Source organism: Polyodon spathula, chromosome 53, assembly GCF_017654505.1.
Source record: "Polyodon spathula isolate WHYD16114869_AA chromosome 53, ASM1765450v1, whole genome shotgun sequence".
Classification (NCBI taxonomy): domain Eukaryota; kingdom Metazoa; phylum Chordata; class Actinopteri; order Acipenseriformes; family Polyodontidae; genus Polyodon; species Polyodon spathula.
In genome coordinates, this window is record NC_054586.1 from 570,272 (window position 1) to 635,573 (window position 65,302).

General features: G+C 39.5%; 1 protein-coding gene and 1 long non-coding RNA gene across 2 annotated transcripts; one reads left to right on the forward strand and one right to left on the reverse strand.

The window, feature by feature from the left end:
- Positions 1-31,964: 31,964 nt before the first annotated feature.
- LOC121307105 (inhibin beta B chain) lies at positions 31,965-36,666 on the reverse strand. Its single transcript, XM_041239227.1, has 2 exons — positions 35,964-36,666; positions 31,965-33,493 (listed from the first exon to the last, which is right to left on the reverse strand). The coding sequence occupies exons 1-2, from the start codon at positions 36,334-36,336 to the stop codon at positions 32,745-32,747; spliced, it is 1,122 nt and encodes a 373-aa protein (XP_041095161.1). The 5' UTR covers positions 36,337-36,666; the 3' UTR covers positions 31,965-32,744.
- Positions 36,667-41,063: 4,397 nt separating this feature from the next.
- Positions 41,064-58,453, forward strand: LOC121307100. Its single transcript, XR_005948273.1, has 4 exons — positions 41,064-41,374; positions 50,719-50,721; positions 56,833-56,836; positions 58,443-58,453. It is a non-coding gene; the product is annotated as an uncharacterized LOC121307100 (long non-coding RNA).
- The last annotated feature ends 6,849 nt before the right edge of the window (positions 58,454-65,302 follow it).

Below are 65,302 nucleotides of genomic sequence, written 5' to 3' on the forward strand. Positions count from 1 at the left end.
ATCCCTACATCAGGGAACAGAGCTGTGGAGCAAGGGTGGTCTTGGGGAACTGCAGACCCTGTGCTTTAGACAGTCGTGTGACGCGGTGTGGTGGTGGTGGTGGTGGTGGTGGTGGTGTTGGGGGAGCTTACTTCGCATGCCTCGCTCAGTCACTGAAACTACAAGCGAACCCTGTGAAACACTGTGAAAGTGTTAGGGAACCTCCTGCAGGGTTTACAAGACAAATCTTTGCTGTATGCCGTGTTAGTGGCATCACTATGATTCTGCGAATGCTTTTAGATCTTATGTGCCAAAGGTGATCAAAACAGGGATCTTATCTAAAGCAAGACGGAGCACTGTGGTCTTGAGTGCAGACAGCTGTTCTGCATTCACCGCTTGTTTAGTGAGTGTTTATCGTAACCTATGAGACGACAAAACAAGCTCACAATAACAGAACAAAACACAAAGTGAACTTTGCAGCAGTCAATGCAAAACAGCAGCTATTGCTGTCAAGAAAAATAACAAGTTTAAATTTACACTCTGGGGGAATAGAGACATCTCACCATGAAAAAGGGTTGTGAGGAGTTATATTACCCCAGCAAAGGAAGGACTCCTCTTCACCTTAAAATGGATATCACCTGAACGCTGGGTCAATTAAAAGTAAACGCAGCGTCGTGTCGCTTTAACAGGGCATCCACAATAATGAGGAACAGTGATGAATTAGGAAGGGAGGAGGACAGAGTGGGTACCTCTGCCCAAATACAGACAGCAGCCCTTTCTGATAGCACAGGCCCTGGTGCTGGCTGAAACAATAGGCCTCATCTCAAAGCAAGGCAGTTATCTCCCCTCTTCAAATGTAACACCTAGCCCTTAGGGGGCTTGGAAGGGAGGATGTTAATTACATCACTGCTCACACTTCCCCATTGTTGCCTTGTATAGCACAGGGCACACAATGTGCTAACAGTACAGGAATTTGTAGCTCAAAGTCAGAACAATGTGAATGGAGGGGAGGGACGCACACTGTACAGGTGTTTGGTATTACCCAATTAACATCCCATTCAGCCTCTTGCAATTCCTGACTGCTGTCAAGAAGCAATCCCAGCAGGGATGGCTTTTGACGACCTCAGGGGAAAATTTGGCCCAGGCTTGCTTGTCAATTAAATACCACTGTACCGCTGTGTGGTTATTATAGAGTTCTTATTATCAACCAGTAAAGGATAATAATCGTTAGGTTACTGTAACCCAATCAAAACTTTAACATTTGCCCAAATAATTTTATGCACTCTATTTATGCTCATATTTTTCTTATTACATGAAAACACATGTACAGCCAGATTCTCTATATCTTTGTTTCAATACATATCAGTGATGGAAATAAGAGCCTTTCCTGATTTTACTAAGAGTTTAATAAGACACCTGAGCTTGTTACCTATACACTGTGGCTAATCAAGCTAATAGTAAAACCTGGAATGGGTGAAACTGCTACGCAATAGGAGTCTTACTTCCCTCACTCTATGCTGGAATTTTGGGTGTGGGTTAGCCAAGGACAAGATTTAAAATCTTAGGAAAAAATAAATCACTTTAAGACTTCCATTCTCTGTGTTGCTAAGCTGTTTCACTGAGACACTTTAATGCAGCAAGACAAGAGTAAGCTGACAGAATGGATGGTTAAATGAGAGTCGATGAGGGGTAATTAGCTGGTATTAGTTGAGATTATGCAGGTTTTGGACTTGTTTTAGACTGTTTTGAATGCTGGAGCGGGACAGAGGGACTGTCACATTTATACACCAGCCTCCAAGATGTAACGGGACACTCAGATACCAACGCTGTCCCATCTATTTACTCCTTTATTTGAATCGAACATAGATATTTTTAATTTTTATTGACTAGCATCACTACATTAGTACTCTCAATAAAGTTTTCGCGGTTATCTTGATACAAATCTAGAAATGTGATCCCAGGACAAGTCAATTGCTTCTTTGCACCCAGAAGATGGGCAGTGGATTTTGACGAACGATCAGCCCCTGGATGACAAAGGCCAGCCCTACAGGTGTCCACTTGGTGCCTGGCCAGTTGAGGGTGCTGCAGCGTGATGAGGAGGAACAGTCCCCACTGATTTTGTCTCTGCAACCCACAGGAGGGACAGACCCAATAAACGCTCCCTCTGGAATCACCAGAGAAGACCAGCAAGTTTAACAACCAGGGTGCTTCCCTGAACTCCCCTGACTGCATGGCTCACCCAGCACACCACGCAGTCATGCCTTTACTAGGCCAGCCACTTGGGGACCCCTCGTTAATCCCTTTTAAAACTTTTAACAAAGCCTCGCCTTATCCAAATGTTTTGGGGTTGTTGTTAATACTTTCACATTACAAAGTGATGAATCGATTAGAAAAGAAAACACCATTTGTAGCAGTAAATCACTAATGGATCTTCTGCTGCGTGTTAGAGACTTGCAACTGCACTGGACTTCCAACCACAGAGACTGTCAGAGACTTCCAACCGCAATTCCGTGTTCACATCCAGACCACACTGGGATACTATAGCCCTACGCACACATTGAAAACAACTGCTCCGTACTTACAAGCAATTCAAAGTCAACCGACTGCTTTCACAGCAGCTATTTTTACTGTGTGTGCGACCCCATCATATAATGAGACCTGGTCAAGTAAACTTCCGCTACTGCGCTCTGCACTGGCTCATCTCCCCTCTCAAACACCCTGCTGCCTGCTAGCAATGCACGTCTGCCAAGACCCCCACTTTAAAAAACCGGCGTGAGAAGAAAGACTGACTTCTTTTATTATGCAGAGTGGTTATACAGCCTGACCCAAGCACCGTGTTACTGGATCCTCAGCTGATGCACCATCTTTGCACCACTGCATTACTAATAAGTCACTGTAGGTGTTATAATCTTAGCTTGTTGCATCCTAGTGTAGTATTATTTGCACTTATTGTAAACCGGACTGTATTTAAATACTAATCTTGTACTATAATCCTGTACTGCCCTGTAACACCTGTAAGTCCCCTTGGATAAAGGTGCCAGATGAATAAATCGCCACTTGGGGACTAAATGGTGGTGAGAAGGTACTAGCCTGTCAGCAGAGACGGTGCAGGTGGACTGAATGAGACACACAGGGGTGCTGTGTTTTTAACCAAAGCTTTCCATTTGCTTCAATCTTGTTACAAACCGTTGCTCCTCACTGTCTGCAAGGTCCTGGTGGAATTCTCGATTCCTGCAGCTATCAAAGCTGAGGCAGCAATGCTCTTGTTGGTATAATACAGCTGCTTTAGGCTAATTTACTGCTCCAAATTAGGTTTTCATTTACTTCCATGCACATTACACAGTAACTCTAGGATTAGTCCTGTTTGAAATGTTAACATATTGGGAACGTTTGTAACCAGAAACATGTGCATGACGGTATGTGTCCAGCATTGAAATGCATTTGAAAAATAAATTAACTGGTGAAAAATTATAAATAAATTGGCTAACACTGTAAGCTTACTAGTAAGAAGTATCATTTATACTAACGTCGTTTAAACTAAACTATTAATATTCCTAATTCAATAGGTCAGTATGCTGGCTGTGCTGGAAATGACTAACATGGCAGCGCACTAAAGGCAATGCAAGTTTCTGGAAATTGGGGGTGCACTGACAGCGCCCTCTATGGGACTAAGATACCAGAATGGAAGAACAGCTCCTGAACTTCTTCAAAAAAAACACAACATTTGAGTGACTGCGGAAAGAACCCCTCACTGTAAATATCAGAACGATTTAAGGCGATAGTAAAAAAGACAAAGGAAATTGAAACTACGGACTCAGTCGATTGACAGAAAAACATAAATACATACATAAACTTTCCAGAACTTGCATAGGACACATTTCTTATGCTGATGATCATTTCCAAATGTGCCTGCCAGAATCAATAACACTTCAAAACAGGTTTATATCTACATAACGCATTCAAGATCTGGACCACATACTGTGACATATTTCAGAAAGTTAAGCTCTTCACACAATCTATTTTAATAATCCAAACAGTAGCAGAGATTAATACCACTGCTCTTTAATGAATTCTCCTGGGCTTTGGGCCCACTCGTTACCATTACTACAAACAACAGCAATGCACTCAAATTGAGAAAAATCAGGTTTTCAAAATGCAGTGGCGGTGGTATTAATCCAACACTGTGAAGGTCATTAAGAAAAGACCCTCACAAGTGAAACAAGTTTTGATGCGACAACGTAATGCACAACAGTGAGCACTAGATGGTGCTGGCTTTTATTTCTATAAAAGACACTTTGGTCTGGGTTATGTTGAAAACAAACATAGGCTTTGAGTAATTGAGATAATGACCACTGTGAATGATTATAAACATGATAAAGTAGTAAAGAAAAAAAAAGTTATCCTGTTGACTTCTTAAAACTTTTAAAAGCACCCGTGTGACCTCAATAGAGCTCTCAAACATGTCTTCTCTCCAAGTGCAGCTGGTACACCAGAGTGTAACCACTAATCTGTCCCCCCTGCAACACCCAGCTGATGCACACAATACTTCAGTAGGATATAACACACTGAACAAATGTTATCCATAACTATTAAAACACACTCCATTGTACTGGATTTAGAAATGCTACAAGAAAATTAAGCTCAATAACATATTGAATTGAAGTTTCTTTTAGAGAGATGCACCACTTTTTTTTTTTTTTTTTTTTTTTTTTTTTTTAAATGCTGCCTAAATTTGCCTCAGGTCTTTCTACTCATTTCAGAATGAAATGAGAGACCGCAATCACAAACAGACAGCTGATAGTTCTGCGAAACCCGAACTGACCCCATCCCCCCTTACTATATCTCAAAAGATATCCCTCTATCTCTGTAAAAACACAGCGATGCGTCTGGCCAGTTCTCTACAAGCCTCCACACTCCGCTAGCCGGGGGCTCATTAAAGAGAGGCTCTCTCGGCTCATCAATCACTCCCCTTGACAAAACAGGTGAAGAAAAGCGACAGAGTGACATTGTTCACGATCAGGACCTGGATCCCCACTCGCCCTGCCCACCGCAAAAGCAAAGCCACAGGTCAGCCACGTCTGGTTTCACACTCAATCATTGCAGTCCTGAACCGTAATGGGGAGATGGTGTCCGGCCAGAGCTGGCAATTGGAGTGGATTGACTGGTCTCTGTAAAAACCCTGTGCAGGTTTAAAGGAATGATTACTTTCTTCAATTACAATTACGCTGCAGAAATTACAATATAATTAAAAAGTAACACAAGCAACAACAATTATTTCTGAATAACCCAGCAATAATCACAGGTACAAATATAGAAATATACTGTAACTTTTTCCCACCCCAACAAATTGGGTCACAAAATAGGTCTGAAAATACTAGACAAATAAATATGTAATTGAACTGTAAATCAATGAATGATACGGTCTAATTTAGTTACACATAACTACAGTGACATTGTAATTGTAATTAATTACGAACTGCACAATTGCAACTGTGTTTGACCCCAGGTCTGACTTCTCCAGGGTCAAGATAAAACAGACAAAGCCATTTTAAAAAGTAAGAGCTCTTAAACTAGACTTGTTTGGCAGCCATGAAAATATTGTAAACCAAGTTTTTAATAAGGTAATAGAAAACACCGCCTAAGGGTTGACTGCTTGTTTCTGTTCAGTACATTTTGTTTGAATTAATTTGCAACTTTATAAACAGGCTTCAGCGCCTTGATATACCGTGGGTTAAAACTGAAAGCATCAATGTGTTCCTCAGAAAAGGGGAGTCGGAACAGCCCCTGCCTGCCATTCAGTCCTGGGCCTCGCTATTAAGCAGACAGCCTAGTGTTCAGTTTTGTAGGGGTGATGTTGACAAATGTTCACTGGGGGATATGTTGCGTTTACCAAACATTCGTATACAAGAAATAATTCAGTACTGGAATATTCCTGGATAATAACGGACAGCTCTGTGCTAAATCTTTTAGTGTTCTTTTTACATGAATAAATACTCATGTATGCTTGACAACGGGTAACCGTTTAGGTCTGTTTGACGCCTGGCTATGGGTTAAACTCTTTTACAACCCTTAGCCGGTATCAAATTCTGTAGCATGAAACAAAAACACAATCTAAGAGTCATAAAAGAGACCAGGTTGTGACTTCTTGAGAAGTAAGGAAATTGATTTAAAAGTCTTGGTTAACACTCCTAATAATGACCACAGACATGTGGAAAATTGGTCTAGTCAAGAGAAATGGCCAAATGGTCCGATGGTGCCTCAGAGCTGCATTCTTAAGTTGGTTTTGGACGAGTCGCTTCTTGGCACTCGTCTTCCCTCGTGCCAGGGAATGGCGGTTTCTTTTTCAAGGTTTTATTTTCTGACCTCTTCAAAAGAGCTCCGGGGATGCCAAGTTAAACATTTGAAATACACGTTTGACATGTGAATTATCCAGCGGTGTAATCTTATTTTGTATTTAATAATCTGAGTCAACCATATACTAAAATGTTTTATGTAAAATATTATTTTTTTTAGTTTCAGCTGAGGAGCAGTTTTCAGCTTGCTCTAGGTTTGGTCTGTGGGATTTCCGGGTTGCTGGAATTGGAGTAACAGATTGAGCTCTTTCCCAGAAGCCTGTGCAAGCAAGACTCGGTCAACTGGATGTGGTTTCAGAGATTATTGTGATTCAGACAAGCAGAGAATTACAGGTGCAGGTAAAGATACAGTCGAAATATTTTCAAATATCAAAATACAGGATTCCAAGACAAACCTCTTCAAATCAGTTCCCCTGAAGGCCTGCTAGCCGGTACACATACTGCTTTCCTCCAGCCTGACAGTCCTGGTTTGAGTTTTTAAATGTTTACATTAATGTTTTTTTTTTTTTAACTGGGCTCCTATGCTAAGGTATGTTCCAGCGAACTGCTCAGTAGCTCTCATACAATTGTTACCCAATGGACAACAGGTCAGTATTTTGAGATTCAAACTTCAACGAAATACAGAAATCACAATTTCTTCATTTTACCCCAAAAATGTTTTCTACAACGCTGCAGGTAAAATGCATAACAAATTCTCCAATACCTGTTAGTTTTGTATTGGTGGTAAAGGTACAATATTACAACAGCATTTGTGAGGCATATGCTTGAAAATACTTTTGCAAGTACTATCTATTCAAGGCATAGCTAGATATTTAAGAGAGAAAGTGTAGGGTACCATGGTCAACAAATGGGCCAACCAACAGTAGGTCAGATTTCTCATTTAAATCTTTTGCAAGTATTTGAAGCGGAGACGGTTATTTTTCAGGAGGGTAAAACGGCAACACGTGCTCCAAACGTCCAAATATATGCCTATCAGTTTCTGATCCATTATCCCACACGTTTGTTTGTGGTTTACACTTTCGTAATGTAATTATTAGTGGTACATTAGGTTAAAAATACGTTATTTTATCTGCCGCAACAGTATTGCTTTTTACTGTAGAAACTTCAAATAATATATGGGGGTATTTAACACAAATATTTTACATATGTATCAGATATTTTGGATCACTGTAAATACTTACACAGACGTTTATATTATTAGTACTCTTCTCAACGCCTCACTTTTCATTATAATTAATCGCTGATATGATCTTAAAAAAGTACGCTTTCGTTTAACTACTAATGAAAGTTAGTGATTTAGAAATGGTGTTATGGCCAAAAACAAACCAATACAAAAAAATGTAAAGCTTAAACACGTGTTTGATAATGTGATTCAACCATCTGGCGTAAAATAAATATATATTTAAATAAAATAAATGTAAGCAAATTAATGGACAAATTGCAAACAAAAAGTACAGCCAGGAGAATGGATATTTAGCAGACGGGAGCATAGCAAAGAAATGCCACAAAACCTCGTAAAGTACAGATAAACCCGGCGCTGATTTTAAAAAGGACAGTTTTGCAGTGGGAAGGTTAGTTCAGAATGCACGAGACTACTGTGTCTGCTGGCTGTTAATGATACCTCCCATAAGCGGAGTTTGTTTAGATGTAAATTATCCAAAAACCACAATAAATACAGCAAATCAGTGTGTGTGTGTGTGTGTGTGTGTGTGTGTGTATATATATATATATATATATATATATATATATATATATATATATATATATATATATATAGGAACACCCTCCACTGTTTGACAAATAATAGCTTAGAATATGTTGCATAAGATGTGCTATTGCTTGAAGAAATAATTTTACAATGTGTTACAGTTAGGCTAATATGATGCGGGTTATAGCCTACACAATTTATACAGTTTGCATTGATCCAATTTAATGTAACAGGAAAAATAACTACATTTGATATGACGTGTGTTAAACAAACAAACAAACACAAAACTTTAACAAATAAAAAGTATTTACACAAATATTATCACACAAGTGCCTACAAAATTATAGTGGCCTACTTTTTGACAAGAGACACTCATTTAATGCTGTCGTTAGTTTTCTCTTTGATGTTTTTGTAACCAGCTATAAATGTTAGTAGTCTTCGCTAATGTTTAGTGGGGGTCTTGTCAGTAGGCTATTGAATGACCAATTAGCACGTTGATAGATTTCAACATTTGGAGCAGATATGTTCATACCTCGCGCATTTCAGGTTACAAGAAGCATCTGTCAGTCTCGAGGCTCTGGTGACGTTCTGCTTCCGAGTTATTTGTTTTGTTACATATTTGCAAAAGAAAATAGTTTGGACAGTTCACGAACTACAACTGACCTGAAAGAGAAACAAACTTTTTTTTCCCCCCCGAAACTGCAGTTTAACAGCATGTAAACACTCTTTACAGCAGTTTCTCAATGCCAACGAATTGCAACAAATTGCTACAAGTGTACTGAAATCTGTTTCAGTTGTCAATAAGCTGTAATTTACAAAATGTGTGGTTTCCCTCAAATCATTGCAGTGCAGCAGCACATTCAAAACCTTATTTCACTTTGCAAATCTTATCAAAAGAAATCCTTAAATTTAAGTTAACACACACAAATCACATCAACAAAGTAATCATCAATAACGTTTTGCACACGTGTTTTCGCGTGATTTCCTTAAATCAATTACTAAATTGATTCCACGTGTGTCTGTTTATCCACCAATAAACACTCTAACGAATAAAATACAGACAACTAAGTTTATGCTTGTGTCAGAAAGCAAAACAATAAACAACATCACCCATTGCCAAATGTATTGTTTTTAACTTGAAGTTTACCTGCTACAACACAAACGTAAACAAATGCATTTAGAAATAAAGATATTTACCTCTGAAAACTGTAGAAAAACGTTTTCATCAGTTGGTGGTCGGAATTCGATCCAAAATAGTTGTATCTCCTGCCAGACTTTTTTTCAGCAAGACTCATGCATTCGGAGGAACGATACACTTATACAGAAATATATGCACATTCACCAGATCATTGTTTGGTATCTATATAGAAATGTAAACTCCTTTACATTTTGTTTTTAAAAACAAACACGGCATTTAAAAGAGAAAGTCCATTCCCTTTACTTTCAAGTCCCAGATCTCAGTGTTATGTCCTGTATTCCATTCTCAGTCTCCGAGCGCCGTGGACCACCATGAAACAGGAAGTCAACTTTTTGTTTTTCTTAAACTCACTTTGCTGTCTTGTTCCTGGAGTATCTCACTCGGTCGAAAGTTACAAGCAAGACGCAAGCGAATCGAAAGGTAGCCGGCTGTTTTATCGGAATGTTAGCGTTTGTTTTTATGAAGTTTGGTGCAGTTTCCAATGAAAAAGCAGGCTTGGTTCAGCTCTTCTTGTGCAAGCTGATGCTGTGTGTGGTTTGGGATGCTCTGAGACTCCCAAAGCATGCTGTTCTACGACTCCGCAGGCGCTCTGAAAACCCGGACTGGATTTTGACGTTTCTGTTTGGGGCGAGTGAGTGTGTGTGTGTTTCGATTTTCCAACTTTCTTCACCTCTGTGCAGGCCCTTGTGTAATAGTTGCTGAGCATTGGCGTAAAATACTAACATGGTAAATGTTATTATTGTTACAAAGTGTATGGTTGTGACAGTATGGGATGGCTTTGAACAACGTTGCTCCCGTAAAAAATTAATTAATTAAATAATAATAATAATAATAATAATAATAATAATAATAATAATAATAATAATAAACATTACTTTGTCTGCAAGAAAAAAAAAAAAAAAAAAAACAAAGCAAACAAATAGCAACACATCTGGTTCAAGTAAGTTTGTCTAATTCTGTACAGTAGGCACAGCAGGAAAATCTACTATTACAATCTGATGTTAAAGACTGGTAAATGTACGCCCTTCCCTTGAATCGTTTCACGAGTTTTTGTTTCTTTAAATTGTAAATTGTTGTGCTTTTGATACTTAGGCTATGCTATAAAAAAATGCCAGTCAGATTAACACAAAGTGCAAAAACAAACCTTCCTACAGGGAGAAAAATGCCCACATTAAAGTTATTGGAAGGAATATTTTCTTTTTTTTTTCCAGATTTTATTAGCCTGTCCTTTTGTCTTATAACCAACCGAATGCCATTTTATGAAAAACAAGTCTTTCCGCTGCATTGTATTTATTTATTTAGCTATTTGTTTGTTTATTACTTTATTTAAAGATGTTTCTTATGGCAAGATTTAGAAAAAAATATGGACTATAAAACTATGGGATAAACAGTACACTTTTAAGGATAACATTTTCAGGATTCATTTATAATTTAGAAAATGTATTACGTGTTAATAAGTCATTGTATACTCATGTTGGACACAACACATGTAATAATATAGACCTGCAGGGTGATTTGAAAGCACGTTTACCACATCGACGCACCGTATCACTGATGTGGTAAACCCACCGTCTAATCACCCTGTATTTACTGCAGCGCAGACAGACATGCAACACGAACGAACAAGATACCTCGACACAGGAAACCTGTCATTGTAAAGAAGAAGTGAAAAAAGGCACCTTAAATCCTGTACCGTAAATAAAACTCGCCGCTATTCCTTCCCTTGGAATCTTTTCAACGGTACGCGCACGGGAGCATTTCACACAGAGCAGACAGTTAGCGGGGTTTCAACCCACTTAACCTCTTACCAAACCCATTTTTCATTAAAACAAAAATCTATCCTAACAATGTAGTTAAAAAGAAAATTAAAACAACAGGTAGATGCTAGTTTTTAAAAAAAAATACTCCAAAACAAACAAACAAACAAACAAAACGAACAAATCGTCCGTCATCAAATGAGGACAATGGCCCTTGATGGGTTAGGGTCAGAAAGTCAGGTACTCGCCCTGACGTGTCGTGGGGTTATCAAATATTCTCATATCATACAATCTATTAATGAATTATTCATATCAGAGCATACACGCACTTTACATACATGACCAAACCTTGACGGCAAGGTAACAGCGCTACCTCCCAGGTATCTTGAAAGTCCGTGTTTATCGAGGTCGGTTCATTTTGAACACCGTGGGCTAGGAATTTAACACAAGCGCATTGGTCTTTCACCTGATAGAAATGTCTCGTCGTGTGCTCTCTCACGACTTTATGAGGAAAGCACCTGTCACTTTTGACCGTTAACTTTCAAATCCTTCTTAATCAACCACCGCGCGCGCAACTGAAAGCCCAGCCCTGCAGGAGGCGCCGCCATCCGCGTGGAGCGGAGACCCCGTCTGTTGTTACGACTCGCATCTTAGCGAGCGCGCGCCACTATTTTTTAAACTGGGATAGTTTTGAAAATAATAAATAATACTGTCAGTATACTTTGCAGTATTGCAACAGAAGTAAGCTGGTTGTGTGTCCTTTCGTGCTAAGCCTAATACCACCTTCGGTGAGTGTAAACAAACTGTCAAGCTTTCCTATAAAACGGAGCGCACACCGTGAAATTTAAAGAATGCAGTTGTTAAAGATGCCTAATTAAAGTTAAAAAAAAAAACAATCAAACAAAAAAATAAACGGTCTAACATTTTCACACTTAACTGCCCTTTGTTTTTATATCGCTGATTGCTGAACGACAATTGAAATTCTCACACCATGCAGGTAGGTATAAGGATATCAATGACAAACCTTGATGTGTTCTAACAGGTCGAGGTAATATTTTTGGAGATAGCTGTGCATGTCTTGGATCTTGCAAGTTGCTCAGGCATTGCAAGTCCAGGGGATACACTGCCCTCTATAGGCACAGCTTTGCCATTGCCTCATTTAAAGTGCCAGCACTATACTGCCGATCCCCATGGAACTGCAGTGAGTTTACATGGCGTAGTTCCTACACAAAGAGACATGGCGTAATAGTCTTTAATAGTTTGGTACAGCTCAGCTGTTATGGTGACCGGTCTTGTGGTGTGTGTGTGTGTAAAAGTTTTGCACCACCTAGAATTTTAGAATTCAAAGAAACTACAAAATTATATTGCATAGAAGTCTTCCGGAAGCCATAATAGTAGTACAGTATTTCACGTTAGACCTCGAAACTCAGTAAGTTAACGTAACATTATTCAGCAGGTTTCATTCGACTTTATGAAGTAAAATTAATTAATTCTATATGCCATTCAAAGCTTCACAAGTGGAAAATGCCAGATGTGCGGCTATAGGGAGCCAGTGGAGGGAGCGGACTAGCGTGAGAGAAACGAGGAAGGAGAAGCGGTTAAACAAGCAAACGATTGAGAAACACAGTTACAAGTTAAGCCTTGAACTCAATTTTAAAGCACCGTCGTCACTCAGACCAGGTTAATAAAAACTCATTTGAGGAAATGAACTGAAAATTGCTTCACAAATAAAAGGAAAAACGCTAGAAATCAAAGTTGTTCTCTTGTAACTGTGAATAAAAAGGTAGTTCGTGTGTAAATGCCTTTTGTTTTGGTTTAGTTTTTTTTTTTTTTTTTTTTTTTTTTAACTCCAGTTTAATCACATGAGTTTTACAGTAACAGCCCAAAAATAGACACAATCGATAAAAACAAACTCTGTGTCTCCAGGCGTTGCTTAAAATAATCCCTATCTGCCAAAGCCAACACTTGTGTGCACATTGTCTGGTTGTTAACCAAAGTGCAGGATTCCTCAAATATCAACACAGGGTTAAAAACATATCAACACAAAATCCCACTGCCTAACAGTGTACTAGCCTAACAAAGGACATTGTCCCTCACTGTGAGCTCCCCAGTCTATTAGGGACACCACGGTACACGGTGAATCACGCAAAAAGAGCTTGCTAAATTAGACCTTGCACTCCAGCGGCCCCTACTGGACAGACAGAGACTTCCCAGGCTGGTCCTCGCCTCCTGGGGTCAGTAGCTTGGGAACAGTCGCTGCTCAGGCTTGGAAGTGATTGGCTGGACAGCTCATTGATTTTCAGTCCGCCTGATAGGTAAGCGAATAACTTCACATCTAACTGGGAAGCCCTTCTCTCTCCATACACATGTGTCACAAGTCATAACACAATTACAACGTCAGACTTGTGTGCGGTCTGTTGTTACCTGTAGTGATCTACTGGCATTGTGACAGGGGAAAGGCACTGAACAGCACACACTGTTTTTTCTTTTCCCATTCTTTTTCCCACTCTGCAGAAGGGATGCCGAACTGTAGGAATTGATGAGGCAAGCAGAGATTCAAATCAAACTGGTTCAAGAGTATCTGAAACTTGTGCTCATCCCCCTGTGAACTGCACAAGCTCGGTATTATTAACCAGACAGCTGCAAAGAGCATGTGGGTTGGGTGTGATAGACTTGCCGTGGGCACGTTTAATTCATGGGCAGTGTACAGAGAGGGTTCCCAGTAAACACTATACCAGAGAACATTGTTAACTATTTGTGTTTCTGTTTTTTTTCCCCTTCTTTCTTTTTTTATTTCTTTCCTTTGTTTTTTTTGCTCACTCTTCTTTACTTCTTTCTTTCTGTCAATTTTTTTCTTTCTTTCTATCCACCTGTCTGCATGTGGACACAGGGTGTAGCATTGCCAGCTGATGTTTCGTACTGTAGAATAGGACTGCTGGTCAATATAGCAGAAGTGCAGCAGATCAGCTGCATATGTATATAAAATATACATCCGTTTGTTCTTGTACTTGATGTTTTCATTGAAACGTAAAGTTGAAAGTAATTTAATGTATTACATTATTGTGTAAATACAAAAATAAATGACAAATGTTTTTTTTTTTTTTTATATAGTCTTGCCACTGCTTTTGCAAAGGCTGTGCAATGCATGTGTGTGTTTCCCTTGTGATACAACCTGTGACCTTCAGAGTACAGCACTGCTGTGGGCAGCTGCGTTCGTGCATCTGTCACAGAATATTACTTCTGGGTGTCTATTTACCTCCTGTACAAGCTGTCAGTTTTGGTGTATTTGGACCATGTTTTCCTGCAGCGTGAATATATACAGCACCAAAGCAAGTAACAAACCGACAGATGTTCATCACATCTGTTGGTTTGCACATCTGCTCATGCTAAGAAGTCTTGGCTATTTGTTCAAGTAGCAAGCAAGCTTAATAGCATTAATCCAATTGAATAACTATTCACTGTGAGCATGACTTTTTAGAAACATTTTCTAAAGGTATATGAATAAACTTCTAACATTGTAATAAGAAGACCATAAAGTGCTTACAGATACTAAGCACATGAGAACAGGATAATAGTTATGTACAAAACGGAATGATCGTAGAATCCTTTGTTCCTTAAAACTGATTGATCCCAGAACCTGGCTTAACCCAATCCTCATACAAAAAGTGTCCTCTCCCATCTGTCTTCAACATAGAACAATAGAGTCTATTGAGCAGTTAATGATTGAAATACTACAAAATGTAGAATTACGCAAAACCATAGCAGTATTATGAAATGCAGTCCAAAGTTTAGGCTGACAGGACTCAATCAATTTTGTTATCATAAATTGTTTATTCTTTCGTTTTTTTTTAAAAAAGCTTTTTGCCCTACTGGGCAATACATTTCCAGTTAGTTATTTTACTAACAGGTTTTTAATATTGAAAACACAGGTGTAATGCAACCAGCTGCCTATGGCGACACATTGACAGGTTTTTGTAAGTTGGAGAACCCTACTCCATGTGCTTATTGCAAGGCTTGTCTTTGATCTCGACATCCAGACTCCACAGTTATCTGTTAAACTCACTATACTGGCTGAACTCCAGGTGTCAATCAGGCGTCCCCTCGGCACATCCATTGTGAAATGCAAAGAATTCATGAAGAAATCACTGCAATTGTTTTGAAACTGTTGTTAATATTGTGATTCACACAGCCCAGCCACCATTTGCCCTGATCACAGCCTTGACTGTGTGTCGACCCCACAAGGTGTTGGAAGGGTTCCATTCAGTCATTGATATTTCAGTGAGGTAGGCAGAGGATTGGGATGATGAATGTTGAACCTGACGGAGATCCTGGGACGATGGTGGCCGTGAAAGATGCCTGAAGTCTCTGACATGCTTCTCAAAGCATTCGAGCACAATTCTGGCAAGGTGGATGGACGCGACGTCATCTTGAAAGAAGCCATCAGCGTCAGGGTGCAAGGGCATCATTGTTGGTTAGTAAACGTTAGTTAACTGCGGCATTCGTTCAACCTTCCAGAGTAACCAAGGGAACAGCAGGAGAACATACCCCACATGAGGGCAATGCCAGAACCAATCAGGTAGACAGGGCCTAATTAAGCTGAATGAAGCCAACTCTCCTCCTGGCATTTTTTTGAAGCACCGTTCAAGAAAAAAAAAAGAAAAAAGAAACGTTATTTCAGACATGCGTTTGAATCAGATCAATATAAGGAGCTGTGTTTTTCTTTTTTTAATGTGGCTAGTTTTCACTGAAGTTATAGCTTCCATTCACTGCATTTCTCACACGTGCAGTTTTGAAAGAAACACATGTTTTCATTAAAAAAAGAAAAAAGATATCAGGCCCCATAAGAAAGCTCCCAATTTTCTTGCCTCCCTTTCAAGTAGTCTCTGCCTATTACGCTTCCTACAGTAGGTTCATCTTGAAAGATTTCCTAAAAGCGATTTGATTGACCTCAAGTAGAAACAGATATCCTGTTTTAGGATGCATGTATGCAGGAACATGTGTTTCTTTTCACGTCCTCATTTGTCAACATTCACTTACTTTATAAAGGATTTATAAAGGTACTGCAAATTCAGTTACGTGGGTCAGACACTAGAGGGTGTTGCAGTACTGATCAGCTGGGAATTAGGTTTCAGACAGCAACCACAGTAAACTTTTCAGAGTGTGACAGCACTATGTTTTATTTCATATAACACTTAGCTTTATTTTCTAGAATCTCGCGGCCTGTCACTGAGATTTTAAAATAGGGTTATCCTGCGATAACGGGGGCACTCTACATTGGATAAACAAACGTCACAAAGGCTCCCACTGAATCACAGCACAGAATTATTCAGTTGCAGGACCACCAGCTTGTCACATAACAGCTATGGCTAGGAGAAGAGAGCCACAGAGCTAAATCACTTCCCTGTGGGCATACATTGCCAGTATTGCAGTCAGCTAACAGTGCAATCAACATCCCTCCACCTCTCTCTTCTCCACCTTCACAGCTGTCCCTATGCTTATATACTGAGCAACAAAAGAAATGTATCACTTGCATTTGGATAAAGTTCACTAGATGTTTTAGAGCAGGTGCAGTGACTTTTTATTGTGCTGATTAACAAGTGACATCACGAAGATGCTGTAGAATGATCTGTCGATCTCGGGCAGGTGTTGTGACTCTTGGTAATGCACAGTAAATGTATTTTCATGGGAGATGCATGGAAACTGCAAAATCAGAGTGGAAACTCCCAGCAGAATACTTTTTTGCAGGAGATTATTTATTTGATCATTTACAGGGGTGAATACTTTTTGATTGATCTACAGGTCACTTTTCTGTTTTTTTTTTTTTTTTTTTTTTTTTTTTTTTAGTTCAGAATTTGCAAATGCTGCTTTCTGGGACCTGAACGACAGGAATGCGATTGGCGCAGCCTCCCAACCAATCACATGAAACATCCCCTGGTAAGTTAACTCTGTAACAGCTAGACTGCCGAGTAGCTGACCTGTACTGTGCTGTACATGCGAACCTATATTACAGGGGCTTAAAGTTTCTTCTTTGAATGCTTGTTTTTTTTTTTTTGTTTGTTTTGCTAGGGACCCCCTGTGGCTGCTGGTTTTCATTCCAACCGAGCTCTCAATTACTTAACTAGACCCTTAATTGAACTGATAGTTTGCTTAATTAGATCTTTTTACTTGTTTTCAGCTCTTGAACAGATGCATAGTTCAAGTTAGCTGTAACATTTTATAAGTAACTTGAACTGCAACTGTTTAAGAGCTGAAAACAAGTAAAAAAGATCTAATTAAGCACATTATCAGTTCAATAAAGGGCCTAGTTAAGTAATTGAGAGCTGGGTTGGAATGAAAACCAGCAGCCACAGGGGATCCCCAGGACCGAGATTGAGAAGCCCTGCTATAACAATACAAACCAATCACATAGCCATTTATGAAGTAATGGAGGACAGGATAAACACTGTTAAAAAACTATATTCAAAAGCTACAGCGTTTTGCCATCTTCAGAAGTCTGATTTGATTCTTCTACTCTTTTGCTTTTATACATCCAGGTAGAAAATAGGTAACTAGAAAAATCTAGATCTTACATGGGAGATATGGGCTGGTCCCAAGGAAAAGTCTCTGCACTACCCAGTGGAGAAAGACAGGTTGGTGCGCAGAGCTGCTTCGGGTACATGGGAGTCTGTGTGGTCCACTGGTTAAAGAAAGGGTCTTGTAACCAGGAGGCCCCCGGTTCAAATCCCAGCTCACTCACTGTGTGACCTTGAGCAAGACACTTAACCTCCTTGTGCTCCGTCTTTCGTGTGAGACGTTGAGTGACTCTGCAGCTGATGCACAGCTCACACCCTAGGCTCTGTAAGTCACCTTGGATAAAGGCGTCTGCTAAATAAACCAATAATAATAATAACAATAATACATGAGTTAAGCCCTGTAACTAGAGCTGTTATGTGATAAGTGTTCTTTCCTTTCTTTGCAGTTATGTTCTGCTTGCTCTCTGACTTCAGTCGCTGAGCATTTGTGACCTATTGTGACCATCAAACTGTATCGTACTGTCTCACGCTAAGAGGGTCTGGAACCGCAGTGACAGTGGTTTGGCAGAGAGATATCTCTGGTCATACAGCGGTCCACACATGAGGCATGAAATTCAGTGTGCCACGCTGCTTGTAAAATTAGTAAGAGTATAGGGTTAAAGCTTTCAAGATTTGCTATGCTTTTTCTGTAAAAAAAAAAAAAAAAAAAAAAAAACTGGTTTTAAGTTAAACTCTTGGGAATGTCCAGAAAATGTGAAATGTCAAACTGCATTTAGTTTATAAAAAACATTGTTTAAAATATATTTTAGTATCATTCTACATTTGCACTGGACCAGAAGTTTAGTAAATTACTTACTAATTGAATCTTTTGGCTGATTAGATCTTAGTTTGAAAGTAGTATACCTTGTTCTCAGTTGTTTTTCCAGAGTCCAAGCAGAAAACATTGATAGGAATATGTTTAGAAGTCCACTTCTGCTGAAGGAAAAGTCCAGGATGAAGGTAAGAAATCCTGGCAGCAACATTCTCACAAACACATTAACCAACAGACAATTCTTATGACATATCGTTCCATCTTCTCACATCTCGGCACATTGATCGCCCCTGACGGCTTCCTTTTCCTAGTGTCCTGCAACGACACACACAGCTAGACCCTACTGAGCCTCTTTTTCTCCACAGCAGCTTATACTGGATATACAGTTAATGTATAACACACTTCATGGAATATCACTTATCAGACAGTCAGTTTCTTGTTAATTCAGTTCAGTGGACTGCTTTACTGAGAAAAGTGACTCTCAGAGCTGCGCGAGGCATCACTAGCAGGGTCAATTAATCTAGCGATAAACACCGAGCTACCTGCAAGCTTTTTAGAAGCTAACCTTGGTGACCCTTCATGTTAAGCTAGTACAAATTTTATGCACATATGTGTCTGAAATGTTACCGAACATCTGTATTTGGTCCACTGTAGAAGTTGAACCACAGATACATTTGTATTACAGATATGTGCTTTTAATAATTACATTCATTAAATAGCAATATTCCTTAACTAACTCTGCTGCTTCATGGTAAAAAAAACCCCACAAAAAACAACAAGGAAGCACATTGGAAACCACACAGGTCTACAAGCAAGATGACAACCAGTTAGACCGAGCAATATCAGGTGCTAGAGCAACGGAACTGATAAAGCAGTTAGAACAATTGCAAATGCTCTAGACATGCAAGAGAGGCCTGCATAAGGGAACATCTGTAGCTAGATGTTCTAAGGTTGGACAACAGTAAAAACATCCAATGATTAATCATTGGACAAACAGTCTCTTAAATCATGTCTTTCACCCCAGTCAGTAGTTCTATCTCTCTCACATAACTGAAGTAGTTTTCCAATGCTCCGTTTAAATACATGGCACGGGTCCCTGTCCCAGCGCTAGCCATGCCTGAAGACAGAAGGCAAGAGGAGCGTTTTCTGCCGTGCTAACAGGCTCATCTCAGAAAACTTTTTAAAAAGACACTTTGGAGGATGTGAGGAAGCATATGGGCATCGTGTACCGGAGCCCACAGGCGAGTCATTGTGCGCTGAAGCTGGTGACCCACTCATGCTTCCCCGCCTCATTTCCCCACAGTCAGCCTACAAAAGCATCTTGTGTTGGTATAGTTAGTTGGCACGGTAAATAGAAACAGTACAAGCAGGCACAGCAACAGAGGAAGCAATGAGTGTGCAAGGGGTGGAGAAAAACACACGGTGTGTAGGGGGTGTGACGGTAGGATGACAGCCATGTTTTTAAAGCAATGGTTCTCAATCCTGGTCCTGGGGGAACACTGCCCTGCTGGGTTTTGTTCCAACCAAGCTCTCAATTACATAATTGAACCATTAATTGAACTCATAATTGACCTAATCTGAGCTTTTTAATTATTTTAAACAATATAGGAAACTTAATTCTCCAACTTTTTATAAGCTACACTATATAAAAGTCAAATTAAGCAAATTATTTGTGCAACTAAGGGTTCAATTAAGTAATTGAGCACTTGGTTGGAACAAAAACCAGCAGGGCTTTGGGATTGGGAACCACTGCTTTAATGCAACAAGACGGCATGTAACCTAAAAGAAACGAGTGCCACTTTAAACTACTAAATAAATCACTCAAACCAGACGGCTGGCTTTTGACGACAAGCCTGATTGATAATAAAGTGCATCAACCTTACATATAAATAAAGACCTTGTACAGTCAATTGGCATCAGCTTTAAAACAAGAAATACTAAAAGAGTAAAGTGCATCGCGAGCAAAGTGCATCTATTTTGAAATAGCAACCCCCCCAACCCAGAAAACAATAACCAGTACCGGTTTTAAGCGTCAGGAAAAAGCCAGTTTAAAGTTGCCTCCTTTCTTGAGGTTTGCGTGTCTCTTACTGTAATTAAAGATTCAACCACTGGGTGTGCATCTGAAAAGACTGCAGCTCTTATTTTCGACCCCCTCTAAACAGTGATTTTGTACAGAGAGTTTCCATTTGCAGACACTACACCAGAGGTTCTCAAACCTGATCATCAGGGACCCTGTGCCTTCTGATTTTCATTCCAGCTGAGCTCTCAATTACTTAGCTAAACCCTTAATTGAACTAATTAGCTTAATTAGGCCTCTAATTGTTCTTAGTTCCTAAAAAGTTGCAGATTTCAAGTTGCTTATATCATCTTTATAGTTAAGTTAAACACTCCAACTGTTAAGGAGCTGAAAACAATTAAAAAGGCCAAATTAAGCCAATTATGAGCTTAATTAAGGGTTTAGTAATTGAGAGCTCAGTTGGAATGAAAACCAGCAGCCAAAGAGGGGTCCCTGGGAAAGGGGGATGAGATGGACTGAACTATACAGCAAGCACTTGAAATGTGAACAAGTGAGAAATGAAACATCTTGAAAGATAAAAAGCATCCCTTTGACTCCGATCTTCCCGAACATATTTTGCAATCGAGTGTAACAGAAAGGCATGAAATCAGCTTCTGCTACAAGCATGGGCAGTGGTATTTTCAGACTGTACGACCAACTGAATGCTGGCAACTTTTATCTGCCAAGGGGGGCAGTGTGCCTTTACTTTAGAAACTTTAGCCCCGTTACGTAAAAGATTTACAATGAGACGTACAGAAATGAGCACCCACCCAGGTCACCTCAAATAACCCTCTGCCTAGTCCTGAGCTGAAGCTTCAGATTAATTCTTACCATGCTCTGAGATCATCAATAACCTTAAAAAACTCTGCCTTGACGATACGCAGACAGCAAGAGCCACAGGGCTTAGGGAAAACGACAAGCCTCTGACATTAATTCCTTACGCTGTTGCCTTCTTTAGATTAGGTGTTCTATAAATTTAGTAGCTCCTGCCTCCTCTGCCCTACTTTTTATTTAGATGTTGCCATCCGGATTTTTCCTGAGTTTCTCATGTATATATTTTTGATGTACAAATAACAAATCTAACTACAGTACAATTGTGCTCGGCAGTGGTACATTTTGAAATGCTGAGAGAAACAAGTACATTTAATGTTTTTCAATCCTGAAATTAGTATTGATTAACACAGTTATAATCACTAGGTGATGTGGTCTTAAGTTGTAAAATGTGAAGTATCTCTTATATGGGTTTGCTGATTTTACATGTGTCAAATATTAAGCTTGCAGAGCTGTGAATGCCACACACTACAGCAGGTAGATAAAAAAAAAAGAAAAAATGAAAGCGAAAAATAATTTTATTCAGAAAGAACCTTTTTTTTTATAGTAATTTTTTTTTTTTCAGAACGAATACACACAATAGAGCTCGATGCAACATGAATTAGATTGTTTGCCAACTGAAGATATCCACGCTGCTATCATCGCAGAAGAGAGCTATTGATCTTTGCCGTCATGGAGAGTCTAGCCAAAACCAATAAAGGGATCTGGAGCAAACCAGAAAATAAATAAATAAATAAATAATATTTGTTGGGGAGTTGTTATCTCAGAGTGGAGTTCATAGCTGTAACCAGGGGTGTGCACAACAATTACTCTTATACATTGTGTCTTTAAGTGTTAATTGGAAGGTGCTGAAAATGTTTATTGGGAATTATCAAAGGTTATAGACCAGTTGGGCCAATAATGAGATCAAATATTGGAAATGTCCTGCATGCCATAGGGTTAAAAGGCTAGTGTTCGTGATTTTGCAAGTACACATGGTATACAGAGGGTTCCTCACCTTCTGGTTTTATTTTTGGTCATGTAATGTCCCGTTTTTTGAGTCTACTTGGAAAAGTGTTGATTGCGAAACGAGACGCTAGTTTATTTCTCCCGTAACTTGATTGAGACGATGATTCCGTTCCATTAAAATGATAATTAAGAGGAAACTATTATTTGGAAAACAAGTTCTAACATATTTGCAACGAATCATTAAGATTTTAAAACTCAGGAAAAGCAATTTAGCTGCAGTCGCCTTTTGTGTTCGGTTTGAATTCAAAATAGGGAGCTGCCTTTTTCACATTATTAATGAAACAGAATGGTAGTCTCATTCAAGTTACAGGAACACAAGTGATCTTGTTTCACAATCATGCTTTTCCAAGAGCTTAATTAAGAGAGTCGGCAGGCACATCCAGTAAAGACGCTCCGTGTGGAGTGCAGGATGTGCCCTTTTGGCCGAGCGCCGCCCGGGGTGAGGGTTTAGGTCGGTCAAGGTGTCCTCGGCTCACGGCGCACCAGCGACCCCTGTAGACCGGCCAGGTGCCTGCAGGCTTGCCTGTGAGCTGCGTTGTCCTCTGACGCTGTAGCTCTGGGTTGACTGCAAGTGACACCCCAGGTCCAAAAATTAAAACTGAAAATGAAGAGCCGACATAAATAAGTGTCTTTCTATTCAGCAACATGATTGACTGGTGGTTAATTTCCAATGCAAACAGTTCAAATGGTGAGATCGGGTTTCCATCACCTGCATTAAAACTGTTGATGAGTGTGCTAATCTATCAGTACAGGGAGCATCAGACATGCCTGGGATATATTAAGTAACTGGGTCCCTGGTAATTGGATTACTCAGTCAAGAGATTTTCCAGTTAATGGAAGTCCATGCAAATGTGTTTGTTTGGGGTGGAGGCTGGGGAGGTGGTAGGACCAAGCTTCATGCAAGTTGTCGGGAAGTAAGGAGTAGTAAATTCTAATCACAGACTGGTCTACTTACTGAGGATGTACTGATTCTGATAGGGTATCAAGGCACTGCAACAATTACCACTACCATTCTACCAAGGTGTGGATCATTGATAAAGGGCTTGTAAAATACCTTCCAAAGATCAAAGGTGAACTTCGATCTCTTTTTCAGAAGCCCTAGGCCGCTCTAGTGCACAGGATGTGTTGCGGAACAGAAAAGACAGAGCACTTTTTTTTTTTAAACCGCTCTTCCTGCAGTGATTTAGAGGACAGATCTCAAACCCCAGTGCACTAGAGTGGACATTTTGAAAAGAGCTTTGAAACAGACTTTAAAGTTCTAAGTGTAAAAAGTTGTCAGGATGTTAACAATGAAAAGAAGAATGACAGGTGGCATGTTATTTAAACAGTTGTAGTGACACGTGGGGACATGCAATGCTATATTCTTCTGACCCCCTCTTTAAATGCTATGGATAATGTATGGGTTTCACTCCCCTACATGTCTATACAGTATTCCTGTATACACCTTAGTGTTTACAGGAATACTGGCAAACCATTATAAAGTGTGGTAAATGTGTGCTAAAAACATGATAAAAGAATGGAAAATTGCAAAATTACAGTGCAAATTTACCACCAGCGATTCGGAGGGATTGATGTTTAAAATACACCTCAAGATGGATTGTGGGGATGTGATTGGCTGCTGGGGAAAGGAAGGAGGATTATGGTCTTTTCAGGTCTGAGCTCTCTGTTGTTTTTCTGTTAGCGTGTCAGTATGTCACTGTGTCACAAATAAGGACTGCAATCCGTTTAATGTAACCCAATTACTCTTCAGTGCGGGTCACTTTTGCGTTTGGGGGCTGGGGGACATAATCTTATCCCTGGAGGCCTGGGCTCTACCTGTTCTTTAAGGTTCTGGCAATTTCCACAGACAAATACAAATGCACAGCCACTGCTGTGAAGCAATGCAAACCAGCCACGCCAGCTGAATTCTTCCCAAGAACTCTGTTGAACCTGAAACCATTTGGTTGGGTGAGGGGTAATTCAGTGGTCAGATCAATGCATTAGACTTTACTTCTGGGTGGGTTAAAACTGGCTTTGGTCTCAAGTGAAATCAGTTTGGAGATTTCAACTCTTGATACATTCCAGTGGCACCGAAATGTATTCAGTGACCAAAGAATATTTTGCAAGTATTAAATGAGATATATCATTAAAATAGTAAATACAATTTAGGGCAGGCTTGAGGCATGGAGACTGAACTGAGCTTTCACTGTATAAGAGAAAGGGTGCTCCCTCCAGTCCAGACCAGGCTTGAGGCAGGGAGACTGAACTGATCTTTCACTGTATAAGAGAAAGGGTGCTCCCTCCAGTCCAGGGCAGGCTTGAGGCATGGAGACTGAACTGCTCCCTCACCCCCTAAGAGAACGGGTGCTCCCTCCAGTCCAGGGCAGGCTTGAGGCATGGAGACTGAACTGCTCCCTCACCCCCTAAGAGAAAGGGTGCTCCCTCCAGTCCAGGGCAGGCTTGAGGCATGGAGACTGAACTGCTCCCTCACCCCCTAAGAGAAAGGGTGCTCCCTCCAGTCCAGGGCAGGCTTGAGGCATGGAGACTGAACTGCTCCCTCACCCCCTAAGAGAAAGGGTGCTCCCTCCAGTCCAGGGCAGGCTTGAGGTATGGAGATTGCACTGCTCATTCACCTTCTAAGTGATATACCCCAATACAGGTCAACTTACATTGCCACTGCTGGTGTGATCTCAGCCCTGCGGAGAATAGGCTGCACTGAATAAATCGGACTGTTCAGTCTTTCTTTCTTTATCCACAGGGCATCCAACATCATAAATACATAACGAATTAAAAACTGTCCAACGCGCAAAAAAAAAAAAGAACCATCTGTACAAGTTAGTTGGGGACACAAGGAGTCTGCAAAGCAATTGGCTGCTGTTGAATAAACGAATCGATAAGTTTAAAAGCTGTAAGCCAGGATACAGACCACACAATAGATTGTTGAAGCAAACCCTGGTATGTGCCAGAGTATATCACTGGAAGGAAAATGAACTGACGTCACATTTTGGATGGGGTTTGTCATTGCTTTACTGAGCAATACCAGGAGCAGTTTGGCATTCTGTGTGCTGTGTCCTGGGTTTGTATTGCAGTAAAGTACAATGAGGAGGCTCAAATGATTTTGCAGGTATAAGCCTGGAATCTTACCTGCTGTGCTGTTTGATGACACCAAGTGTCTTGGGAAAACAAAAAATTACAAGTTACAAGAAATGAATGTCAACAATTATTTATTTCAGCAACTTTTTTGCAAAACTCCAAAAATGCTAATTCAAAAGTATTCATCCCCTTTGATGCTATGATAGTATTGTCTACCAGGTGCTAGAAATTTTAACATGATAATGCAAAACCTAATTCTAGAAAAGTCTTTCCCTCCAATGGCACAGGAAATTTAGTTCCGATACAGTGTAAAATGGATTCCATAGCATACCAAAAAATATTGGCCAATCATCTGAAACCCTTCACTACAAAACGTGGTGTAAAAGTGTAATTGGACATTCCAACTCATCAAAATCTACTTCAGAATGTTTAAAGAAGAATAAAAATCAAGGTTCTGGAATGGACAAGTCTAGATCTGATTGAGAATGGTATGAGTTGAAGAAGGCTTTGCACAAAAGAAGCCTTTGAATGAACTTGAACAATTGTGTTTTGCAGAATGGGAAAAAAAAAAAAAATCACTAAAGAACTATCTTTACCTAGTGGAGCACCATCACAAAGCGTTAGAGTAGGGTGTGTGAACTATGCATCAGCTGCAGAGTCACTTACAAGAACGTCTCACGAGGAGGTTAAGTGACTTGCTCAGGGTCACACAGTGAGTCAGCGGCTGAGGTGGGATTTGAACCACGTACCTCCTGGTTACAAGCCTGTTTCTTTAACCACTGGATCACACAACTGCTCTCTATTAGTTTCCTTCTCTTTTCAGTTTCCAATGCAATCCTAATGATTTGACTACGCCACCCCTCAATTATATCAGGAGTAAGGGGAGATGCCTCCTATATTGTGATCCCCACTTGAGTCCCTCCAAATTAAATGAAAGCATCAGAAACTGTACAGGTGGTTTAAACCTTACCCCACATAGCCAAGGTCACAATATTTATTTAAAATACAGAAACTGTCGAACAAAATAAATGTTTGCTTACATGTATCTTCTTTGCTAACTCACAGTTGTTATATGTTACTGTAGGGCCAGCCTAACAGAAAGCTAGAGTAAATTTGGTAAAGAGCAGTAATATTAGGGCCCCCTCTCTCAGACGCCACTGCACCGGGAGGGAAGCGTGCTCAGAGAATACCAAATAAAAGGCTTTCAAAAAGAAACAGAAAATACAACCAAAGCAAGTGCCAACAAATCTTAAAAACTGTGCTCAAAAACCAAATCGTGAAGAACTATAACCAGGCAAACGCCATGGGCAATGTGAAACACAATACTGTGGCATAAGATCGTTGCAGCAAGGGTTGTACTCAGATTTGTTAGCATACAATGTATTAAACACCAAGGGGTAATATAATCGACTAGGGTGTTTCCCTTTTCTTCGTAGCAAGCATACGAAAACACACAAGAGACAGTGTTTAAACAAGAGAATCAAAGCAAACAATATACACGCAAAGCACTGGTACCAAAAATCAAACGAAAGCAAAATTACAGAGAAACAAAAAATAACCAAACTAAACGTATTAAAAAAAAAAAAAAACAGTGGCCAACGCGTCTCATAATAATAATAATAATAATAATACAGACATATGCGTGACCACAAACAAAAGAAACATAATTCATACTGTTTACTTAAAACAAAACTATAGTCCGCTCATTTTATTATATATTTAAAACAAGTAAACTGCCTAAAATCATTTAAAAAACAAAAGAAAACAAACCCTACATTACCTCTGGTGAACCAAAACGATTTTAATCGGTTTACTTAAGACAAAGCGTGTATTTTAGTTTAAACGTGTAGCTTAGCTAGATATTTCAATGACAGACCCCACTCTACCAACACATTCGCAGTAGGCTATCTGAAGACTGCGACTACTGAGATTTCTTTAATAAATGCTAAATTTACTACCGTTTGAAAAAAAAAAAAACAAAAAAAAAAAGGCATGTTGCACAGTCATTTTAAATACTTATGTATAACTAGCATGCACCGCGTGCTATTAAAACAAACGTGTTTTTTTATTTTTTATTATTCATTGAGTCATATGAAGAATAAAAACAGTTCTCGTCATATTATTATTAGCACATGTAGCTAACGCTTTTATCCAATGCACCGTCACGGTATAGTTTACTCCAGCAGCTTAGCGTTTGTTTTGATTGTTCCTTCGCTTGGATCAAGCTAGCTATCGAGGGTGTACTGACTGTGCACCGGTAGTTGATATGCTTAAATATATATTCACTGACCAACCTTATCCTCTGTTCACCACCGCCTCAGATTAAACAGCGGAGACAGGGAGACACATATTTTCTGTTTTAAGAACATTTGATCTGACCGCACGCGTAATTAATAGAAATCACGCAGGCTGCTCTGATTTGGACCCGGTTTTAATGGTGAAAGGTGAAAATTAGTTTAGCCACACAGAAAAAAAAAAACTTTCGCTTGTAGCGACGTGGCGAGCGGCTAGCGGGAACGTGGCATATGTTCTCCAAATTACTTGGATGCACTGCATTAAATCGATTAATATTACATCTACTGTATATTCACTGTGCATTAAATTAATATATAGTACATACTGCATATTAATTTCATACATGTTCTTTTTTATCATAAAGCGTAGACTATAGATTATTATTATTATTATTATTATTATTATTATTATTATTATTATTATTATTATATTATTATTATTATTGCTCTGAAAAAAAAAACGGGGAAAATGATAAATAATAGATAAATTCCTTTAATTCTATGGTGCTATTAGATTCTATCTTAAAAGGCATATTATTATTATTATTATTATTATTATTATTTATTATTATTATTATTATTATTATTATTATTATTATTATTATTATTAGTCGTAGTAGTAGTAGCACAACATAAAAAATAGGCCCTTGCCTTTTATTGACTCGTTTTATACTGCAACGGATTTACTATAATTAATTGTATTTATGTTTTCAGAAAAATACTTTTATGCAAAATTTTGTTTCATAGATTACAACAATGTATTAATTTTATTATTCTAAAAATCACAGAACACAATGTATTATAATATATTATTTTGTAAAAAAAAAATATGATTAGAAATGAGTAGTATAGTACTCTTTGATATATAAAATTGCATGTTTTTACAGCAGGGGAAGGTTGCCTAAAACGGGGTACTTCAGTAAAACGGGACACAAATGTTTTCACCCCTGCAAACTGCAGCCACCTGCCGGCAGTGAGTGTAAATGAGCTTCGGTTTACAAAACTCACGTTGTTAATTTTAGCTGTGTCCTACCAAAATTAAAGTTTCATCCCTGCTTGCAGCTCAAACAAGTGACTAAATTCCATCGCGAGTTGAATTAACTGAACACAGCAGCCTCTTGTGTGTTGAGAAGAACCTTAGTTAATGCATTTAAATCAAAGTGCTAAAACGTTGTAATGGTGTTCTGTTTGAAGAGTGAATTGCATATCATGATACAACTATTTAAACAGAGGTAATAAAAAAAGATGAACTTGAACTACATGGTTAGGGCTTTCAAGGGCCTGAAAGATGTTTTGATGGTCAAACAAAAATAAATGCATTAACAGCAAATGCAGTTCAAATGGAATGTTATTTTCAACACCGTGTGTTTGTTCTTGTCCTAATTGTTGATAGTTTATTAAACTTAATTTTTGCAAAGGCGCTTTGAGCACAGTCGACCACGTTGCAATGTTGACTTTGACAGTGGATGTAGTTTGCTTAACACAGACAGTCCATAAACACTTGAGCTGTTTATTCAAGCAAACATGGCCTTTGCTTTTCAGACAGTATTGATTTTTTTTTCTTGGATAGAAGCAAGAAAGCATTGAACAAGCTGCTGCAGTGTTTGGCTCTTTCTTTTCAGAGCTGCGACGACAAGGATGCCATCGCCATTGTTTAAATGGAATCCTAGTGTAAGTTTAACCCTTTTATTCAGCGCCCTTCGGGCATGTCAGGTCCAGTTTATTTTCACATGGGTTGTTTATTTTACACGAGCTGTTTAAAATATATGTTTTTTCAGAGTAAAACAGGTTCAAAAGGCATTGAATCGCAAAAAAACCCCACTCAGTACTGTATCTACAGCCAAGCCCCACCCCTTGTTCATTGTATTTTTCACATACCTCTTTATAGACGTGCATATTGTTAAATCCTCTCACTCATTTTTATCATCAAACTCCTCAATAATGCAATCCATGTCATTAATTTATTACTATAACATCTCAAAAAACACCATTAAAAGGTTTTCTCAGCTTTTTCCTAGACTAGAGACCTGTGCTTGACATCTTTTTGATGATGTCGGACAGGGTCCGACATTGGACTGCAAAAGGTTAAAGGGACTATGCCAAAAGGTTGTGTTTCAATTTATGTCGACCAGACTTATGCGGTTGTCTTATCTTTTTATTGGGCTGACCTTTGAAAGGTTGTGGGTGCTCGATGAAAACCGAAAGGCATCACTGGTGAAACCCAAAGGGGCTCCTAAATGCAATGTATTCTCCACTAGTTTCCGTGAGAGACACCTGCCAATAGCCTTGACATACTTCCAGAGTATTAATGCACTGGGCTTTATTGAAATGCTCCACAAGATCTTTTATGTGTGACATTAGATAGGGGACAAATTCAGATTTTTGCATGTAGATTTTGAAAATCTATGCAGAAATGCATACTTCTGTCCTTATTTGGGACCAGGACTACCAGACTGCACCACTAACTTTTCCGAATGCTCAATCACTTTGAGCTGCAACATCAAATCCAACTCCTCTTTCAGTACTGTTAACAATTTCAGGGGAGTTCTGTATAGTCTTTGTCATATGGGTTCTGTATCTTTTACAACAATACAGTGTTCTACTACATTTGTGCAATCTGGCTTGTTTTGGAAAAGACCCTCAGGAATACAATTCTGAAACTCCAGCTGCTGTTGAGAAATCAAGTGATCCAACACAGTCCTTCCTTTCTCCAATGGGAAAATATTGCACTGCACTCTCCTCTTCCTTCTCAATTGCTTGGATGAATAGAATGCCAACAGATTCTAGTTCTTTTCTAGGTACCTATTTATTTAATTGATTTATGCGAGAAGTCTTGTGACTGTCAGGCATTTCAATTTCACAATTGACAGGCCTTACTTTCCCCAATACTTTATAGGGTCCTTGCCATTTAGCAAGAACTTTACACTCATTGGTAGGTAAAAGTAAACATACTTGTTCTCCTTTGTCTAGGGTATAAAATCATGTAGACTGGTCATACCATCTTTTCTGCACTTTCTGTGCCTTCTCCATATCCTCGTGGGGCATTGCCGACATTTTCTCCAGTTCCTCTTGTATTTGAAGAATATAACTCACAATGTTCATCTGAGTGGGTGGTGATGTTTCCCAGGACTCCTTTAGCACATCCAGGGGACCTCGCACTACCATTCCACACAGAGCTCAAATGGTGAGAATCCAGTGCTTGTCTGTGGGACCTCTTGATATGTGAACAGAAGGTATAGTAACCATCTATCCCAGCCTTTCCCATTATCTGCAACAAACTTTTTTGCATAGACTTTAACATGCCATTGAACCGTTCAACGAGGCAATCTGTCTGTGGGTGGTAGGGGGTGGTCTTTATCCCTCCAATGCCTAACAACCTATACACTCGCCTTAATGTCTTAGTCAAAAAAGTCTGGTCTGTTAGGATTTCTTTTGGGATTAATAACCTTGAGAACAACTGAAGTAAGGCAGATCCTATTTGCCTGGCTTTGATCTGCCTTAACAGGAAAGCCTCAGGATATCTGGTTGCATAATCACATACTACAAGTATATATCGGTAACCTGCCTGACTTTTTCCAAGGGCTCAACTATGTCCATCACTGTTCTCTGGAATGGTTAATCTATAATGGGTAATGGAATTAAGGGGACTAGTACATTCCCTTTCCCTCCGGTCTGTTGGCATTCTGGACAGGATCTACAAAATTGTTGGACCTGTATATACAGTCTCTGGCAATACAGTGGCTCTCAAAAGTATTCACCCCCCTTGGAAATGGATTTAATTAGGAGTTTTTGACACTGATCAACATAAAAAAGTACATAAAGTGAAAAATAAAATCTACAATTTGTTCTAAATTAATTACAAATACAAAACAGAAAATAATTGATTGCTTAAGTATTTACCCCCTTGAGTCAATATTTGGAAGAGGCACCTTTGGCAACAATTATAGCCACAAGTCTATTTGGATAAGTTTCTACCAGTTTATTTAAACTAGGAAGGACAGCTCAGATTTTGACCGATATGTTGACTTGTATATTTCAAACCATAGCTCCCTTTCACTTAATATCATTATGGAGCAATGGGCCATGACTTTTTGATCCCAAATTTAAAAAATCCTACTTTGAGAGGTGCAGTGTCTCGTCAATGGTTTCATGGACACATATACATGTTGAAGTGGGATTCTCCGTCTGGAAAATACTGCTTGTTGAGTTTGGTTGCATGGCAAAGATTGGAGATACCTAATTGTGGATCCCTAACCAGCAGGTAGGCAGAGCATCTGACTATAAAGGGAGCAGCTAGCATGCCACCAGTAAACCCAGTGTGGTTAATCCAGATGTGCCTAGGGAACCCAGGGGAAAAAAACAAACAGAACCACTAAAGTCAAACATATTATCTTTGATGCTTTATTTTAAAAAATATATAATATTGATATACAGTACATGTTATTTTATACAATGTGCTAGGCAAGTTCAAACATGGGTCGTCATACAATATATTGCTGTTTAAGCAACTCACACATACATTCAGTGGTAACAGGTTTGTAAAAAGAAAATGAAAAAAGCTTGAGGCGTTATTTAAAGTACACAGAAAACGAAAAAGTGCTCTATGAAGAAAAATACATTATTCTTTACCTACAAATAAAATTGCAATATGTTTGATTTATTCTTCTACTTCGTGGACATGCTTTTGCTTAAAATGTAATTGTTTGGAGCAGATAAGCCTTCCTTTTGGTTGAATGATGGTTATATTTCCTCTCCTTATAGCCCTTAACAAATTTTCTTAAAAACTGCTAATTTGTTCTATTGCCTTCCTTGGAGGTGGTATAGTGTCAGCAAAGACCCTTCAAGGCTTTTAGGTAATTGGTGCTTTGGCATTGGCACATGTCATTGAACTGTATTACAGTGAATCGGGGCAGTACAAAATCTGCCATCTAAATCAAGCCATTTCTCCTTCAAGAATCCTTTAGCGCAAGTAGGTCACAGATTTAGCAAATTGTTTTTTTTTTTTGTCACACCAGGTGACACAGTGGACTAAATTGGGTATGACCAACGGTTCATAAGTTTGGCTGGACAAAACGGCAGCCAGGCTGATTTAGTAGATCTTCAAAGACCTCCATGGCTGTCCTCACCAAATGTTCCAGAGGCTGCAAAGTCAAAAACAGAAGAACTTATGTACAACCGCAAGCCTCCACGATCATATCGGGAATGTCGGTCTTGATGATATTGTGGGAGGGGTCGAAATACAGCATTGAGAGTGGGCGCCGCTGGGTGGGCACGCAGCAGGAGCTGATGGCAGAGTGGATGCCATTGGCTTTGAGCTGGTTGAAAACGGCTGCGTGGAAGGAGGCGGCGATGCCCGGGGCCCCTGCAAAGTGCTCTCTACACAGTCCCATGCAGTAGTTCATATGATAACCATCCGGGGCGATGATCCAGTCCTGCCAGCCAATTTCCCGGAAACTCACGTAGATATCCTTCTTGCAGCACAAGTTGATGTTGGTGTCGCAATCCAGGGACCTCTTTTGGATGGAATGCTCTTCTCTGACCCGCACCTGGGTTACCAGAAAGGGCTGGTGGGAGGCATTGCCAAGGCTGCCCAGGACGGCCAAGTCCTGGCATCCTTCACACTCCAGGACCAGTTTCACCTGCTTGTCGCCCCTGTCGAAGATGTTCTGGACTCCTCGGGTGATGAGGAAAGTGTGCCAGCTGCCCCATTTCAGATCAAACTGCTTCTGGCTCAGCAATGTCCGGTTTGATTGGTGTGGGCCGGCCAGGAAGACCTTGGCTGTGACTCTTTCCTTGGGGGCTTCAGAACTAGACTTGAAGTAGAGCCACAGGGTGGACTGGAGGATATGAAAGTTCATCCCTCTTTCTTTGGAGAACTGAAAGGTCAGTCCGGATTTGGCTGCGTCTCCATGATCTGTGAAAATAAAATAAAGAAATAAGAAAGAACTGTTAGTTTCCGTAAGCCTTACTGACCATCGTAATTAATTGCAGCACAATGCAACACACTAGAATACAATGCTTGGATAACTTCACAATGAATGGTAGTTTATTTAGTATAAATAGGAATAAAATTTAAACTGCATCTCTAGATAACGACCAACTCACCATAAAGACCATTCTATGTTAGCAGGACATTTTCAATTAGTGATAACTGGTTAAACCCTATTTTAACTCCCAATAATTGCTACATTCACCCTAGTTAGTAGCTCTTCCTCTCTCTCACTTTTTTTCTCTGTCTGCTTTTTGTTTTGATTAATAATAAGCCATACATTTCCCATAATAGAGGGGGAACTGGAGCTCATGTCCTATAGCCAGTTTAATTGCATGGCTCTTCACGTTTCAATAACTGATACTGATAAGAGTTGATGGAAGTAACTGTTACCAGATGGCTTTGCCTTGTATTATAGCAATGCCGAACCCATTGCACATTCAGAAGCACAATTGCTTTGTTATAAAATAGCTTGCCTTTGACATGCCAGTAAAGGTAGGCTCTGTGTTTTTCTTTTTCTGTACTCCTGTTTCGTTTTTGAGGCAGAACGGAGGGATGGAGAACGAAGACCCCGAATCAATTCTGCACTGGGATCAATGTGGATTAAGAGCTGCTTTCTGTCTGCAGAATAATCTGGTCAAGGTGATCAGGTAAACAGAAGGGAGCCACACTAAACTGTGTATTACATTCTATCATGTGCACATATAAAAACGGGCTTTGTTAGATAAATTAGCAAGCCATCTCAGTTGCACAAAAACAAACATTTATGTCTTTAAGTTTTTAAAAGCCGATAAAAACAAAGCGCGGTATACGTTTCGATTTTGAGTCTGTTCATCTCACATTACACCGTCCTGCACAATCTACTTGAATGAAAATAGGTCATTATTACAAGGTCCAGCTTACCTTTATACAGAGTAACCCTGTGACCAGACACGTGCGTTACAAGACTGATTTGGAAATGCATTACAATATGTGCTAAAGAGAACGTGCGAACAGCGTACAACGTGTACTTAAAAGTTCAATACGGTACAAAACTGCTTCTCTACGTTTTGGACTTCCAAGTGCTGTATTATATATACGTTTTCTCGTTTTTTTAAATACTTCGTTGCCTTTCGCATAATAAATAAATAAATAAATAGAGATATTGAACCTAGGAAAAAAAAAAAGGTCGCGAGGTTTGTTTGAGCTCTGCGTGTTCATTTGTAGACCACCACGTTAAGTTTAGCCTTTCTATCAGATATCGGTAGCTCTGTTTACTCATTTATCAGAAAGCAAATGAAACAATTGCTTGAATTAGTTCACAAAATCGGGTAACACACAGCAGATCAGTACCGTCACCGAACAACTGCAAATACGGTGTTGGTAAGTCCCCACTAGACCGGGGTTGTGTGTGAACGCTCAGGGCGCGCACTCTATTTGGTACAGGTGTATTGCATGGGTTAAAATGATTGAACATTAATGGTACCGGGTTACCGGCAATATTAGTTTAAACAAATCTTTAAGCATGATGTGGCTGCAACTTTTAATGTAGACCTGCCGTCAATTGTGCATGGTCTTAACTGTAAATTAAAGCCTGTGTACAATATTGGTAATTTGGTACGACCTGCATGCATTGATACTCAGTGCAACCTCTAACACAACAACCTTTACAAAACAAGTAGTGAACTGTATAGTTTACCACTACTCCTCGCATGCTTGTGTATTTCGTTAGATTGTGATATACTCGTTTTTGAAAGAAACGTTTACCCGGTGCATCTTTACATTGCGCTCACTGTAACGCTCTTGTAAAATCCATTGACAGTAAAAATATATTATTATTATTATTATTATTTATTATTATTATTATTATTATTTGAAAGGACGGTAAAACAAAGAAAAGCTTTTGAAAATAAACATGGTAAACTTGTCTAATGCATTCTTAGCAGGTCGGATTTGGTCAGTTTAGAATTCAAATCTAAAACGTTTATGCTCCGAACAAAGCTGACACCGCGTTTTGAGACTCGTTTAACGGTTAAAAAGCTAAGGTAGCCTACGGTAAGAATGTTTTATATATAAAATATTGACCGTTTTGTTAGTATTTGCTTTTAATAAGGTTCTAACTTAACTTACTGAAGCAAAAGCCTCGGCAATTGAAACGCGGCTAAATTGAATGCCTTGTTATATTAATAGAGGCGGGCATATTTAACACGCCCAGACCCAGATCTGCAAGGTAACCTGCAAAGTTCCGTTCTCTAAAGTCATCCAGTTTTGTGCTGAAAACCAGCCCTGTTGCAAGGTGAACTCTGGAGTAAGAAATATGATTAGCCACCTTTGTAATCAATTAAAACACAAATTCAGACTTAAAGTATTTAAGCAATTCTGCAAAAAGAAAGTGCTGTGTGCCACTTTTACTCACCGGGGTCAGCAAAACTAATGATTTCGTATCCCTGGTCTTTCTCCCTGGCGTTTTGTCTTTCCAGGTTGCTGTTCAATTCCACGGTGCCATCCTGCCTCACCCTGCCGGCGTGCAGCTTCCTGAGCGCGGCGTTGAGGAAGGCTCTGGGCACCGGGTCGGTGATGTTCGGTCTCTCCTTTAGATGAAGTTTGCTGAGAATCTGCAGCTTGGCGATTTCTATCAGCAGCTGTTCCTCGGTGCCCTTCTCCAAGGCGGGCATGCCACAAGTCGGGCACCCGGCGTCTCCAGATGTCTGTGACGACGTAGCTGCCACCAGCACAACCAGCATAAGAGAAACACACCTGACCCCGGACTGAACGTCACTGCTGCCCATCTTGAAAGTGGGATGCGCACCAATGCTCAATATATGCGCTGTGCGTAAAAATGACCCAAACCAAAACAAATCACCACCAGGCTTCAAATTCCGATGTCCGAGCGTTCAGGCTGCGGTTGTCTATTTGCAAGTCAAGCACCTGTCACTGTCAGTGTCATTACAACTCCGGCTCAGCTTGCACTTGGTGACACGTTGAAGACAGGCACCAATGAGTATCTTAGTGGATCTTATGCATCACATTCCAACCTCTATACATACACTACACTACACACGCACGGCATGAGCACTGGGACGATTTGTGTTGTGCAGCGTCACAATAGATAACGTTACATGTTGGAATCCTAGGTACAAAAGTACGTTTTTTTTTTTGTTCTCCCTCTTTCCAAATGTTTGACTTTGGAAGGTGATGATTGGCAGGCAGTCCAGACAGGATTGCAAGCATGATGCAATGTGTAGCTCCAGCCTATTGCTGCTGGTGCAACACCAGGCTACTGTAAAGGCAAAGGGCGCGAGCAAAGCGAGGGCGCAGGGAATGAAGGCGAGATAAGTCGCTCCAACATAGGGCTTTATATCTGTTTAATAACGAAATGAAATATGGCCAAGAGATAAACTAAAGTTCAGATTGTCTTATCAGATGATATAAAATAATAGTTGGCACAGCAAAGTGTAATAAAACCCAGTTAACGAAAACTTAACGATTCGTGTTCTATTCGTTTCATGTGCCTGCATCATTACAGTGGGTTTATCTTTGAACTAAGCGGGTTACACACATTACACGTGTACTGTATGCATTTGGGCAGCCCCTTATCAAGATTCAACAGAATTAAATACAAGGTCGACCTTGCAGTAAAATGATAGCCACTAAGTTATTGCCTAACCCATTGAAACGGGCCCACAGCACAGTAAGTGATCAGGCTGCAGAAGGCAGAGCGCTAGCATGCAGGTGTGCGCACGTGATGGATGCTCTACGCGTCTGAACCTCCATGGCCAATTACACTGGATGAATGGACAGCCTAGAACCACCTTGCAGAATGCAGGCTATTGGATCGATAGCCTAAACTACGAGGCTGTAGAACGTCCATCCTGCAACCGCCCCTTGAGTTGCAAAACCACAGACAAATCCGGTCTTTGTTTCCACATCTGATAACGAAAATCAACGCTGGCTTCATCCTCATGCACGTCACGTTAATGGTGACAGAGTTTAACATTTTCATTTAATATTGGATGTGAAAGACAGTTATAACGAAAAACTGGAAAGCGAGTACATCTGAAAAAAAACTGACAATAGTTTCAAAGTTTTGACAAAATTAATATATAGCAACAAAACCATCCATTAACCATGAATACCTAGGACTAATTACTAATAATACTAGACTGCTAGTACTATTAATAATAATAATAATAATAATAATAATAATAATAATAATAATAATAATAATAATAATAATAATAATACAGACAGATTACAGGAAGTCAAGAAGCAGCAGTCGCTTCTAATCTGCTGTATTAGAAAAATCGTCATATTTAAAATTCAAGTTTTTTTTTTCTTTAAGATTTTGTTCTAATGAGCTGTATGAAATAGATTTGAATGCCTCTTTGTCAATCACTTCTTATTAAATGATAATTTGAGCCACTTGGAGTGTCTTTAATTTTTATTATAGCATATAATTTTACCTTTGCATCATTTTTTTTTTTTTTTTTTTTTTTTAGCAAATACAACTGTGCTTATATAATAATGCAATCGTCTATGCAGCGCTCGTTAGTCAATAAGCTTCAATTGCAGGCTAAAACCACACATGAATGTAAATGCATTCTTCAGCAGAGTATTATACATTGCAAATATTGATGAAGCTCATTACAATTACGACTCAGTACAATGCCTGCTGCCTGTATTGATAGGCAGTAGAACGGACTGTGTGTTCGACAGGATGCGGTTTGCGATGATTTATCAAAGTGCAGGATATTTTATTTCTGTTTAAACGATCCATCAAGTTTGCCTGGTGATCGAACAGGGGCTCCTGTTTCCTCAGGGTCGTTGGTCCAATTACTGCGTGTATTATATATATATTATATATATATATATATATTATATATTTATATATATATATATATATATATATATATATATACACGTGTATGATAGACAACTTGTTGTACGTGACAAGCAAAACAGAATTGCACTGGGAAAACAAAAAAAAGAGCTCCAGAACTGAATGGCAGGAAACGGCTGTTAGTTCAGGGAAATAAATCAGAATTGCACAAGAGTTCATAATTGCCAAGCTTTGATCAGTGGTGCCAAGCACACGTCCCAACATTTCTTCTCGTCTTATTTTCCTAGCTGCGGGATTTTAGTGAGTCAAGCTTAAAGCCAGCGTGTGTGTAATTCAGAAACTGGGTGCCGTGCTGAAATAGGTACTGGTATTACCCGCAAAGCTGATCTAATTGGAACTAGCGCCGCTCTGTGGCAAAGAAGCACACAGCACAAAGAAATTACCTTACAGTATCTAATTCCGAATCACCGAGCGTCTCTCTGTCGCCGCCTAGTGGAACAGATGTGTATTGCAGTACATACGTGAAGATGCAGGGACCCATTTTCAAAAGACTTGCAGCGGGACTTTGTGTGTGTGCAAGGACAGAGCCCCAGCTGCGTCTGGTTTTCAATATCAGAGTTGCACTAAAAAAAAATATATATATATATATAGCCTTGCGTCGGAGCAAGGTTTTGTCGGAACTTTGTGGGCGTTTCAATGCGTTCCCTGCTTTTTTAAACCCATCTCCCAGTTTACCTGCGATTTTCAATCAGATGCAATCAGTTGCAATGAGCCGTAGAAGCTTTTATTTATTTGTTTATGAATAAAGAATAGCCAGGGCTGTGTTAAATGTGTTAATGAGGGTAAACTACTGTGTTACGTTTGTAATTAATGACAGCATATATGTGATTTCGACCCAATCTCTAATTCAACACGAACTTGGAGGGGCTAGAGCTACTTGGAACTGTGAAACACACATGCATTACGTCATCGATAGGTTAGAATGCTTGAGGAAAGAAGGAGATTCCCTGCAAATAGAATATACAGGACCAGAGTGACTTTTCATTTGGAGAATAAAACTAGCCACGTACGAAACTGGGGCCCAAAAATGTACTGACATATATCGGTTGCTGGTAGCTGAATTAAAACATCAAATATGACGGAGTCGGCAATATATATATATATATACTAGATATATTATATATATATATATATATATATATATATATATATATATATATATATATATATATAATCTATTATAGTGGTGGAAATCGCACCACTAGCGGCTTATTTGCGTATCTTTTTGCTCCAGGGTGAAAAGGGGTGGCGTGTCTGGAGATTTTAGTCACAGATAAGACAGGTTGCGCCAGCTGACATATACTAACAAGGGCTAACATAACATATTGAAACAGTGGAGGCCTATTGGGGAAGTAATTGGGGGTTTATGTATATTTGTGTGCAATGATTTCCGGTGTTCAGTGCACAGGCAACTTAGTGGGCAAAGTTTCCACATCTTGGCACACATGCCTCAAGCCTGCCCTGGACTAGAGGGAGCACCTTTCTCTTAGGGGGGTGAGGGAGCAGTTCAGTCTGCATGCCTCAAGCCTGCCCTGGACTGGAGGGAGCACCCTTTCTCTTAGGGGGTGAGGGAGCAGTTCAGTCTCCATGCCTCAAGCCTGCCCTGGACTTGAGGGAGCACCCTTTCTCTTAGGGGGTGAGGGAGCAGTTCAGTCTCCATGCCTCAAGCCTGCCCTGGACTGGAGGGAGCATCCTTTCTCTTAGGGGGTGAGGGAGCAGTTCAGTCTCCATGCCTCAAGCCTGCCCTGGACTGGAGGGAGCACCTTTCTCTTAGGGGGTGAGGGAGCAGTTCAGTCTATGTGGATGTATAATAATTGTTGTATTGTTTATTATTGTGTGTGATCTACTTGGGTCTCTCTCTTTGTATTAGCGCTGCACTATTGAGATGTGCCTGTGCTGGCCCTGTGGGCACAAAGTGAATAAACTAAGGAGGAATAAACTGGAGCAAGCAATCTGATTGCAGCTGTGAAGTAAAATTGACCCACAGCACAGGAAAGCCATTAAATACCATATCAAGGAAGCACCTTATTTCCATGTGCTACAAACGAATATGCAGAATCTAATCGTTCAAATGGATATGTATATCAGTGTGCAGTAACATAGCCGAAAATACGAGACTTTTACCCTTCCGTGCACGAAACATTGAAAATAGCTCAACAAAGTAGTTGAGTTTTAATTGTAAAGTACGACTTCAGTTGATTTGATATGTGGGAAAAAATGCCAATCTCATATGACGTCATCGTGCATTTGCGCATCGTGCACATGTAAACACAAGACGATTTCGTTTTTGGATCCGTCCGCATATGACGTCACCAGTAACAAAATCAACGTAAAAAAATGTATTTTTAAATATCTGGTAAGGCACTCTGTTATGAAAGCAATTGTTAATTTGCTACCCACTGCCTTACAGCAATACATTTGCTTTCAGGCTCTTGGCAGCCGCGCTAATTAACAATTGGTTTCCGATCTAGCTTCTGACGACATTTCTCACGGCACTAGAAACGGAAACGCACAGATTGCGTCAAACAAGCTAGTGACGTATTCGGACAAAGGCGGCAGGAAATTTTGACGTAGCGCCAGAGCGCAGGAAGCAGTGACGCGCTACGCAGAGGAGCCGGAGTCGAGGGGAATGGTGTTTTGTTTCCTTTCTCTTATAGTTTAATCCCGGGGCTTTCTTCTTTATTGTTTTATATTTCCCTTTTTTCTTCCTTTCTCTGTTTCCATTCTGTCCCGCGGAGGATTTAGTTCTGCTAGTTTCACAAACTGAGTCGTTGTTAGGGTTTATTTTATTATTATTATAATATTTTTTTTGTAATTAACTTGGCTCCCCTGTCTGGTGTGGTTGAGTGATTTATTTTTGCAAAGTAGAGCCGAGTAGAAAAGGACCACCGCTTGCCTCTGTGTGAATGAAAACGCTTCATTTTGAGGTAAGGAGAATGCATTTAAAGCCCCCCTTTATTAGAAAGACTCTTGGCATTTTTTTTTTTTGCTCAAGAACCGTGCTGCAGTTTTGATCTGCGTTTGCTGCAAGCTGCAGTTCTGGGTCACATTAACATTTCTTGCAATTTTATTTTGTTCGTTTCATCAAGGCAATCTAGGCGTTCGCGGAGCTGTATTGCTGTTGACAGTATAATTAAAAAAAATAACACAGTGATTTTGAAATCGGGTAATAGCCTGAAACGCAGTAGGCCCGTGCACAAAAACAACAAAAAAAAAACATTGTGTCATTTTGTTTTGACAGAACAAATAAATATTTTTATTTTGTTGCAGGTGATACAGCATGTCGACTAGACTGAGCAACAGTTAGCCTCTTTATCTGCTTAGACATCGCGTTGCTACATTTACTACCAGTCTACAACAACCGCTAAATACAGCTATACAAATATTAACAACTTATGATTGTATTAATGTTTTCCCCCACATACTATTTCTATTGGTGTTGGGGAACTGTATTATTATTATTATTATTTTGCGGTTGTAGCAATGATTGCATGCGTTACACGTTGTTTACACGGATTTGACCAACCCTTTAAGGTTTATCCAGATACGGTACTCGTTTTCTCTCTGATTGACCAGTCAGCAGGCAATCGGGTTTTTAAGGACAGGAAATGGCCAGGTCATTATAATATACCTGTTGCATTGAGCAAAAGCAGTACAAAGCTGCCCTCCCTTTGCTCGCCATCTAAAAACACACTTTCTGTAGCAAACACATTCACTCTGTTATTTGTTTGTTGCATGTTTGTTTATTTACATCTTAAAAAACAATAATAACATTTCTCCTCATGCATTTTAATCAAGGGATGCTTAACAAAACACAAGTGACAATCTAACATAAGAAATATGTAAGGGAGAAATGTTATCAATTTAAGAACAGGGGCCGAAGCAAGACTCCCATTGCTCAGCAGTTTGATCCATTCCTGGTTTTACTATGTTTAATAACACACACATGAGCTTGTTACCTGTACACTGGCTAATCAAGCTAGCAGTAAAACCTGAAATGGGTGAATCTGCTATGCAATAGGAGTCTTATTTCCATCCTTGAAGAATTGAGCAATATATTGCAGTGCATCAAATAAATAGACATTGAGCTAATAAAAATACATGTAGTAATGACTGATGTAACATTTTACTTATTTTGCTGTGCGTCTGGAAAACAGCTTTATTCAAGTGTCATGAAACATTGTATTTAGATGTAGTTATTTTAATGATTGATTAAGTCCGTTTCGGTGGATCTAGGAGGGTGTCTGTCTGTCCATACAGCCTTTGCATAGACTGTATCTTGATCGCTCTTGTCATGAAGCTTGGTAATTTGTGTTCTGTACTGTTGTGTACATATGCTGTTTATATAATCACGGTAATCAACCTTTTCTGACATGTTTGATCATCATAATCATCTATACCGTAGTTGAAGAGGAAGATGTTGTTTTGCAACTGTATTGGGACAGAGGGAATAAGCACTGGTATACAAACTGGTAAAAATAGAGTAGATGGAGGACTTTGCACTAAATAATGTATATTAGCAGGCAGGGATTCATTTAATTAGTCCCGGTTATTGCAAGGGATTTGATCTGCAGTTCTGAAAAAGCAAAAAAAAAAAAAAAAAAAAAAAAAAAAAAAAGGGAATGGCCTCTGCAGATCCTCAGAGAACCTGTTAATAATTGAAAAAGGCTGGAGCAGAAAATCAAGTGACGACTTAAAATAACCTTTCAGGATGGTCCCCGAAGACAAAGATTGCACTGTAGGAGTTCCACACATAGACGACTGCACCGCACTGTAATTCAGTGGTAATGCGGTTTACTTTCAATATTGGCAGGGCGAGGCATACGTTATTGTGACTGGCTCTACTTCTCTTTAGGCAGTAATGCAAAATTGATTTTTATTAATAGGCTGTGGGGTCTATACAAATGCTGTTTAAATAATTAAAAGACCAAGGGCTTTATTAAAAAAAAAAAAAAAAAAAAAAAAACCACCATCCAAAAGTGCACAGTTGCCCCTTATGTGTGGGCATAACAGTTCAGGTAGAGTTCTGAGTTTGAACTCTAAGCAACAAGCTAAGGTGGGTCTGATTAAAAGTGCTGTTCAGTTGCAGAGGGTCTGTGCTCTCCTTTGTTGCTTGTGTTTTATGCAAGTTATTAGAGCAGTCGGCAGTTTCCTTAAAACAAAAAAAAAAAAAGAAAGCTTTCAAATACACCTGAAAACATGCATTTGCATTTCATTGTGCATGGTTATATAATGCATGCATGCTGAACTTAATAATAAAACTCGAAATGTAAAATAAGATGTAGATTCATTCTGCACAAAATCCTTCAAGTGCAACTGAAAACATACTGGAAATATAATATTTGAAGTGTGAGGCTCCAAGTAGGGCAGCAGGGTGATTTAATCGATCAATTAATGTTTAATCAAGGATCAAAGTAAACGCCAATGGTGATCAATAAACGATTACTCAATTTATTATACCAGTAGAGTTTACTAGTGTTAGCAGTGTCCTGTTTTTCTCCCTAGAAAAGAAACATCTGTATGCCTTGTGCTTTACCAATCAACACATGGTATAAATAGCCTCAAAGAGCCATAGTTCAGTCAGTACCTCTGTGAAGGATTACCTGTTGCTTAGTTTAGAGTAACAATACCAGGTAAAGGTTTAAAAACATTAACGAAGGTTGCTGCATTCAAGGGGGTAGGGGAGACTTGACCTTACAGCTGATACTCTATATAAACTGGACTATAAACAAGGGCTACTTTCTTTCTGAGCAATCTACGGGAGGCTAGGATTAGGTTTTTAAAATCATATTTTTGGTCCACTGCTGATTTTTCTATTAGTACCTTGTTTCTTTGGTAGTTTTGCTTCATTAACTTTTCTCTATAGTTGCTGACAACTGTCTTTTAAAATAGCCAAAACGGACCACTGCCAAAGTCTGCGGGTCTTATTTTTAGTTGGGCAGTGAAGAAAGGCACAGTAATAAATAGCTCACTTTCGAAGATCATAAGTAAAGCCTGTTGCATGTCTAATCCTAACAAAACATATTGCAGCAGGTGCATCAAACATTTTTCATGGGGGTAGAAGTTATTGTAATGCATATATTAATGCAATATTAAACCCTGCTCAGCAGTAATTGGATATGATGCATTCTTAAACAACTGTGTTGTTGGTTTGCATGTTTCTGCCTTTCCTGAGGTTTGCGGCTTGTTTTTATCATTGACTGCTGTTGGGAGTTGAACCGACTGAATAATGTCGTCTGGTTTTATACACCCTTGGGTATGTGAACCTAGCCATCAGTTATCTTATTGACACTCGAATGAAAAGGAAGAGGGCTGCTTGACTTGGGTATGGAAGTTGAGAGAAAGGGTGCTCCCTCCAGTCCAGGGCAGGCTTGAGGCATGCAGACTGAACTGCTCCCTCACCCCCTAAGAGAAAGGGTGCTCCCTCCAGTCCAGGGCAGGCTTGAGGCATGCAGACTGAACTGATCCCTCACTCCGTAAGAGAATATGCTATCCCTGCTGTGTGAGCATTTAAGCACAAAATTCAGTACAAAAAAATAACTTGTTAGACCTATACAAGCTCAAACGTGAGTAACTCCAGCATAGGGTGCAGGATCAGTCATCGACAGTTTGCATGTAATTCTAAGCAGTGCATACAGAGCAAATGCCTTGTAACAAAAAAATAACTAAATAAACTGGGCTGGTTTCACCGCCTCTGATTCAGTCTTGCACTACCTTACCTGATTTGAAAGAAATGTCTTGCACTACCTTACCTGATTTGAAAGAAATGCTCGCTGCTGCTGAGCGGAGAAGCAGGAACAGAGAGCCCCCACCCCCCCCACTTTCTCTGAAAGGTTCTGGATACATTTGATCTGGGAGGTGACTCACCAGGTGTGAATGTAGCAGGCATACAGACAAGGATTGAATGTAGGTGGACACAGCCCTCACGCTGTCATTCTTCATGGACTGGGGGGAGGGCGACAAGCAAATAAATATATGCTGTACGACATCAATCAACTTGGTAACCTGTTTATTTTTTTTATTTTTTTTCCCAGTTTGTTCCACCAACGTGCTCCGTGCTAGATTCAGTCGCATAAGAATGAGATGCTTATGTAAGTGCTTGGCGTTAAAGAGAGGATTGGGAGAAATGCTTTGAGAAAAAAAATGAATGATCTCGCTGTAGCTGCTGGAAAATGTTTAAGGTCAGAAATGGAGCCGTGATTTGGGATCCGTATGACGTCTACAGATCAGACGGTGCTGATTGCAGGAACAGCTCTTTGAATACTCCCACTGTCTGGGGAGGGGGTGATACCTCAGAATGGATTTCGGATGAGAAAGACCGAGCAGAATCTCCACATTCTGATTTGTACGGTACGACGCATGAAAGCGCAGCTAATATCATGCACCTTGCTTGATCGCCAGTGACTTTGCATACTGCATCTAACACACATGTTGAGGTTCAAGTGTTGGAAGAGGGGAGTAAAGTGCACCTCCTCTCTTACCTTGCGAACTTCAGCTGGCTTATGGCGAACCAACATGCACTGTGAAATATGATTTCAGATTAATGAAACTAGGGGTGTTTATTGTTTAAACATTTAAATATTAGCCAAGTGTTAAACGCTTCGAATTCCAAAATGTATCAGAAATATGCAGGCCAGATGTAGGTGTTTACATAGTAGTAAGTGTATATTCACGTTCATATTCAATATTTCTATCATTATTTTCCATTGACCGATGCATGCAATTGTCAGGTATGCAAGTGCATGCTGCAGTAGATATTCTTCTGACAGCAATTGGTTTGCAAACTGTGTTGCTTTCTCTCTTTTTTTTTCCTGTAATGCAGTTACTCCAAGTCAGCATTTATCGCTGAGCAATTAAAGCTATTACCTCTTCATAAACAAAACTGCAGTATGAATTGAATTTGCAATGAATTCTAATGCATCTGCTTTTTGCTGGATGCAAAATGCATATTCATGAAATGCTCCTATCTAATATAATGGGAGAGCTGTCATGTTGAGAAACATTGGGTTGCATAGGCATGGACCACACCCCATGAACGTTCATAGATTATTTGAATTGACCAGGTTAAGGTTGATTGGGCTAGTTTAGCATTCAAAGAAACAGCTGCTTGGATTTGTAGTGCTTGCTTTTAGGGGAACAACAATCCACAGAAATGTAAGCAGCTGTTTCTTTGCATCTTTCACTTTGAACAGTGAATGAGCCCAGTCAACACCAGTGAGCCTCGCTTGATTGTCAGCACCTGATTTCTGTGATGAGCTCAATCTGAGTAATATGTCTGTAAAGCTGCAAGTCGAGTGAGGTTGTTTATGGCTGTCCACAGCACTGTGAACGTTCATGCAGTTTGCTGCTTATATAATCGTGTAATGTAGTGAGTGAGTATGCTTTTACCTGTATTACAGCCGAATTCTTAGGGTTACACTACTTTTGATGAAGCGCCACCTCAGTGTAGCAACACGGCGTCGTTCGGATTCTCCTGGTCAGCCTGTCGTTGGATTGAAATGAATGCAGGAAAGATTGCGGAATCAGATCCGGTGAGAGAAGTATTCCCTCAGGACCACCAGATATGAAAAAAGTTGCTTTGATGCTGGATGTCGTAAGGCTGGCTGTATAGCGCAGTATAGCTTTGAGGATAGAACATGCCCTGAGTTTTGCTCTTTTGGTGTAGCTCATAGTCAGCTGGGCATAGCGAATACCTGAGAATAATCAGTGGCATGCATCTTAATGTTAAAGCAATGCCAATTGAAAAAGTGATCTGTTAGGAGTACTGCAGTGCTTTGAGGTGTCTGTGAAAATAACTCATTAGCGCTGTCTTAATTTATCAAAAAGCAATATGTGTTGTATTCTATTGAAATTAAGTTTCTTTCTTAGTACACATTTAAAAGTAACAATTAATCGTGTTTTCATGGTGACAGGTCAAAACTGTCCTAGTGTATCTGATAAATCTCATGCAGTAGGTTGTATGTTGATTTGGTAAATTGGATTAATCTCTTTGATAATTTTGATATTGATCTGATGCAAGCTTTCATTTACAATTTAAAAGACAAGTAGTGTTTTGCATGGACACATTAGATTTTGTAAACGACAAAAAACAGATATAACTACAGTGAGTACAGTTCATTCGATTCAAAACGCAGAGGACAAAGAACTACTTTCTTCCAGCTATTTCCATCTATTAATATTAATGTTCATTTCAGCTCCTTAAAAATGTATTGTTGCACAGTGCAATGTATGAATCTGTAGTTTTATAAACCCTGTCAACTATAATTGATTGCCTATTGCAGCCGCTGTATGATAAATGTGACTCTCTCAGACGCTATAATTGAAACATCTTTTTGAATAATTATCCAAATCAAAGATTACTGATTGCTTTAATTAAATGCTGTTTTTGAAAATTACAGGTGAAATGACACACGTGCCAACTATATATATTTTTGGCTGAATTCTGCACAAGTCAAGAAAACATGGTGCTTCAACATTAATTTGTGAGCATGTTTTAAAATTAGATCTACGAAAAGCTTAAATTCATACCACTTCGATCATCCATCCATCCATCCAGTAAGTTATTAAATAGTTTTGTACATTCTGTATTGCTTACTCAATGGGAAACACTGGTTTGAGAGTTTATTTACACAGTAGTTAATGTACAGGTATTACAAATATGTGGCGGTTTTGGTATCGCTGTACACTCTCGCAGGCACCCTGTGTTCACCTGTACACAATGGATCCACGCTGCTGTCTTTATTTTCATTCATTCCTACATGCATGTACATAACTCTCTGCACAGTCAATGTGAGCAGCAGAAACAGTTTTTTTAGGAAATCTCTGTGTTGCAAGATCCAAATCTAATTGCACTGTAGAAATCGCAGGGGAAGCAGTAAAGCCACGTACAAGGGGGTGCCTGTTGAGGCAAGAAATACAAGAAGAAAGGATAGGGAGAAAAGAGAAGTCACTGTCATCTTCTTTGAGTCCAGATAAGTAGTGTATTGAAGATAAGTTCTGAGTTGCAAAGTTACAACCAGACATCTTAAAGGTTACAAGGTGACACCAGTTTGTAGGTATCCTCTTTCCAAGCATGGATCAGAGCAATACCAAGAACATTTCAGTATTCTCAGTTTAAATGCAGTCTCTCAATGGCATCCTGATTTATTTTTTTTTTTTTTTTTTTTTTTTTTTTACCTTAAACCAGTCAGAAAAAGACACCAATCTCTTATCACTTGGTTAATTGCCCATTTGTCTTAACCCTAGCTTCAAAGCATCTGATTCAATCCCGTTTCTCTTTTGAAGTAGCTAGTTTTTATAACCCTCATAAAATCAACTGTCATTTCTTAAGAAAACCTGTTTTTTTATTTCTAGTTTGTACTGTCTAAGTAGGAATTTAACCAGAATCTGGCTTAATCTTTAACCCATTCTGTGAGCTCTATTCTAAGACAAAAAGTCAATTTATATCTAAATAAAATATTCCAACATTATCTTTAAATGGCAGACATCTATTTGAGATGTGAACTTGCCACTGTGTACACAATGCACTAATACTGCAGATTTTTATAATGCTTTTTGACCTGAAGCTATTGGACATCGTCTCTGTACTGTATGGCTCTCCATTTCCAGCGGCATACTGTGTGCGTGTGTTTTTTTTTATTATTTTTTTAATGGAACCGACTTTGCCAGTTCTATTTATAACCCTCTTCTCGTTCTCCTCCCCCTGCTGCTGCTGCTGCTGAGCGCTGGTGTTGCTGTAGCAGTTTTCTTTCTGAATTATTTATCGTTGTTTGAGCTGAATGAAGCTGTGCACTGATCCTGCTGCTCATTAGAGCCCACATGTCTGTCTGGAGCCTGGACAGGAGGGCTTCGAGTCACACTGCAGTGCAGGAGAAATATTGAGGATGAGGCATTCGAACACTATCGCAAATATAAACCCACGCATCGATAAGGATGTGCTGATTTTCAAATGTAAATGCAGAACATAGGTAAAGACAACTACTAATAAGAGCACTAACTTGCTGTGGGTTATTTTGTGTTGAATAAAGTATTAGATGAATGTAAGAAATCATAATTTTGCTAACTGTAAGCGCATGTACAGCTGTGGCGAAGGCTTTGCATCACCCTGTAGAATCGACAGATTTTGCTTGATTGAAGTCAAGTGAAACCAGCTGAGTATCGTTATGTTAAGATGTTGAATTGCATACCGCTTGGTAGTTTTCCCACATAGTTAACGAAAAACTGACAAAAGTTGAACAAATGTGACATTTCGAAGCATGAAATACCGCGCTGCTATTATGGAAAATAATGAATCAAACCATAAAGTCGCTCTGTTTAATTGCATGCGCTTTCTTAAAACTTCTTTCCCAGCTGCTGGATTTTTAAACACTTGATGAAATATAATGAACAGTTTCAGTACTAATAACCTGTGGTTTAAAATCCCTAGTGAATTTTCCAGCTGTTGATGTAATTTCTCTCCTTTTCGTATTTATAACCCGTTATTTTTCTGTAATTCTCGACCAGTTATTTCTTAGTTCTATTTTCACTATAGTGTTTGGCAAAATATTCACAAGATAGTGACAGGAAGCGTTTGAGACCAAGGGCGGGTATTTTGCAATCAATTTAAAAAGCAGTTCCTGGCTGTATTGAATTATTCAATACACTGATTAAAAAACACACACCCCTGGTTGAATTTACAGTTGGTGTATGTTCTGCAAAATAGATGTCTACTGCCTGGTTTAAGCTACATAAGCTATGTCTTGTGATTGCTGTTAGTTACTAATAACTTGTGATTTTTAGCCTGCAGAGACACGTGGATTTAGATAGAAAACGATGTAATACTGATAGCAGAGAATTAACAATCACGTTGGTCTACTGGATACTAAACAAAAAAACACCTTTTTTTATTTTATTGAGGACTGTCAAAGTTTTATGCAGTCCATGAAAACCTGCTCAATAATACAGTGTACAGTTAGTTCATAAAGGTCCTTTCCTTTCCAGCGCATTTTACCAGGTCACTGACAGTGTCAAAATGAAGACAAAAAATCAATCCTGGTGAATCCAGCTTTGTTTTTTTTTTTTTTTTTGTTTTTTATCTCATGGGATTTTGGCAGTGGTGTTTTGAATATGCATGCATCAATGTGCTTGTGTGCAGTAACAATTTCTATTAGATACAAAACTGTTCACAATTCCTGTACTGTACAGTAGGACCGTTTTATTTGTGACACGTATGCGTCGCTGCTCAAGGGCTCTCTCTTCCCTAAATGAATAGGAACCAATATTAGAGGGGTAGAGTGTTGATATAACCCACTAGGGGTGACTTTTAATGCTGAGCTTTTGACTTCATGTATAAAATTCACAAAAGATTTTAATGTTAAGGTTTGGTTTCTAATTTTTTTTTGCCTCAACAAAGCACAACCGGAGAATTCACCTACAGGCAAGAAAAGGCTTTAAAAAAACAAAAAAAAACCATCTGCTTCATTTGTACTTGTCTTTTGAGAAGGAGTTTATTACTGTGTTTTGATATGAAGCCTTGGAGAATATAGCAGCAGGTCATGTTTTGAATGCTTGGGTTGGGGGCTGTTTTAGGGGAGTTGTTGCATTTCAGTCTGATTGAAGTCTTGACTGTTGGGCACCAGGTCAGAAGACTTTGCAGATGAATACCGTTTTTAAGCATGATGTGCACTAGTCTATTTTAAAACCCCCTAATTCAGCTTATTAAAGAAACCTTGGTTCAGTCTTCTCTGATTTGATGAATCAAAACCATGTTACAGTATCTATATTATTCCTAGTAGCAAGGAGGACGTAATACACAGATTGCTGTTACCCACTCTACCCAAATATTTTCATTCGCTCTAAAGTTAATTGTCATTGCAACCAAAGAAACCTGCACTGCCCACTTGCACAATGCATTAACCCTAAACCCTAAACCTTCTCTTCATATCAGCAAGCGTCTTCAGCAGAAAAAAAACAATCCTGCCTGATATATTAGCCAGGTTGCAAGTGTGACCTCAAGCTTTTTCTCCCTGTAGTTTAAGCTCGTAGTGAAAACGTGGAATGGCAGAGACTGCTTGTCGGTGATTATTTCCAGAGATGGAAATTAGATTCCTATTGCATAGCAGGTTCGCCCGTTGCAGGTTTTTTGTATGAGCTTCATTAGCCACAGTGTATTGGTAACAAGCTCAGGTGCGTCTTATTAAACTCACTAAAACCAGGAATGGATCAAACTAGTTTGCGACGGGAGTCTTATTTCCACCCATGAGCAGCACCCCAGTGTGCTGTGTTGTGGTAAGTGTAAAGAAATCATTATCCCAAGGTGATCAATAAAAAAAGCAAACAAGTAAATAAATACAAAAACACCCTTGTCCAACCTAGTTGCAAAGTGCCGAGTGGCCTGGATATATAGGCATTGCATTTGAATGTGTTCATTCAGCGACGGGGGATGCATTTATAATTCAATAGCAGGGCTGTTTCAAGAGCTTCTTGTGGAAGTTGGCTGTAGCCCCCTGTGTCTAATTAAAGCAGTTAATATTAACTGATTAACGAGAAGGTTCAAATGGGCCAGTGCTGCTTACTGAGTATCCAATGAACCTACTCTGTCAGAAACTTATGCTCCCTGAAGTTTATTTGGCAGAGTTCTAGCAGTAAAACAAAGGAAAAAACAAAACAAAACATGAATTAAAAGTTTAAAGTATCATACCAAGATGGCACATTATTGTTAGGGGGTCCAAACATACTTTCTTTTAATCGTTTTTAAATGTATTACCTGCTTACCTCATGTACTTGTTCTGTTGGTTTTTAAGAACAAAATGTGTATCGCCTGTATAAAACCAGACCTGAGATTTGCTTGCAATAAGTTACTTTTAAAAATCACCCCCCCATGTTTTGTTCAGCTATAGCTGAAATAAAGTGGGTGGTGTTTTTTGTTTTGGGAGACTCAGCACACAAAACATTATTTTGCTGAGAACTAGAAGCAAGGTTTTAGCTCTTCCACGCATTTAAACTGCAGTGTCAGATTTGTCAAACTATTGACATGTTTTGATATTTAAAATGAATTAAAAAAACAGATTTGCCAGTTTAATGGAATACCAATTTACCTGTGTATCTGTTCATTCTGTGATCCCAGTAAGTACGCCACCAGTTGCATCAGTTAGGGGTTATAAATTCTGCCAGGTCGTCTCTGTAAATGAGAATAGGATCTCGGCTGACTCGTGTGGATAAATAAAGGTTTTGATTGATTTGAAGTGACGCATTCCGAGATATCTGTTTCAGCTCGGGGAGTGACCTAGAAGAATTGTATTTAAATTGTATGTAAATGAATAGCCTGACTGCGCTGCATGTTCCATTAATTTGTTGTATTGCATTTTTATGAATGTACAGTAACTCTGTGGTAGCACAGTAAGAATGATTGAGAAAAAAATGTAATGCAGATGCAATGTTCGTATCCACCACTGTGCTGTAGGTGGAATATACCTTTAAAAGAATGTGGGCTTCACTGTAGCAGTTTCATAGAAGGCTGTGTGTTGGCGTAGATCCCAGTGACATCTCTCCAAACAGCTGGGCTGTACTGCCTCCTCTGAGCTGCCTGTCATTGCGATTTTACAGTGTCCAGGCAAGAGCAAGCGAGCGAGGGATCTCTAGCAATACTTCATTCAGAAAAAAAAAACACAGAGCGTCTGAGGGTTCAGGAAATGAATCGGCATTAAACTAACACTAAACTGAACACCGGCAGGAATGGACTCTGCAGGTGTTGTTGAATTAAAGTATTTGTAGCATCGTCTTTACAAAGCATCTCCTCTCTGAGCTGCTGTACTACGGGGGGGTGAGTTGAATTAATATCGTGTAAAATGTAGAGTCTTCAATGACTGCTCCCAGGTCTTCATCACAAGTTATCCTGTTATGTATGCCTTTTATATAGATATGCCTTTTATATACTGTAGATATGACAAAGAATATTTTGAATGCATGCCGGGGAGCTTAGTTTAATTTCTGTGGAATCCTTTTGTGATCTCCTGCATAAGGAACTGATTAAATCATTCATTTATAGTTTTTAATTTTATAGTCGGGCATCTGTTTAGATTTGGCTTTGGGGGGGGGGGGGGGGGGGGGGGGGGGGGGGGTACAGGTCCTTGGAAGGCTGTAGCGTTTGCCTTAACGTTTGCAATAAACCAAGAAAAAAAAAAGCTTTTAAGGTTTTAGAAAATTAATGGCTGAAATGATTCAGGTTAGTTGCATGAAGTGTGTGGTGGGAATTTGATTAAGGAGGTGTGTGTGTTGGGGGAGGGAGGGGATCCTAAATGAAAATGGAAGATATTGTTTTGCTAGCTGTAGCCGGGGACAGCAGTGAGGTAAGAAGGAATTCCCTCGAAGTACGTAACCTATCCTGAATGGGAGTGAGCTGCTGGAGCAGCGGAAAGCCAATCTGCTATGAAGATAATCCTGTAGCATGGAGCTGATACCTGGATTATTAATGTTCTTTTTTTGCAAAAAACCATCTAACAAAAAAAATATATATATCAAATAATAATAGTGCAGCAGACCAAGCAAGCAGCGAAGTGAGGTGAATAAGAATCATGTTTCTAAAAATATCCTCCTACCCTAGTGGCCGTTCTTGGATAGGTATATATATATCTCTTCATTCTGTTTATGTAAATTTATGAATGTCATTTTTATATTGCAGTTAGGGCATTCGTGTGTGTTGTTGTTGACAGTGAAGGAGGTAGGCTTATAGAAAGTATAGGATGTGTGTAAAATATGTATTCTTGCAGTAAGTCAGGAGTCAAATGAATGCACCGAGCTGAAATAATTTCAGATAAGTAGGTCGCTGTGGCTTGCTGTCATTCATAATTTTATATCATGCTTTTTTCTTTCTTTAAGAAACCGGTCTGTTTGCATTTTTTAAATATAGCATAGTTAAAGACAAATGTACTTTTGAGTTTTAAATGAATTGCAGGGACTGTAGGAATACTCAGTCTTCCCCTGTGAGATATCCAAGATTACTGGCATTCAGTAAAATTGGCATGTCTTGAGAACCGATTGACGTAGATGTGAGATTAAATTTTAATGCATGCAGATGCTATGTGTGCTGTGCTGTAGGATTTTTGCAGTCCTTCAACACAACACTGTGCAAACATGTTTTCTTGTGTACAGGTTGATTTTTTGATTTCCAAGCTGTAGACGTTAATGTCTAGCAAACAGTATTGTACAGTCAAACCTATATCGGACTTCTATGTATTTTAGCCAAGTCACTTCTATGCTGTCAAACACGAGTCCTTAAGCTAATGGCCAGAGGGATTCCCCTCTCTGTTTACCCAAATGTATTACAAATTTCAATTTGACAGCTTAAGTATCCAGCGATGAAGCACTTCTCATTTTGACTGCATTTGTCTTTCAGTATTAGCCGACTCCACAGTTAACTGCTGTAGCTAAAATGATTTGATTAACCCAATTATGCAACATCCCCTTAATGTTTCTCTACCGCTTCTTCCACAGTAGCAGGGAATATATTTAGAGTCCAGTTGCAAAGCAGTTTGAGCCAGCTTTCGGTAACGTACAGTCAAAGGCACGTTGGAAAACCCGGGCTCGCTCTAAACGCTATGCATTGGTCAATATGTTTGTGCAGTCATGATTCCGTTTAAAGGGGAACCGTTTTCTTCCATTCTGAGGTCCGACCGAGGGACAGATTCTCCTAAAAATGGACAGTAGGTATTTTTAGTGTCTTTTAGTTGTTTTGTGTTGTGGTTATGGACACGTTACTGTGACGCGCAATCAAAGTTAGATTGAACGACCTTGCATAACTAGAGAGGCTTGCCATTGAATATAAAACCGTTAAAGGCTCTTGTCTCGCGATCTGCGCTCAGAACTTTCACTTGTCCTAATGAGTATTCTCTACGGTCGCTCATTAGCGTAAAAAGCAAGTCAGAACTGTGACCTTTGCATTCAGAGCAGTTACTTCAAAGCAATTAAACACACAGCTTTTTGTGTGTGTGTGTGTGTGTGTATATATATATATATATATATATATATGAGATTGTTGCACAGAATGTATGACTTTGAATATAGTACTACAGCAACCCCTTTTAAATAAGTTTGGATGTGTAGCTGTTGAATGATACCCACTGAAGCGTGCTGAAGGGTCATGAATGCACGCTGAGGGCCGTGGAACTGTCCGCAGGCATGGAAGTGCAGGTCTTGTAGCATAGCATTTAAAATGAAATGCAATGAAATGGTTTGTTTTGAGCCCTTGATCTTCAGCTTGAACATACATCTTAATATTTTTTAGAGGCGTGCATGGACCACACATACAGTAATCCATGCTGCAAACCCTTTCCTGTGTTCGGGTTCACATGCTGTTTTGATTTCTGAACCCAAACTGGACGGCTTGATCGTCGGCTTTAAGGTCGCATGCAAGCGGTGAACTCAGTGCCTGCTTGTGTTTGCATTGACGTCTAAACCTGTGTTGCTCTCGATCTAAAGATGAACCTGCTTTTATGAATGCGTCTTGTTGGGAAAGACCATTTGTGCCCACGGTAATTTGAGTGGGTGCAGGGCTGGTTATGTACTCCACTGCATGATCTGCATACAGAACGCTGCGGTTTACTGGGCATGTTGCTCTGTTTGGATAAAGAGCTGTGAGATACACTCTGACTCCCGTTGTTATTTAAAGTGGCAGGTTTGACAAAACTTTATAGAAAAGCGCTTTTTATTAATGAGAAAATGTAACGTGGGCTTTGAATTTAACAAATCTAGCAATTTTAAAAAGTAAATAAGCACAAGAAAAAAGCTGTGCATACATAAAACAATCCCGATGACTTGCATGTGTGATTGATTTATCCTTGAAGCATCCAGTTGCTCGCAAACAGACAAAAGATCTACTTCCACCTTAATCAAAGGCAACTGTGATTTTTAATACAGCAGGGATTTTCGCTACAGCCTGCGATTAGAACACTGGTGTGCGCTTTTCAAAGGGTTAAAAATAGAGCCAGGTCTGTGTCTGATTGACCTTTATAAAGGAAAAAATGCTTTTTCTGCACAGGGTGGTACAAGTCATAAAGTACCTGTAATAATAAGAGGAGGTAGTAACCCAGCACACTTTGTGATGCTGAGGTTTTACTTGTATTTATTGTTTTATCCCTAGAGGGCACCACCTGGGTTATTGAAGGCTACTGATTTACTTTGAATGCTAATGGGGGGGGGGGGGGAGGGGGGGGGGGGGGGGGGGGGGGGGGTCGTGGGAAAAGCAGCAAACACAAAATCAATGTGAAATGATTTTCCGCACTGGGAAAGATTTCCAGAGTAATTGGCTTAGCTTAAGGCTGCCCTCGTCTCAGCTGTGCACGGTACACCAATTTAATTACACTTTATAGGATCCAGAAGTAAAATCGGCTTTGCTAGTTATTATGTGCAGTTGCGTGCGTGTGTGACTGTGTCGCTGTAATTCTGCAAGATAAAGCATAACAAGTTAGTCCAACAAAGAAAGGATTAGAAAGCCAGCAGTGTGACCCTTTCAGTCCAGCGGAGGTCATGTCTTGGGCCGGGTTGGGTTTTAATGGGCCTCCTGATTTACTGCCTTCGAGTCGTCTTGTCGGTATCTATCTGTTAAAGTCAGGCTCCTCTTCCTGTCAGCAGGTGTTTTTAAGTGATTTGACGAATGTCTTGTCTAATTAGACTGCATACAGGTGAAAAGCGGTTGTCTTCATTGTCTGCTGTACAGTGTGCAGCAGACACTTTTGAGTCTTCCTTGTTTTTGTCTTCCTCGCAGCTGTGCATACAGCTTTAAGCTAACTCTGGAGATCGACCCTTTTGTGGTTGCAGCTTATTTCATCATAATACAGCATGTCCCATCCCTTCTACTTCTGGCTACCAGGAAAGCCTCTTTGCTTTCTAGAAATAACACACCAGATATGCAATTTTAATTGAAGTTAACATTCCTAGGCAGATTAACAATATGCCAATTGCAAAAGAAAAATGCAGTTTAAAATACTATATAATCATCATTCTAGTGTACTGCTAATTTAAAAAAAAAAAAAAAGGCAAATCCATTTGAAAACATGAGTTTTTTTTTTTTTTACCAGTGAATGACTTGTATACCCTTCTGCTGTGTTAAGAGTTGAAACTAATTTGCAGAAAGATATTGCCATCTATGAAATACTGCATCCCTTCTTTAATAAAGCCGCCAACCTTCATATAGATTAGAATTGTACCAACAGTGCCTACAGCACGTGCAGTCTGATGCAATGCAGAATATCAAATGAACAGAGCTGCATGGTGCTTTTAAGGACTGCAGCTGCCTTTTAAGGGAACCCCTTAAGAGGACGTCCTTCATTCTGCGTTGCTCGGAGACTGCTACTGACGTCAGTGCTTTCAGTCAGGGACCTGGGGGGAGAAACCTGTGGGATGAGAGATGCTACAGTCCAGCACAGCGCAGCGTACCGCCTCCCTCCCTCACTTGCTGCTGTCGGCACAGCTCAGCGCAACACTGCCAGGAGTCATAACAATGTCTAATCTGGGATGGCGTGACGGGAGCTTTCCAGCAAAGCTCCTTGTTTTTCTAAGAATTCAAAGAGAGAACCTGGACCGTGCAACAAAAACTGAGTGCTGCACACGGTCTGCACAGCATCCCCCAATTCAGATTCGTACTAAAATACCATTCATTACAGCTGCTTGCTTTTATTACTGCAGTAACCTTTAATGAACCACACTTTATCAGGACCCCCCCCCCCCCCTTGACAGGTTGGTGCAGCAGAATTTATGAATTACATTTTCTCCGTCTCGCTTGCTGTTTAGAAACAAGAAAAAAAAAGAAAAAGGGAAATGCATATCTCAGTTCCACCAATATTTTCTATAACGCTGGCACAGATATTTCAATATTCAAACAGAAAGAAACAGATTTTTCCATTGTGCACAAAACATTTACAAAATGCATCCTTTCCCCTGCAGTAAGCTACACAATGCACTAGACTGTGTGGAGTAACGGCAACTCCTGAGTGCAAACACTGCCCCGTCCACACGCGGTAGCTGGAAGGGAGCTGAGTGATCCAGTCAGGCTTCAGTATGTCTTGCAGCATTCCAGGGAAGCCCCATGCCGGACATCCCTCATTAGTTGTTGCCTGGCAATGCAGGGAAACGTCACTGCAGTGAAAGTCAAAGAGTCCCCCTGTCTGCCTGTGCTGTGTTGCAGAAGCCTGGGGCAGGGAGATTGGTGTAGCTCCGCCTGTGTGTGTGTGTTAGTATTGTGCAGCTGTGGCCAAAAGTTTAGCATCGCCCTATAGAATGAACTAATGGTGCTTCATAAAGTAAAAAAAAATGAAATAAATAAATGTTGTGTTACTTATTGAATTACGTCTCGCTTTGTAGTTTTTCATGTACTTAACAGAAAACTGAAAAATGTGACATTTCTAAATTTAGCATGAAATACTGTGCTACAATTATGGCTTCTCTTGAAATATCATTTTGTAGTTTATTTGATTTACATGATGTTAAATAAAATTATATATAATATATATATATATATATATATATATATATATATATATATATATATATATATATATATATATATATATATAGACACTTTTTTTTTTTTTTAACTCAATTCTAAAATTAGAGGCAGTGCAAAACTTTTGACCATAGCTGTAAAGTTTGAAATGTATAGGTGAATTGATTGTTTTTTTTTAACCTTTTTTTACCTCTCGGACTTGACAGGAAGGGATTCACTTTTTAAATTAAGTAAACTACTATTTTTTGGTCATATTTTAACATTTTTGGTAAAAAACAAAACCCATGTGGTGATTTTCATGCAGTAGGTTAAGTTTATACTAGCGATGTTACTTTCCAGTGAATTTACTCACTTTTAAAACAGTTTTCAATTTCAATCTGTTAGTGTATAACAGTGTATTAATCTATACCTTTACAATAGCAGACTGCGTGTGTGCAGCATCTATATGTATATTCAAAAGAGTGAATAAATTGCCACAGCACACATCCTACTGTGACCTGCAGTGGTTAAACATTTTAGGAAACATTTTAAAATGTTTTGTACCTGATAGCTGGAAATGTTTAAACTCTAAACTACTAACATGCCTGCTTTATAATAGGTCGCAATAGCCAGAAGTCCTACTGATGTATAGCCTGTTTATTAAGAATGCATAACTTCATAATGTCAGCGCATGGAGGTGGACTGTGCTGTCTTTACTGCCCTGATAAAGGAAAAAGGCACCGCGGTTCAGCTCCATCTGTTCAAAGTGAAGGGGCTGAATGCTTAGACCTTTCAGTGACCAATTAATTCAGGTTGTCGCTGTATTGCTTATACTGTGCACCACAAGGATGCACCTCCAGACAGTGCTTTGAGATACTGCTGTGAGAGAGAGCGAGAGCTAGCGCCAGCTTGCTGTCAGTGCATGTAGATATGTACACATCGTAATGAAACTTGTAAAGAGCTTTCTTTGGCACGTGCTGTTTTGAGTATCGTCGGGTATGTGTATTCAGCGTATACTTCTACGTGATTAACAGTCCTAATTGTACAGTTTTCAGCCATGGTATTGTAAGGGAAATGCACAGTAAATGACTTGACTGCTAATCTGCTCTGGATAGTGGTGATCCTCCATTCATTTAAAGGCTGTTTCTTTTTCTACAGCTACCTCGTTGACAATGTTTTGCTCTAAAGCTAAACTGTGCAGCAGTTGGAGCGTGCGGTGTGCAAAGACAGGGTGTGCAGCAGCGTCTTGATCTGAATGCAAAGAAAAAGAAATCGCCTGCTTTCTCTTGGCGACAAGGTCTGTTGCCATGGAGCTTGCATTCCCATTGGTAGACAATATACCCAATAAGAATAGAGGATAGAGTGTTCCATCATTGAGATTATATATATATATATATATATATATATATATATATATATATATATATATATATATATATATATATATATATATATATATATATAATATTAGTGTGTATTTATTTATTTATTTATTTATTTTAAGGAACGTGATATGTATTAGACCAGAGAAATGACATATTGTTACAATAGCAATATACAGTAGCATCAAATCTATCCGGTTTAATTACTAGAAACAAACAGGTGCCTCAGATTGTCTGTCTTTAAATAGATTGGGGATTAAATGAACTGGAAGGGTTAATTTGCACTGTAAATGTAGGGGTGTCTCCATTTGACACAGATTGTTTCTGTTCAGTTTCAGGTAAGTATTAGAATATGATTTCCCTTTTATTTAGCTGACAATCGTATAACATCGCACTGTTATAGTAAAATGTTTTTTGTTTTAGCTTTACCATTAAGAAAATGCATACTCTATAGATAACCACCTTTAAAAACTTTAGACTTTTAACCCTCCCTCCTCCCCCAAAAAATATATTTTCCATGCATTTGTTTTGCTACAAAAAATCGAAACTAGAAGCATTATCTTCAACTCGGTAAACTTTTGCTAAAGTCGTAAAACAAACTTACAGAAAACCAACCATTTTTAATGTGAATTTGTAGAATTCCCTCTCTGCTATATAAATGTACTGCAACCTGCATCATTACTAGGAGATAGCTTGGAAACTGCACATAGTTCATCTACAATAAGCAGGCCTCCGTATTTTGATCCACTGACTTTCTCGCCTATCGCAGAAGTCTCAAGAGTTATTCTTAAGTAGCCTTTCCCTTTCTCCCCTCTCTCTCCCTGCTACAATACTCACTACTGTATGTCAACAGTTTTATTGATGTGTTTGTGTGTTATAGATCATCTTCTAAATGGTCAGGGATGCTCATGTCGTCGTCCCCCCTCCTGCTCCCCCGTGCAGTCCTGTGGGACGGGTGCTGATTCATTCGCTCTTCAGATCTTCAAACGCTCCCTGCTGTGCTGGCCTGCCTGCTTGGCTTTTTCAGAGTCGTCTTTTTACAGCTTTTAAAGTTTTCTTCAAATCTGCAGGGTTCTGACACTGAAAGTAAGGCAGTCTAAATCTCCCTGCCTTGTTGCGGTGGTGGTGGTGGTGGGGGGTTGGTCAAATAATACCAGCAAAAGTAATACAAAGTTATTCAAGTATTTAGCTTTGTTACTGTAGTTCCCACATTATTTTATCCATGCTGTTATTGAGAACTCCTGTTGACTTTAAAACCCAATAGAAAAAAATGCATACCCTGCTGGGATAACCCCCTGATGGATTGTTATTTTTATTATTGTCACCCCCCTGGATTGCTTTAAACACTTTTATCCTGGGCTGAGCACTGATTTAGGTTAGTGGTTGCCACCCATGTGTCGGTGCCTAATTGAGCAATGAAGATTTCCATCTGCAAAGTGAAACCAGTCTGTAAAACTCCTGTTGTTCTGTCTGCTGCCTACAATCCAATATGCACCCGCACGTTTTTATATTTGCCATTTTATGTAATAGTTCACTGGCTACTTCCTAAAATATCCCTGATAATACAGTTAGTTCTCAGCCATCTGTCCGCCTACATACAGTCCCAAGGCTTGTACAGAGGACACTTGCTGGGTAATTTCCTTCGAGTTTGAGAGATTGCATCCTGCCAGACCACAATCCTTAATGGGATTGTCCGATTCCAAAATGAAATGACCTCAGACAGCTGCTGATGGAACCAGACTGATACCAGGTCACTTGGTGGCAGTGGAAACGTGTCATTAATCTCGAGATGGACTCTCGCTCCACAGTTAATTAGTAAGAAACCTTTCTGAATCGGTAGAATCTTGCAGGGCGTGAATATTCCATTTCTGTTGCCATGCCTTCGTGGTCCTTCCGTTAATAAGCACAAATCTTAATATTCTTTAGTTATGCTCAACTCGATTCTCTGCGTTTCAAAAAAAAAACAAAAAAAAAGTTAAAGCAAAGATTGTTTGCGTTCTGCAGTCATTTCATCTTGTTCTATTACTCGCTTAGTTTGTAGCTGAAGAGATTTTAGGTTGCTTCAGTGCACGAAATGGCAATATAACTTTGTTTTCTGTACTTAACTGGAAAAAGACTGAAAAACAAAACCAAACACAAACATTTCTGCCATATTACAGATATTGATTTAGCTTTGAACTTTTTCATTCCAGCTGTGCTGTATAATCCCACTAGCAGACACGTAACTACTGTGGAAGATCTAAATAGGAGACATATTGATGCCAGTAAATTATATTACAGCAAAACAAACCAGCTTTTCCAGTTTTATTTTTTATAGCTGATGCTACTGGAGAAATGATTGTCCGCAGGTTTTTATTTATTTTTGTTGAAAGGAAAAGCAGTTTCTTTGCGCCTAGGTTTTCTGAGCTTCATTCAGAAAAGGGGATTTCATTCACACCCACACACTGCCACCCTTAACACAGGGAACAAAGAGAGCCGTCATTCAGCTTTTGCACCGAGACCCCTATCGGCACAATGTGTCAATGCGAAGACATTCAAGAATCACTTTCAAGAGACGCTGCTTCCATGAAAAGACCAATCTTTATTTTATAGCCGGTCCTGGTTTGTTTTAGTGAGATGGACAAACCCTCTCCTCTCCCTTTACTTCACTGTAGCAGCCTGCTGTATTTCTTTGTACTTTATTTTTTGTTAGCCACTGTTGGGATGTAGCTGATTTATTTTCCATGAAATTCTATGGGCAAACTGTGACAAAATTATATGATAAAGTTCATTGAACAACAACAGAAAAACCCCACTGTATCCATTCTGGTAGTATTTTTGTATGGCTTTCCAAACACAGTAACTAGTGCAGAATCTAAAGGCTCGTGTTTGGCCTTGATCATTTTTGAGTGTGGACATTTAGTCTATTATAAATGTAGGTCACTGTGAACTGCTTTTTATCTTTCACTTCAACTTTTGAAGGCTAGAACGGCAGGTGAAACTACAGTATGTTGCAAGGTTTATTCTACAGACCGTAGGTTTACATAGGCCATGGACCAACACATATACTGCTGTGTATCCTGAAATTCTCTTGGGAAATATCACAACACAGTGTGCTATGTTAACGTGTTCCTTCTGTGCTTCCTCCAGTGATGATGCATGTATTGTTTGTCGGAGAGAGGTCCTGCTCTGCACTTGCAATGCTTATATATCTTGACAGGACTCTAACATTCATTCAGATGCTGGAATCCTTGCTTTAGTGTGGGGGCTGCACAATAGAGGGCTTGCTTCCCATTTGCTTCAGCAGGGATGGACTCCTATTGCGTAGCAGTTTCACCCATTCCAGGTTTTACTAGAAGCTTCGTTAGCCGCAGCTTATAGGAAACAAGCTCAGGTGTGTCTTATTAAACTCCTAGTAAAAGTAGGAATGGATCATACTGCAACACAGTGGGAGTCTTATTCCCATCATTGTTTAGGTAAGGGAAGGTAAATGTAGATTATAACAAATCTGCATTATTTAGACACAGAGCGTGTCTTATACGGGAAAACCAGTTCCTGCTGTTGTGGAAAGATTCTGGCACGGGGAGGCCACAAGAATCTAAGACTACCGGATCCACCACAAACATTAACTTCTAAATATATATACATTCAAAATGCAATTGTAGGGGCACTCTGTGAAGAGAGAACTTTGACTACTGGCAAGATCAAACTCCTCATCACCGTAATAATCGTGGGCTTTCTGTTGGCCAGTCTCCTGAAATGGATCCTTGTAGCACTTTTTACATGTTGTGGGTACTGCATACACAATGCAGATCCAGTATGGATTATTAGGACCGACTGCAAACAAACTACAAGACCTTTTGTGGCCCTTGGAGGCTGCAGTTGCTTTTTTATTTCAATTATTTTCCCCACGTTTGCTTGTCAGCATTCCTGTTTGACTGCTCTTTTGTTTAGCGTGTAAAACACGTAAGGTGAAAACATGTGGAACAGCTGCATGCTGAAGTAGACTGTGAATATTTGAATTGGAGTAGTAAGCAATAGGAGGCATTGCAAGTATTAGTGTGTTATTCTGTGTATCATGCTGACGTTAATAGGATTGCAGGGGCACTTGGTAATCCTTGCTACTGTGCACTTTTTTCATCCAGTACTAAAAACAAAAGCAGAAGCTTTGCCTTTGAGTCTAAGTGCTCTCTCTCTCTCTCCCCCCCTCCCTCCCTCCCTCACTGGAGCGCCTTTTGTGAGAGAGAGAGATATTTTTAATATTTTTCAGCTGAGCAGCAGCTGTGAATGATGTCACTGTCTCCATGGCAACGCAGTGTGCGCCTGGAAATCGGAAAGGAACAAAGCCAGTGGAGCTCATTCATAAGCATTTAATTCATGCATCATTCGTCGTTTTTATATAATTTACCTTTTTTTTTTTTTTTTTTACCAAACCTTTTTTTTCAGCATGATTCTATTTATTTATTTTATATCGCCTTTTTTTGTGTGGGGTCATAATGTGAATTCTGACCCTAGTTCACTAGGAATGGATGCACTAGCATTTCTGATTGAAGACTTACTGACATGCAGTTGGGCTAGTCATCTAAGCTAGATTCAGTTTTGCACAAACCTCTCAAGTGTTTGATTTATTCACAGTTAGTGATTGTAACCTACAAGCGGTATATAACACATCTTCGGCTTGAAAGAAAGAAGCTGTTGTGAGCGATTTAATATACATTGCGACAGTCGGATCTGTAAATACTGGGAGCTGTTAAACCACAGAGCCCAATAAAATAGACCAACGAAGCGCATCTTGTTGGACCAAACAATTGCACATTGAGTTCACAGGATTCGCCCTCGCACCTGCTGCCTGTCAACGTCAAAAACTGGAGCTGTGTCGTCGTCCCCGTCGTCAAAGCAGAAACAACACTGTATGTCAGCTGGGTTATCGGGGGGGATAGGCAAGGTTCACCCATTCACTAGTTAATTGCATATTGCCAGTGTGATGAGTCTTGGTAAAGACAGTCCTTGATACAAGTTCTTGAGTCAATCTATATGTG

Bases quoted from the DNA above. Each gene is read 5' to 3' on its own strand.
- LOC121307105 (XM_041239227.1), bottom strand. From the start codon at position 36,336: ATGGGCAGCAGTGACGTTCAGTCCGGGGTCAGGTGTGTTTCTCTTATG. The intron at 33,494-35,963 runs GTGAGTAAAAGT...TTATTTTCACAG, and splicing joins CATTAGTTTTGCTGACCCCG to ATCATGGAGACGCAGCCAAA.